The 59,438-nt window shown below is 34.5% G+C and overlaps 5 protein-coding genes across 6 annotated transcripts; 2 read left to right on the top strand and 3 right to left on the bottom strand.

Annotated features, from left to right (window-relative positions):
• Nucleotides 1-2,643: 2,643 nt before the first annotated feature.
• Nucleotides 2,644-6,048, bottom strand: LOC7493380 (putative leucine-rich repeat receptor-like serine/threonine-protein kinase At2g24130). The gene is made up of 2 exons (XM_024589990.2): nucleotides 3,304-6,048; nucleotides 2,644-3,156 (listed from the first exon to the last, which is right to left on the bottom strand). The coding sequence occupies exons 1-2, from the start codon at nucleotides 5,852-5,854 to the stop codon at nucleotides 2,780-2,782; spliced, it is 2,928 nt and encodes a 975-aa protein (XP_024445758.2). The 5' UTR covers nucleotides 5,855-6,048; the 3' UTR covers nucleotides 2,644-2,779.
• A 6,885-nt stretch (nucleotides 6,049-12,933) lies between these two features.
• On the top strand, nucleotides 12,934-24,746 carry LOC7489426 (DNA-directed RNA polymerase 3, chloroplastic). Its single transcript, XM_002325083.4, has 19 exons — nucleotides 12,934-13,885; nucleotides 14,534-14,737; nucleotides 14,906-15,039; nucleotides 15,430-15,499; nucleotides 15,981-16,039; nucleotides 16,332-16,449; nucleotides 17,124-17,237; nucleotides 17,610-17,741; nucleotides 18,040-18,456; nucleotides 19,266-19,316; nucleotides 20,489-20,559; nucleotides 20,710-20,794; nucleotides 21,016-21,168; nucleotides 21,441-21,515; nucleotides 21,626-21,715; nucleotides 22,156-22,203; nucleotides 22,298-22,412; nucleotides 23,466-23,569; nucleotides 23,966-24,746. Exons 1-19 carry the CDS (start codon nucleotides 13,085-13,087, stop codon nucleotides 24,074-24,076), a joined length of 2,952 nt encoding a protein of 983 aa, XP_002325119.3. The 5' UTR covers nucleotides 12,934-13,084; the 3' UTR covers nucleotides 24,077-24,746.
• A 2,748-nt stretch (nucleotides 24,747-27,494) lies between these two features.
• On the bottom strand, nucleotides 27,495-31,430 carry LOC7489425 (uncharacterized). Its single transcript, XM_024589780.2, has 5 exons — nucleotides 30,921-31,430; nucleotides 30,593-30,666; nucleotides 30,410-30,513; nucleotides 30,202-30,270; nucleotides 27,495-28,014 (listed from the first exon to the last, which is right to left on the bottom strand). The coding sequence occupies exons 1-5, from the start codon at nucleotides 30,983-30,985 to the stop codon at nucleotides 27,766-27,768; spliced, it is 561 nt and encodes a 186-aa protein (XP_024445548.1). The 5' UTR covers nucleotides 30,986-31,430; the 3' UTR covers nucleotides 27,495-27,765.
• Nucleotides 31,431-32,348: 918 nt separating this feature from the next.
• Nucleotides 32,349-39,041, bottom strand: LOC7459854 (serine carboxypeptidase II-2). The gene is made up of 10 exons (XM_024590431.2): nucleotides 38,512-39,041; nucleotides 38,005-38,112; nucleotides 37,354-37,449; nucleotides 37,163-37,255; nucleotides 36,383-36,468; nucleotides 36,024-36,287; nucleotides 34,517-34,650; nucleotides 33,746-33,841; nucleotides 32,958-33,063; nucleotides 32,349-32,839 (listed from the first exon to the last, which is right to left on the bottom strand). Exons 1-10 carry the CDS (start codon nucleotides 38,801-38,803, stop codon nucleotides 32,678-32,680), a joined length of 1,437 nt encoding a protein of 478 aa, XP_024446199.2. The 5' UTR covers nucleotides 38,804-39,041; the 3' UTR covers nucleotides 32,349-32,677.
• A 7,406-nt stretch (nucleotides 39,042-46,447) lies between these two features.
• Nucleotides 46,448-53,555, top strand: LOC7493378 (autophagy-related protein 11). 2 transcript variants are annotated; one of them, XM_024589862.2, is made up of 6 exons: nucleotides 46,459-46,556; nucleotides 47,216-48,360; nucleotides 49,484-51,161; nucleotides 51,575-51,795; nucleotides 52,267-52,468; nucleotides 52,883-53,555. In XM_024589862.2, the coding sequence occupies exons 2-6, from the start codon at nucleotides 47,417-47,419 to the stop codon at nucleotides 53,297-53,299; spliced, it is 3,462 nt and encodes a 1,153-aa protein (XP_024445630.1). In that variant the 5' UTR covers nucleotides 46,459-46,556; nucleotides 47,216-47,416; the 3' UTR covers nucleotides 53,300-53,555. The 2 variants fall into 2 exon arrangements, with proteins under 2 accessions (XP_002325118.1, XP_024445630.1); XM_002325082.4 differs by having other exon boundaries at nucleotides 46,448-48,360.
• Nucleotides 53,556-59,438: the final 5,883 nt, after the last annotated feature.

The raw sequence follows: 59,438 nt of genomic DNA, 5'->3' as shown, positions 1-59,438 counted from the left end.
TTATGCCTGATTAGATTATCTTCGTGAGTGCAATGACTAAGAATAGTGGATGAGCTTTGCAGTTTATGGAAGACTCCTTTTTATGTGGAAGAAGGTTGTCAAAGTGAGGAGGAGGCAGAGATCATGAAATCTTTTGCTTTTTATCTCATCTTCTTCGGGAGGTTGGTTTGTTTATGTCTCAAATGGTATCTATAAATGTCGATGAACTTCCGAATTCAGAGGCCAGAATTTCGGTTCATCTTTAAGGACATTGTGAGGATTAAGATATGGCTGTTTCAATCTTTAACTAGACATATTATAGCCCACAAACCATCATCTCTTATAAGGTTTGATTTGTAGATTGAAAGTTTAGCATATTCTATTCAGGTTGCACGTCCTATAGCATTAGCAAGATAGTAATCACAATGCTTGTTTCTGCTACCGCGGTTCATAACTCCCTGCTGTCGGTCTGTAGACATTTTGGTAGCTACCTATCCCCATGTCATTATTGCACTAATGCTCTACAGGTATACTTCAGCATTGAGTAGGCCTTTTCTTGGGATATTTTATCTCTTACTAACAATTTCTTCTGTAAATGGTTCACAACATGTGCTATGACTGAGAAAAGAGACCTTCAATTTACTGAAACTTGAGGATACAGCATATATTTACTAAGAGCACACGAGCAGAAGATCTAAGTGATTTTTTTTTTATTTTTTTTTAATTTGTACAAGAACTGTCACGTTCTCAGGAAAACATTTCTGAAATGGGAGGCGTAATGAATCAATCCAGTAAGACTTATTGGAAAATTGCAGAAAAAACAGATGTATTGTTGAAAGCTGCAAACTGTGAGGAATGTTGATAAAATTAAGCCCCAGCTTGTCAACATCTCTTGCTAGATATAATCTTTGTGAAAAACCTCACCTGGATATTTCTTAATAACTCCCAAATATGCGCCTCATTTAATGTACTTTGAAAAAAAATGACATATTTTGGAGAGACATTAATGTAAGAATTCTATCTCGAAAGACCTATATATGATGATTATCTTGAACTCTACCTGTATGAGCGCCGAAGGTGATGTGTGACTGCAGCTTAATTCATAGTTGGGCACTAAAAGTCCTAGAACCCTTGTTTGTAAACAGATTTAATTTATCTCCATAAGGCTACTCACTTTGGAATGATTATTTCACCTCCTTGTTGTACCCTTAAAAAAATACAACAAATTTAATTTGGTTAAAAAAAGTTTAATACTTGTGCGATGAGGAATAAATTATTATTGGAGAAATTAGACCTTGGAAGGTGCAAGAGGCTAATGGTTTTGGTCTAGCATATTCTTTAGTTCCTTGACTTCTGGTGGGACAACGGATTTAAATTTTGAATGAATTATTACAAAAATAAAATAAAATCTGTTGGAACTTTGTGAAAGAAGTAATTCATTGTGAGATTAAGGATTGAAAAATCCATAACATATGCAACAGGAGCAAATAATTGGCACCTGAGATTTACTATAGGCATGGTTACACCAGACAATGAACACAGCTTTCAATTTTCAGGAGGTGACAGGAACTGTTTCATTGGTAGCTGTACTAACTAATGTAAGTAGATAGCGTACCAATACCTGAAACATTTTTGGTTGCTTTAGTAGCACAGCGAAGGAAGAGAATCATTGGTTTGCTGAGGTCATGCTAAGAAATTGTTTGTGCTCGCCTGTGATTTTTTCCCATATATTTCATTATAAGAATCACAAAAGTAGAGGGGGGGAAGAAAGAGGAGGTGATGGTAGGTGTATGAATTCTGATGGTCACTTAACCAAGTTGCCAATTAGAGAAAACTATAGCAAGATATTGGCAGTTCGTGTTTTTCCAGGCAAGCAAGCACACAATTTAGTTTATTAGAGATTAGGACAGCAACCTAATTCATAGTACATTGCATATGAAATCTGTCTCCAGGATAGTCTGGATCGAATGCTTTCGACCTTCTGTGGCATCCCTGTTTGACTTTGATAGTGACCTGAGTTTCTTAGTTAATATTGTTTCAGAGACAATTTGACCTACTGCAGCAACCATTGTGTCTAGGGACTTTCTCGCTATTCTATGTGAAAGTGATGAAAAGGTTCCGAGTGCTTTTTATGATTGATATGGAAGTGAGCATATAGGCTTATTATTATAATAATCTTCCACTTATCACTTAATTTAGGTAAATCCATATGATAGGTAGGCTAAAAGGGATCCTAGTGCTTTTTCTTGATTATAGAAATCACTGTGTTTCACAACACAAACAAAATGCTGATATTTTTTAACCAGAATAATCTGGAAGAAGAAAGACATAGGTTGAAGCATCAATGCCTGCCTAGTTCATAGTTGAACTGTGCTTCAGAGCTCACAATCTAGTGAAATCTATTAAAAAAATTAACAAATCGAAGGAAGTTTTTGGTTGATTGTGATTAAAAATATGACTAGTAAGGGATAGAAGAACTGTTTTCCAGCTTAAAAAATCCTTTGGACGGGTGAAAGAAGATTTTCTTTATGATTTAACAATATACCTGTCTGATGTTTTCACCTCACCAGGAAACTTCTGTTAAAGGTAATGAAAATAACCCAAGAATACACTACTGCGAAAACGTCAAATTAAACTATGGCAAATAGCTAATCAACAAGGCTATTGCATTGAATTAAATCCATTTATTACCATGAAAACAATCAAACAAATAAGTACAATGATTAGAAGTTTCTAAGATTTTGATGAAACTACTTTCAGTGCCATTGCAAATTCAAGAAGCACTAGCTTTAGGATATGATTATTCAATCACCAGGGAGGGAGGGTTAGAGAGATACTGCTTTAGGCTACCCATTTCATTGGCTACATCTAGCATGCTTGGTCTTGTTGAAGGGTTATTTTGTGTGCAAACAAGACCAAGCTCAATCAATTCCAAGATTACATCACTCCATATTTTGTTATAGGATACCGGCATGACAGATGGAGCACACCTAAGCACTGCTTGATCAACTATGGGCTTGAGCTTGTGGGGATAGTGACTCTTAACCCATTCATGCAAGCTTGAACCTTCATGAAATAGAACATCTGTGGGGCGCCTTCCTGTTATAATTTCTAGCAGGAGGACTCCAAAACTGTAAACATCTCCTTGCGTTGAAGCACGCTTTCCCATTCCATATTCTGCATGAGATCAAGTTGACAAGGAAATTATTAATAAACGTAACAAGGTATTTGAAAATGTTCCTCTCTCTCCATGAGGAACATGAATTATAAATCATTTTATAGTTTAGAAATAATACTAAGTTGTTGCAGAAAGTAAGAACATACCAGGGGCAATGTAGCCGACAGATCCACACAACAATCCATGATCAGATGAGCTGAGGAACATTGAATCATCTGTTGAATTACTATCATCAGCACCTTTAATCAATCTTGCGATTCCAAAGTCAGTTACCAAAGCTGTCATGTCTTCATCCAGAAGAATATTGCTTGGCTTGAGATCACAGTGCACTACCCTAACAGGAGAATAGTGGTGCAAATAGGCCACTCCTTCAGCCACATCATTACATATGCTAACCAACTGAATCAAATCCAGCCCTGTATTTAGTCCATGGCTTGGGTATAAATGCCCTTCCAGGCTCCCATTTGACATGAGAGGAAGGACAAGAGCCTTAAAGTCTGGCTTGCTGCATGTTGTGATGATCTTGATCAAATTTCTATGTTTGGCCCTCTTTAGTACTTGGCATTCTCTTTTGAAACTTCTTGAAATTTCTCCATCTTCCTTTGAATCCAATACCTTAACAGCTATCCTTGTATTGTCTTGAAGAACGCCCTTGTAGACATGGCCAAACCGGCCTGAACCTATTAGGCTTGAGGCGCTAAAACCCCCTGTAGCTTCAATAAGCTGTCGATATGAGATTCTTGGATGCTTGAGGTCTTTTGTTTCTTTGTCCTCATCTCCCAAGTCCCCTCCATTGAATATCACCATTTTCCTTCTGAACCTTGACCTGAGTACGAGGGGGTATGCGAACATGCATAATAAGGGAGTAGCAAACAGTGACAGTAGGACAGGTAAAATAAATGAAAGATGAGCATTTCTCCTCCGGCAGTTGGGCATGCCCTTTATTTGTCCACAAAGGCCATCATTGCCAAGGAAGGAGTCTATTGTCAGGGAAGAAAATGCTCCCTTGTTTGATATGTTCCCAGAGAACTTGTTGAAAGAGAAGTTGAGATGCTTGAGAGTCGGCGATGCCTCAATAGATTGTGGTATATTGCCACTCAATTGGTTTGAAGATACGTCGAGTTCTTTAAGATAAGGCAACTGCCCTATTGTAGCAGGAAGAAGGCCTTCTAAGACATTACCTGAAAGGTTAAGGTACTCCAGTGCAATGCAGCTTCCAAGTTGTGGCGGGACTGTGCCAGAGAGATTGTTGGAAGATAGATCGACTGCTAGCACCATGTCCATTTTACTCAGCTCAAGTGGTAAAGGCCCATGTAAATGATTTCTTGACAAATTCAAATACAACTTCAAGCTCCTCAATCCTGCAACTTCCCTAGGAATTGTCCCAGAAATGTCATTGCTAGAAAGGTCTAGGATCTCCAAGTTGACACATTGTCCCAAGCTTGGTGGTATGGTTCCTGACAGTTGATTTTCATAGAGAAAGAGTCTCCGAAGCTGTGAAAGGTAGGCAAAACTGTCTGGGATGGAGCCTGTAAGTTTGTTTTTTGACAAGTCAAGAAGGCCTAAATGGGAAATGTTAGCAAGAGCTGCTGGAATTTCACCAGAGAGTGAATTGTTTGATAAATAAACCCTCTCTAGTTTTCCCATACGACATAATTCTGGTGGGATGGTACCATTCAGAAGGTTACTGGACAAGTTTAAGAGGGTGAGGTTGACAAGATTTGAAATGTGAGAGGGTATGGAGCCATAAAGAATATTCTCATCTAGATGAATCTGTACACATTTGGTAGAAAGATCACCAATAATAGGAGGTATCTCTCCAAAAAGGTTATTTCCTGCTAATTCAAGCTCCTGAAGGTTAGATGAATTAACTAAAGAAGCAAAAAAAGGTTCAAGATTTGTGTTACCATCATGGCTAACGAAGTCATTGTAAGACAAATAGAGGATCTGTAACTTTGGCATTTTGCGTACAATCTCTGAAGGCAATTCCCCACTCAGCATATTTGACTCCAAATCGAGCCATTCAAGATTGGTGGAGTTAGAAAGTGCTCGAGGGACCCCGCCAACTAGTCTATTAGACCAAAGCAAAAGAAACCTTAAAGCACCAAGCTTACATTCATTATTCAAAGGAATTTTTCCAGTTAAAGAATTGTTAGAAAGGTCCATATACTGCAAAGAAGAAGATCCATTGCAGAAAAGTGGTGCAGGAATATCACCAGCAAGCCTGTTATTTCCCAAATCAAGATATACTAATTGATGAAGAAATCCCAACTCCTCGGGAATGTTTCCACCGAGAAGATTCCATGATAAACTGAGCTGTCTTAACTGGAGAAGATCACCCAACTCTGCTGGAATATGGCCTTCAAAGAAGTTCCATGACAAATCAAGAACCAACAAAGAAGAAAGATTCGCAAGAACCGGAGAAATCCTGCCACGAAGTGACAGGCCACTTAGGTCAAGCTGGACAACATGATCACTAGCATTGTTGCACTTGACTCCTGTCCAGTTGCAAACATGAATACCTGAAGAGTTCCAGCTCTCAAGCGCACCTTCAGGGTCTAATACTACATCAGACCTGAAAGAAAGCAATGAGATTCTCTCCTTAACAAGCTGGGGACTTATCTCTTCCCCAGAAACCACGAACAAAATGATGATCAAACAAAGGAAACTAAACATGGAGAATTTACAAGAACCCATTTTGATTCTTGGTCGACCTCTTCGAGTTAAAGAAACTCAAGGAAAGAGGTTTCAAATGCAAGAGGAAAGAGAGGGAGCTGGTAGAGAATGAGCAATGCACCACCATGGCCTGAAGACGATATATAGCTTTGACACGTTCATTATAAAGGAGCGAGCAAAACGCTCAAGCTCAGCTAGCTAGAGAGAATTCTTGTGCCTAACTGCCGTTGAATGTGTGAAACGTACGTTTGGCGCCTGTGATGGTTGACTACGAAACACAACGAATAGCGGATGAAAAAGTGTGTCCACGTGCGAAATGGCACGTAAGGAATGTTACAAGCTGCACAGCATTGTGCTGCACATGTCAGCTACAGGCCTAACATCGTAACACCTTTTGGATTCTTGTTGTTTGCTTGTGGGAAAGGACTTAATTAGTGGATTGTTGGCTGTAATAAGAGAAAGATAATCTAGGTGAATAGAGCATGCTTAGGGGATGATGTGGCGTTTTGGTACATTTGTCTGCTAGATGATGGACCCAGAGATTAAAAGAAATATCAGATGGTGTTATGTGTCCCTGATTGGGTAATATAGCACTGAGTGATCTTAAGGATATCTAGCACACCATAGCAGTTAGCTAGCCTAGCAGGAAAACGATGATGTTCCAGTTACTACGTGGGTATTAGGAAAGGGAATTACGTGTTACATTTTCATCTACAAATGTTGTTCAGTGTATTTGGCGAACTTTTCATCACTTCTGAAGACTGAAGGGATAACAGATTGAGACTTTTGGGTCTTCTGATTCGGTTAACGAGGAAAAATGACTGCCCCGAACATGAAACCAAGTGGATGGATTCTGGTTCTAAAAACCTGAACTTGTTTGTTGTCGGAAATTGTTGATGTTGTTTCCTGAACTTGAAGGGGAAATCATATAATTAATGCCCTGGAACAGCTGCTCTGTGTCCCTCGTTATGATTCTGAACTTCATTAGGCTAGTTAAGGGTTAAGTACAGTTTGAATATGAGGAGGACTATACATATAGGATCTCCTAATTACTAGTCCTCGCATAAGCATGACTTGCCTTTAGGTCGACGACGATTTCACTGGCATGCCGGTGTATCCGATATTAATTATCCGATATGGTTGTATTGTATTTTTATTTGGTTTGAACAAATATAAATAAGAGGGTATTTAAAAATATAATAATAAGTGTAATTCAAAGTGTTTTTTACTTGGAAATGTATTAAAATAATATTATTTTATTTTTTAAAAATTATTCTTACCATTAGAGTATTAAAATAATTTAAAAATATAACAATAATTAAAATTTTAAAAAATATTATTTTAACCGGATTTCCAAACACGACTTAAAATTCACTCCAATTTAATGCGACTAGGTGCAAAGGTGAGTGAGGGATTCATCCAAACATGACATCCATCTTGTTCCGTTATAGTTTTTTTTTTTTTTAATTGTGTTTTTCAATATAGTGTACGGATCTGTCTATCTCTTAGTTTATAAAGAATTTCTATGGTTTTGTGCATGAGTTTGAAGTCTAAACTTTAATTTATTTTCATGTAGTTTTTTTTCTTGATTTACATTTTACTTTTTTGGAATTGATTTAAATTAAAAACCCACATCTTGTTGGGGAACAACAGCTGATAAACAGGTGAAGAAAGTACTCCATCGAACCTAAACATGCAGAGATATATAGATGATGGATTAGAAAAACGAATGGATAAAATCCAACTCTAACCCCTATCCATTGCCATCCAGACTTGACTCGGTCTTTGTATCCGTTTTCTTGCTCATGGCTGAAAATAAAGTAGGGTTGGGACTTGGGATGGCTTAGGGTCAAACCATGTTCACATTACTAGCTAGATAGATTAGTTAGATAATGTCCGTATCTAGCTAGTTAAGGGATGTTTAAAAATGTAGTTGTAATTATTTTTAAAAGTATTTTTTAATTGAAAAAATATTAAAATAATATATTTTTATATTTTTTAAAAATTATTTTTACTATCAATATAAAAATTTCAATTTTTTTTAAATATAAAAATAAACAGAAACTTAGTTATATTAGCTACGAAAACTTCAGCCTTTATTATTAATTCATTTGTTGCTCATCATGACAATTCACCAACCAGCCGAAGCTAGCCTTATTTTCAGCACCGCACTCCATTACTTCCATCGTATTCTGAGCTCATCGTCAAGTCCTTATAAGGGGACTTGCCCAATTAATTTACAAGAGAAAAGCCATGAAGGCGAAATTTTTCAAACCTGTAAATCCATTTTCCGGCCCGTGGAGGTGGTCGGTGGTAAAAATCCACACTTTATATCCGACAAATGTTTGCCAGTTTGAATCCTCGTTCTTCAATTAATTAGAATTAGGGTTTTGCACTACTTTTTGTGCTGATACATGCTTGATACGCCGTTATAAAATAAAAAATTACTGCAAAGCTGTAACCTATTTAAATCCTTCTCGTAATGGATGACAACTATGCTCTAACTAGAAATAGGAACACGCTACGCTAAGCTAAGGGTCAAGAAAAAAAATTAAATTTAAAAAAATTTATATATATAATAAATTATAATCGAAAACAAATAAAAATTTAACAAGAAAATCAAGAAAAAAATTAAAAATCAAGAAATTAAAGATTAAAGTTGAAATTTCAACAACAAAAAAGATCAATCAATGTTTTTTGAGGTATAAAAAAGAAAAAAATAGGAAAAACAAACAATCAATCAGAGATAAATCGCTCTACCACCACCGACATACATCATATTGGGAGGAAAAAGACATGACGACGCATTTAATGAAACAATAAAAAAGAATTTTAAACTATTAGGATGCATCGCACACCCCGTCCAAAGACTTAGGCGCCTTTTACGCTCCAACAAACTTTTAAAATTAAATAATATTTAATTGATCTTAAATTAATAAAAATTAATGGTCTTGATTGCCCTGGTAATTACATAAAACCTTAAAGGAAAGGACCAAAAGACCAATGAACCTATGGTTTATATCTTTGCTTTCAAGGCTATAGTTGTCAATTTATTGTACATGAACAAATAAAAAGATAATTATGCCCCTCTTCATAGTGTTATAATTTATTTTTTTGAAGGTAAGTAGATTATTTTATTATGTTTAAAAATAAAAAATATAATTATATCCCTAAAAATCCTAAAAACATATATATATAAAATCCGAACGTTTCCAATTGTTCAAATAGTATCTCTTGAAAGGAAATTTCCCTGCGCTTAACTTTAATTAAGTGTTCAGCAACTTGAATATATAGAAGAGAGCAGTGCGCACAAAAAAAAAAAACTAGTTATTTCCTGGACATTTTACATGTTATGCTTGTTTATGTTTTATAAATAAAATATCAATTGATCCAGCAGAACTTAGCAGATGATAACCAATTATGTCAACAAAGGAAGAATATATTTAAGTGATCATCAGGATTAATTATAATTAACACATGCTTTTGCTAATGATTATTGTATTAAAATCTAGTGCCTACAAGCCTAATTGTCGGATACATGGTATGATAAAATCTACTAACACTGTTTAAGGGCATTAATCTGTTCATAAACTCCCATAGTGATCAAGTTGCACATAAACTACGTAAAAAAAATGAAAGTTACAGGAGCCAAAGGCGACCAATGATGCTGTCCCCAGTACTCGTTTATAGATTAAGATTTTGCTAAAGTAGCTGTGATTTAATTACTAGGCATGTTCAAACGTGTTGTGAGCAATATGTAACAAAAACAATAGCATGCCATGGAGCGTGCTTATAATGCTTCTTTAACCAAGCAAGTTGCAGCAATATATATTAGATTTGAAGGGTTTTCTTCTGTTCTTGAAACTCGTCATAATTTCTCAGTTTTCCACAACTTTATGATCGTTTTTATTCCATAAGAGAATCACCTTTCCGTAATTTAACTTGTTGGGTTTCAAATTAAGATGAGAAGATTTTGACCTTGTTATTTTGTTTCAGCAGACTCTTGATCAAGTCTTCCACCATTTTATTTTAGTACTTGTTGGCTTGACCTTGCGATGTCGGCAATTCTCTGATAATTAATATTGATCCTTGCTATGTCCCTGAAGAATCTAAAACATGTCTAACAGGAGCTGAGCTTCATGCTAATACTACTGTTTGGTACTGGTAGCATATACTAGTTCCATACAGATACGAGAATTACATTGTATGCCAGCTGATCTTGGATCTTTTCTGGAAATACTGCTCTTAATTTGTTTTGTACATTTTTTTTATATCTTTGGATACACTCCTAAACACAACACGATACAACGATACATAGGTAAGCGGTCACTCTCAATAAAACCTACCTACGGTGGAACTATATAAAACAAGAATGTTTAGAAAAATTGGCAGATATAACGTAAATATCTATAGAAGTGCTAATTACTTTTTGTTTATGTACGTAGCTGATGTTTAAAAAATGACCCCCCCCCCCCCCCAACTCTTTGCATTCATTCTTTCTAGCTAGAGAGATGGCTGGGATTGCTTTTTTCCTGCAATAGCTAGGCTCTGATTTGATCAGGCCAATGGCGGCAATGTGAAAGAGGATAGGGTGGATGAGGCTGGCTTTGAATATATATATATATTCTGTCGTTCAGTTTCATCGCATGAAGCATGGCAGACCTGAGATTGATTATTTTAATCCAGATTTTTTGAGATTTTTCTTTGTTCTTAACAATTTCGTGATTGATTTTGTATACAAGTGTGTGTGTGTGTGTGTGTGTTGCAGGAGGTCTAATCTAAATCTAAATATAGCAACACACTACGAAAACGAAAGCAAGCTTCAGGAGATGCAATTGCAATGGTGCTGGAGGCATGAGTACTTTGTCTATGCAGATGGTGGGTTCTGTCCTCTACTTTCTTCAATAAATGAAACTATAACGGTAACCCTAGAAGTTTTATTTATATAATAATAATAATAATAATAATTATTATTATTATTATTATTATGTAAATTTATATAAATAATAATAATATTAGTTACCCGATTGATGATGTTAGTAATGATCATGTTTATAATAAAATGATCAAGTGTGAAAATGTCCATTATGTGTAAATAATATAATAAACATATATATTATGTCTTTATATATTAATAACTATATATGTCCTATAAAAGTATTTATTAATATTATCTACAACTCATGCCCTTGGTGAGATCAACATTATTATTTTTAAAATATATTTAATATAAACTAATGATTTTAAGAACATGTTCTATCTTGATGTGATCATAATTCTCAACTTTTAAAGACAACCTTACAAGATTTATCACTAACATTATTTTTTATTACTTAAAAAAATAAATAAATTTTTCATAATTATAATCAATTCCTTTTCATGTAGCTAGGGGTTGCATTTGAAATTGTAATACAAAGTGTTTTTTATTTGAATAAAATTTTAGAAATCTTAAGGGGTGTTTAAGAGTATGGAAATGGTTATCTTTTAAAGTATTTTTCACTCGAAAATATATTAAAATAAATTTTTTTTATTTTTTAAAAATTATTTTTGACATCAATATATCAAAATAATCTAAAAATATAAAAAAAATTAATTTTTAAAATAAAAAACAAAATTACTTGTCATGTGATTTGACAAATTAGATATTGATTTTATCTGCATGGTGCATGCTGCCTTCTACGCCGAGTTTCAAGCTTACTATTAAAAGAACCAGAGTTTATTAAAGCTGGGCTCCGATAATTAAGACCCAGTTCAAATGGCACTATTTTGAATAAGAGCAACAAGGATCCATGAGTGACTCCTCGGCCCAATTACTCTACAGCTGCATCGACTTTTCACCTTTTCTCAATCAGATAATATGAACTTATTTTAACCATGTATATAAAAGATTTATTTTTTAAAAAAGATTTTCTTATTAAAAAAATCCTCATATTCAAATAGAGTTTGATTGTTATCTAAAAATATAAGAAATAAAAATAATAAAAACAAAAACATGACTAGTTGAAGAGATAAAAGTAAAAATATCAAAATAAATTTGTTCCTTGAATAATTTTAGAGTAAATTTTTGTATTTTCAAGACAAGGATACATAGAGAATATATATCTAGAAAAAATATTTATTATTTTTATCTTTAAAATATTTCTATAAAAAACTCTTAATTTTAAAATTTTCTAACTAAAAAAATATAATGATAAAAATAATTATTATTATAGTTTTAAAACTTAACTAAGTACAAGATCTAGGTCGTGAATCAGAAGGGTAAACTTAGATTAATTATTTTTTACTAATTTGTTTTTAAATCAATATAATCTTGATATAGATTATCATCGAGTTTTATCTGGGTCAATTCAAGTTTTTAACTGGAACAATAAATAAATATAATAATAAAAAAAATTGAAACTTATAAATAACTAAAAAAGAACTCTTTAAAATGATTTTGATCAAGCTTGCAAGAATAATCGGTAGAAGTTATAATACTTTATTTCATAATTACATGTATTCCTTTCATAATAAGAATCATGTCCCTAGGAGATGTTTAAATTAAGGAGAATTTGCAACTCGTGGGTTCAAATTTGGTTCTTCCATGTTCATAATTCATACCCTTACAACCCAGCCATTCCTTGTCTTACGATTCACATATAGCAAAATATATTATTGACCCTATATCTAATTAATTATATTGTAATTGAATCAATAGTCTAATTACCTTGTAGCATGTTCTGAGTTGGTTTTATAAAAAACAAAAAAGTAAAATCTCAGATTTTACCAAATCTATCACCCCAATTTTCAATTTATTCTGGTAAACTAGAATCCTTATGTTTTAGAAATTTCTTAATTATATCTTTTTATTAATGTTTTTATATATTTTCTTGCAAAAAAATGGTGTGTGTTCTTAGGAAAGTCTACAGGAAACAGTAACAAAAAGCTCCAAAAGACTTGTTGAGAAATGTCTTAAGACTTCGAAGGACTTAAGAGATAAAATAATTTGTTTTGGACTGTATTAGCAATTTAATAGTGAGGTAGGGTTTAATCTGAAGTTTCCAAACACAAAATTTGGATTTTTGGAGGCCTCTGTGTTTCATCACTAAAAAAATATCCTCCTGTGGATTTGGCTGGTAGCTAGTAAGGTTTTAGAGAGGTTTGTTTGATTGATTTCCTTCCTAGTTCAGCTCTCTCCTCCTCTTTTCTCCTGTCTTGTCCTGTCTTCTCTTCCACCCCTACCCTTATCTCCACTCTCTCTCCACAACAAAAATGGCTTCCACGACCACTTTCTCTATTCAACACCCAACATGGACAACATCAAAACATCCTAAGTTTCATAAACCCTACAAAAACCTCCATTTCCTCTCTAACCCAACTTCTCATTCTCTTTCCAATCCTTCTTCCATCTATTCCTCTTCTTTCCCTCTCAGTCCCAAATTCCCTCTTCTAAACCCACCACTTCCATTTCACCCTTTGCATGATTCTTCTCATGACCGTCTCCTTGAAGACTTTGAAATCCCCACCATTTGTAGCCACCAAAAGCTTGAAACTTTGATCAAATTTGACCAAATTATGCACGGAGAGTCTTCGAAAAAGGTTTTCATTCAAGACCCACCTTGGATTTCTGCTCATTTTTGGAAGGGTATGTATAAATTAGCCAATAAAAAGGTGAAGGTAGAGTTCAAGGATATTGAGAAGAGGAAGTATAATTTGTTGAGGAGGCGGCAAATTAGGGAAGAGACTGAAGCGTGGGAGAGAATGGCTGATGAGTATAGGGGGTTGGTGAGGGAAATGTGTGAGAGAAAGTTGGCACCTAACTTGCCTTATGTGAAAGGTTTGCTCTTGGGGTGGTTTGAACCATTGAAAGAGGCTATAGAGAAGGAGCAGAAAATGGAGAAATCCAAGAAGCAGAAGTCGGCATTTTCTCCCAATATTGAATTGTTACCTGCTGATAAAATGGCAGTCATTGTTATGCATAAGATGATGGGGTTGTTGATGGTGGGGCATGAAGATGGGTGCGTTCGGGTTGTCCAGGCTGCAGTGCAGATTGGCATGGCTATAGAGCAGGAGGTGAGTGTTAACAGTTGCTGTTTTTGTTTCTAAGTTCTGACTTGTATTGGGATGCAATTGACATTATTATTTGTGTGGTTCTCGATTTTAGGCTGGAGGGTATATGATTAATTAGCTAAATCTGAGTAGTTGGTATGCATATAGTGTATTGTTGGTTGCTGGAATGTGGTGCTCTTGTCGAGGTACTATTTGGAAATTCTGTTTGAATAATGTATCTCAGTATTTTTGAATATGTGTAGGAAACACCAAAGTAGTGAAATGACTTTTAACATTCAAAAGGCTACTGTTATTTAGTATATAGATGAAAGAATAATACTGCCAACAGGAGATATAATTGTATAGACTTTAGTCCATGTCTATAGACAGATTCAAAGTTAATTAAGAGTACAAATAAAACTTGAATATTGTTCTTGAACTTGATGCTAAGTTCGTGTTAGGCTTTAGCTTGATTTAATGTAGATAAACCAAACTTGAAAAGTATGAAACTCAACTTGTTGATTATGGCCCTAACTCCCGTATATGACTTGAGAACAGGCTTAATTTGAGCTACCCATAATGAGATGAAAAATCATCCTGCAAAATCTATGCAAAACATCAAACTTGATAACTTAATTCTACCATTGAGCTACCAGTTCTCTTTCTTCTCAGGTTAGAATTCATAATTTCTTGGAGAAGACCAAGAATTACCAAAGGAAGAAGACAATGCATGAAGTTCAAGAGACCATGGACAAGGAGAAGGAGGTGCTCAGGAAACGTGTAAATAGTTTGATTAGAAGGAAAAGGCTCATGGAGGTGCAAAATCTGGTGAAACAGGATGAAACTAAACCTTGGAGTCGAGGTACACAAGCTAAGGTTTGTAGCCCTCACCATTTCTTTCTGAAATGGCTAGCTGTGCCCCTTCATCTATTTAAGTTTTGATTATATTTTTTATTAAAGTTTTTTCTTTTTGGGTTTCCCCATTGTTCTTTCTGTCTTTTGTTCCCCCCCTTCTACTTTCTAATGCACATTATAATTTTGCAGCTCGGAAGTCGTCTAATAGAATTATTAACTGAAACAGCTTATGTACAACCTCCTGTTAACCAGTCAGAGGATATTCCACCAGATGTTCGACCTGCCTTTAGGCACATATTTAAAACTTTAACAAAGAACCCAGGGTGAGACTTTATTTTCTATTGCCTTTTGTAAGCCATTTTTTCCATGTGCTCCCTATGCAGATAGGTAATCATCTAGTAGATCATTCTCAGACATCTCAGTTTTTGGGTTCTTCTTAGGGAATTGATTGCGTAAGTGAGCGTTGGCCAATACGTGATTCTTAGGTTCCTCGTCTTGGTTTCTGTTTGATCATTGACATTCAAGATATGGCTTTATGTTTGATTATTTGTCCATAGACTTCATTCAAGAGATGGCTTTATGGTTGATTATTGGTCCATAAGTTTCTTAGGGATGGTGAATGGTGGATTTTTTTTTTGTTGGTTATTTGCTTTTACTTCCAATGCTTCACTCCTGGTGCCATTTTTTTTCATGACTCATTTTTATCCATGTAGGCAGAAAATTGTGAAGAAGTATGGGGTTATAGAATGCGATCCCCTCATCCTCACAGGGCTTGATGGAACAGTGAGTCAAAACAAAACATCTTTCTCATTCTGAATTTGAGGATTTTAGTACACTTAAGTTTAATTTCCATTACTAAGTTGTTCTGAAGTTGCCTACCCATTTAATCCACCTAAATAATTTTAAAAAAGTTAATGCATTTCAATTACCCTTTTCCATACTTCTCGTTTTTCTTATCATAAAGTCAGCAAATGCTTCCAAAGGATCTTACCATAGTACATTTGACATCTCAAGCTTTTTATTGGTCCTTCAGAAGATAAGGAAATTGGTTTCTGATGGTATAACTCATCATTTACTTGGTGCATAGATCTGGTATGACTGTTTTCAAATCTTTATTTTGACCCCACTAGGAACATGTCATACTTGTAATCCTCTATGAATTTGGGGAACGGGTGCAAATATTGGAGCTATTAAATGCATGTGAAATTGTGACTTTTGGCCATTGGATGCTCTACTAATATATGGCATCTCTGTCCTAGTGCAGGCTAAGCACATGCTGATTCCTTATTTTCCAATGCTGGTGCCTCCCAAAAAATGGAAAGGGTATGTATGAAACACAAAGGATAGATAATGTAGATATCACATGCTCTTTCTTAGAAAGATCATTGTTACCTTTTTATGAGAGGCTGCAAAGGTCCAGAGATGTTGTTTTAAGTTATAGCTTAAAAAATGGAAGTATAGAATCTTGACTGACCCTGGCATGCTTTACCCAGCTGAGTTTTTCCTTTTGAAAAATAATGTAAATATGGACTGCACATGGCCAACCAGAATATTTTCTGTTATTTTGAAGCTCTTTGGAAGTTTTATTGTCAATTTATATCAGAAATCCTTGCAGGTATGATAAGGGTGGGCACTTGTTCTTGCCTTCGTATGTCATGCGCACTCATGGATCTCGGCAGCAACAAGTTGCAGTCAGGAGTGTTCCTGGGAAACAGATGCAGAAAGTATTTGAGGTGAGTGCTTCTTCTTCTTCTTCTGTTTCTCCTCTTGCATAGAAATAAAGAAAAGGGCTGGCTCGGCTGGCTCGAACTTGTGCAGTAATCATGGAGCAGCTGGCAGGTTTCGGCATTCTCCAAGTGGACACCCCTGTCCTGCTTCATGATGATAACAAAAATACTGAACAAAAAGTTTAATTATATATCAGATCAACAGGATAGTGAAAGATTATGTGGTATCATTAAATAAAAATAAAATCTAATTGATTTAAATTAATGGTCCTAGGACTGATATGTGCACAAGCAATAAGTTGATAGTATAGGTTATTCTAATATTTTTACGATAATTATGCACATCACCTTCATCCAAATATTAAGACCATTAAACCTATACTGTTGAATCTTATTTCTAACTTATGATTTGTTCTTAAGACTGATGTCATTGTAAAGTGTGGCAATTGTTTTTTTGGTATGGGAAGTGTTCGTATAAAAATGCTTCTTATGCTAAAAGATGACATTTAAACTTGCCGATTAACCAAAATTTATGCCTGGGTCTGAAGTATGCTGCTTTAGATTCCTTGTCTAATGGTAATAGTCTGATCATTTTGCTACTTTTCAATCAAGCCATGGCTATTGTTTTCCATCATGAAGTTGAAATATGACTTGATTTTGGTCTGATGTCATATAAACAGGCTCTGGATACACTCGGAAATACCAAATGGAGGGTGAACAGAAGATTGCTGGATGTGGTGGAGAGGATATGGACAAGTGGTGGTAACATTGCGGGCCTGGTTGATAGAGAAGATGTGAGAAGAACCTGAACTTTCTCGGCAACAATTTCTTGTGAATAGTTGGTTGTGTTAGTTGCATGGGCAATGGGATCATTTGAAATGTTAGAACATACAGTATGGCATTATGCAACCATTTTGATAACTTCCTGTTTGTTGTGAAAACCCATGCTAATTTGATTTGATCCTTGAATCTCATAGAACACATAATTTTAGTGAAATAATCTATCATGCAGTTAGAATCTTGGTGTTTGTATATACTGCCACAAGCGAATAGTCCTCTAGTCAATTACAATGACAAAATTTCTCCAATCTGTTAATTTTTTATGTTGTCAATTCGCCATTTAAACAACTTGAGATGTTTTTGATTCATACTTCGATGGGTTTCAGATTCCTATACCAGAGAAACCATCCTCAGATGATCTAACAGAAATTCAAAAGTGGAAATGGAGTGTGAGGAAGGCAAAGAAGATAAACCAAGAGAGGCACTCTCAAAGATGTGACACTGAACTTAAGCTTTCTGTAAGATCTACTTCCTTCTCGGTTTTAAATTGACAAGATGTCTGATTGCAGTATGCTGCAACATTGAGTAGTTAATTAAATTGATTCATTCATATAAATGAATGCTTGCGAGTTCTTATGCCAACATAATCAAGATTGTATTTATTGACAATCTCTATATCTATCACAATAAATTATTTTTTGACTTCATATTCACTTAAAAGCTCAAGTAACTAGATAAATTTTGATTTTGCATGTCTTGCCGGAGAACATGCGTATCAATGCTTTACCTTTCATTCCACAACCATGGCTAATGCAGGTGGCTCGGAAACTGAAAGATGAAGAGGGATTTTATTATCCTCACAATCTTGATTTTCGAGGTCGTGCATATCCGATGCACCCACATTTGACTCATCTAAGTTCTGATCTTTGTCGAGGAGTTCTTGAATTTGAAGAAGGAAGGCCATTAGGGAAGTCTGGATTACGTTGGTTGAAAATACATCTAGCAAACTTGTATTCAGGCGGGGTTGAAAAGTTGTCCCATGATGGCCGTCTAGCATTTGTCGAGAACCATCTAAGTGAGATATTTGATTCAGCAAAAAACCCTGTAAATGGAAAGCGCTGGTGGTTAAAAGCTGAAGATCCTTTCCAGTGCTTGGCTGCTTGTATTAATCTGTCAGAAGCCTTGAATAGTGCATCGCCACATACTGTCATCTCCCACCTGCCAATCCATCAGGTAAATGCTTCACCATAAGCATGGTTGTGACAGAAAAGAAATTTGCAGCTTTTGCAAAAGAAACATGCTATAAACAATTTGTTTAAGGATGCATTTCCTTTCAATGATTGTGGCAAAAATGCAAATAAACAGGTAAATATTATCTGACAGAGACTGCTGGTGCCATTACCTTTTGAATCCAGCTCTCCTAGTCAAACTATTCCTGAATTTTAAAGGTTGTGGCAGAGAGCTTAGTTGTCACTTGAAAATATTTCAATTATAATAAAGTAAATTTAGATGAAATCTGCCACTTCTATCACAAGGCATGAATCATCCTTCAATTTTGTTTTCATATGTTTAGGATAAAAGTGTATATTTTGCATGATTGATCTACCATTTTCAATATGGCTGAATTTGTATGTAAAAAGAAGTTTGAACTAATATGCAAAATGCCACACGTGTGCAAAACCCATTACAGTGTAATATTTCAATAGCTTCCACTGAAGTTCTTTTAGTTGATAATTAGCAAAGATTGCAGTGCCTTACTTCTTGAGTTTTGTTTCTTTCATCTCCTTGTGTCTTGTACTATTTCTGGTTTTGTTTCCTCACTGCTGTTTCTTGTTCTAGATAGAAAATAAAATGTTACCATGGTTAATTCTCTTATTTAAGAACTCTCGTGTACTATGCCTTAATGATTGGTTTTTTCTTAGATATTATATCTCATGCGTGTTGCATCTTTTGATTAAAAGCATCTGGGTACACTATTGTTTTTCAGTTCTCCTTCCGAAAATAACATGCTAATGCAACCCCCGCCTCTTTTCTTGTTATAGGATGGTTCATGTAATGGTCTACAGCACTATGCAGCCTTGGGAAGAGACACTGTAGGTTTACTATTTCATTTTCTTCATGGAACAATTTATTAATGACACTGTTCACTCTGGATTTGTTTTCATTTCTCTTTCTTCTTTCTTTCGTTTGCTTTTTTTTTTTGGCATCATCATAGAAAAAAAAGAGAGAAAACAACGGAAAAACTCAGAAGTATTATTTGGTTGACATGTCACATGTCACCCCTGTAATTTTGATTTTGATTTTTGTGCATGATTAAACCAAAGTGATGTTGTTGTTGGCCAAAAAAAGACACCACTGTCTGGGTAATATGACATCATTTGGGTTGATTTTTGAAGGAAATGAAAGTATTAGGGTGGCATTTGACTTCATAATCTCATGTTTTATTTCAGTTCTAAATCAGAGTTGCTTGTTATGTATTTTTTTTTCTATAAAAAAAGTTGTTGAGCTGATTGTGATTATATAACCACTACTTAGCGTTCAAAAATTTTAGTATTCGGTGAGGGTCTCCCTTAACCCCTTTAGACTCATTTATGTTTCATGAAAACAGGCTTGGATGTAGTACATAAATCACCTCTATGTTGTTCTTGCAGCATGACATAATTACCTTCTAGGCACCGTGTTTATTGTATTACTCCCTTTTTTTAAAAATGATTGAAAATACCTCTTTCTGGTTTCAATATCTTTAAAAACAAAATAAGTAGAGCAATAAACTATATGTGATTCCTGGCTCTTATATGTTACTCATGTACTCATTTTGCTCATCACCAATTCTTTTATCCACCTTGGCTGTGCACTTTTGTACCATGCTCATTTTCTCCCATCTCCTTAAAAAAATGTGGAACGCTGAAAAAAAAATCATAATTGAAGTTTATTTCTCAATCATTCTGCTGATTCGTTCGTAATTTTAAAGCATGCTATCCTAAACTTGATTGATCAAAACTGCATCCATGAATACCTGAAAGGCTTCTCCTGGGCCTCCCAAAACCATTTATGATCCATTGGTGAATTTGGTTATAATAATTCCAAATGATAAAACTTCAACTACGTTCTCTGATGCTGGGAATCAGAATTGTTCGAAATAGAGTTCTGTTCTTATGCTGGTTAATACACTGTTTATTCTCTTGCATTTTGAACATAACTATCTTCCACATCTCTGGCTCATTTGAACTGAAGTTATGCATTCACTTCTTCTGGTGTTCTCCAGCTGGAAGCAGCGGCAGTTAACTTAGTTGCTGCAGAGAAACCTTCGGATGTTTATTCAGAAATTGCCGTTAGGTATTCTAATTTCCTCTACAGGATGTTAACTTGTTGTCTACCATGAATATGATTCTGTATGACTCTGCATGTGTCTTTATTGCATGATTCGAATGTGCATTTGATATTTATTATTGTGCAAAATGAGACTGAAAGGAGTTTTGCTGACAGGGTCCATGAAATAATTAGAAGGGACAGCAGTAAGGATCCTGCTACAAACCCACATGCTTTATTAGCCAAGATCCTAGTTGATCAGGTCATTCTTTCTTTTCCTGCTCTGATGTTTGAATTATCAATATGTTTAAATAACTACAAAAGCTTGATGGAGAATAAGTCATCCCCCCAAATAATGAAGCTTGATGAAGGATAAGTCATCCTCGCACATAATGAATCTTGATGGATTATCAATTTTTTCTTTTAGAAAAACAATCATTTACTTCTGAACTTCTTTTGTCTAACATTTTGGAAGCTTTTCAGGTGGATCGGAAATTGGTTAAACAAACAGTGATGACTTCAGTGTATGGTGTCACTTATGTTGGGGCACGTGAACAGATAAAAAGAAGATTAGAGGAGAAGGGTCATATTACGGATGATAGACTGCTCTTCAGTGCAGCCTGTTATACTGCTAAAGTGAGCATCCAGCCTAGTTATAAGGACATATTATGGCTGTTCTAGGATATGATAAATTAATTGCACGTGATTTCTAGAAAATGTCAATGAAAAGTTGATGATAGAATATAATTTCAACTAATGTGAGATATTCTAATCCTGATGTATTTTAGCCATGTTTTAATTTGTGCTGTGGATCACATGATCATCCCACTTTAGGCACACCTAAAACTATGAGAAGATCCTTGTATTAGTGGAATCATTCTCAAATTTACTCACTACCTCTTCCATAGGTGACATTGACTGCACTAGGAGAGTTGTTCCAAGCTGCTCGTGATATAATGAGCTGGCTTGGTGATTGCGCAAAGGTATGGCTCCATCACATTTGGGAATCAAATTACATGGACCACCTTTATTTTTATTAATAGTAACATTTTATTCAAATTTATTTTATTGCTTGACCATGAACCTATTATAGATTATTGCTTCAGAAGATCAGCCTGTGCAGTGGACAACTCCACTTGGCCTTCCTGTTGTGCAGCCTTACTATAAGACCGAACGACATCTTGTGAGTATTAAATCCTTACTGCATTTTTTATTTGTTAAGTGCAGGCTGCTATAGATTAATAATATACCAGTATGGTAGGTTCCTTGCTTTCATGGTGTTTGTAATTTTAAAAATGTTCATTTGCTTAACTCTTTATTGCTGTTAGAGGAATATGAAATGGTTGGTCAAAATATTCCAATAGATAAAGTTTTTTTTTGAGTAATGGTAAAGATCCTTTAAGAAAACTCTGTTGGGATCCTTGCTTATAGCACTGGAGAACATTTGTAGTGAACTCATGCCATGTGACTATGACATTAAATATCACAAGAAATGAATGACATGATATTATGTTAGTTTTTTCTCCTACACTTAAGATTGGCATAAAACTTATGTCCTCTGCTTTCCCACTTTCTTTCTTTTAAGTAAATGGAAACAGTTAGGTAACTAATTTGGTGTTGCAGATAAAAACTTCACTTCAGATTTTGGCCCTGCAGCGGGAAGGCAGTTCGGTAAGCTTTACTCTGTTGTCTTGCTTTCAGCTCTTCTTTCCTTTCTGACATTTCATTCACTCACATAAAAACATTATTATACTATCAATATCAGGTACAGGTTAGAAAACAGAGAACTGCTTTCCCTCCGAATTTTGTGCACTCGCTTGACGGCTCACACATGATGATGACTGCAGTTGCATGCCGGGATGCTGGTTTATGTTTTGCAGGTTTGCCTTGCATTCTTTAGTACATGAAGCTCAAACCTAGTAATAGAATGGATCTAACTTATTGACATGGTGTAGAAGATTAGAAGCCTTTTATGTCTTTGATGAATGTCTTTTCAAAACAGTCCAAGTAGAGTTATTATTTGCATCATTACTTTTTATAGTTGGGTTCACTTTTTAGGCAAGTTTCAATTTGTTCTGTTTGATGCAAACAAAACGTGGTAGGAATTAATATTCTACTGCTTTATGATAATTGAAGCTTTGGCTGATGAACCTCGACATATGGCTTGAACTTGACAAGCACTTGAGCCATTTATTTTATTTTGCCCATTAGGCTCTCTAAAGATTCTAATTTAAGCCTGGTAGAATGTACCTTTTGGGTTCATTTTGATGAGGACTTGTCTTTTATTCTAATAACTTTGATGCAACTCTGAACAATTAAAAATGATGCTGAATTTTTTGTATCTCCGTAACTAAACCTGTTTAACCCTAAAGACCCTTATCTTTCTTTTCTTTTTTTTTTTGAGAACCCTGTAAACGCTCCCTGAACCTACAGCATGCCAGCATCAATATCAGTTATTCATTGGAGCTTGTTTTGCAAATGCTAACTTTTTGTGACTTTCCTGCTACTATGATGTACTAGGTTCTTCAGTTACCTTGCTAGTCATCCTTTCTGCCCTTGAATTTTGATTTCCTCTGAACTTATTGCGTGCTAGTACCATTAATGGCTTAGTGCAGGTCATTGTATTATCAAAAAATCATGTATATTTATCCATACCTAAAACCTATTTGAAGTGCTATTATTCATCTTTTTTGACTTGCACATAAATGTGCTGAGGCATTGGGGATAAGAAATGTTTTCTTATCTGGCTATGGTTGTACAGTTTCAAATGATGTAGTAAGTACTCCAAATAACTCAAGTAGAGAAACTGGAAGTGTTACTCAAGTACAGACAGTAATGTGTATCATAGTTAATTTTATCATTATGTAGTTTCCAACTATCATCATACTTTTTCTGTGGTCCTCGCATCCTTCTGAAGTGAATCTCCTTTGCAGGTGTTCATGACTCTTTCTGGACCCATGCAACAGATGTGGATTTGATGAATAGGATATTGCGGGAGAAATTTGTGGAGCTTTATAACATGCCAATACTTGAAAATGTGAGTGCAATGGTGTGTGATGACCCAGTTTTTCTGTCTGACCAGCTTGACCTATTAAGTGAGCATTTGTCATTGTCTTCAAAGGGAACTATAAATTACCGTGTCTGCCTATCAAGTAATTTGGGGGGCTTTTTTCTTGGCCTTTTCTAGGAATAAACACCAATTTGATCTTTAAAAAGAAAGGAACAATTACAAGAAAAAAAAAAGAGAGCTTATGAATGCCTCAATATATTAAGTGGCTTCTTCCAGCTTCTCCCAGTAGCCAGGGATAACTGCTTGGCATTAGTGTTGCCTTTTTGTTTTTCAAATATAAGTTAACTCAATTATGATATTTCTTCTTTTTTATTTTTATTAATAAATGTTGCTGACCTATATGATGACTTGGATCGTCCCCAGTTACTTGAAGACTTCCAGACGTCGTACCCAACATTGCAGTTTCCACCTCTGCCTGAGAGAGGCAACTTTGATTTGCAAAAAGTTCTTAGATCTCCATACTTCTTCAACTGAATCTTCATCAAATGTAAATCGGAAGCATCATCTTTGCATTTTGCTACTTTTGACCATGAAGTTGTCAAGTTTTCCAGGCATTTTGTGCAGAATTAAACTGAAAATTTGAAGGAAAGTAGAAGTGGCAAAGAGAATTCTGATGCCATTGGTGAGTTTATTATCTTGAAATCAAAGATTTTTTCTCAAGAAACAGTCCCTGCACTTAGTTATGATCAGCTCAGAAAGGCCATTTCTAGTGCAGAGGATGAAACCCTCCAACTGGCTCATTCGTGTACACAAAGAAACTCTTGGTATGGGTGGATTAAAAGAGCGTCAGATTCCTATTCTATGTTTAATTTGGGGAGACTGATCTTCGAGGGCTGCATGATATGGATCGATCATTCTTGCAAAGGCATACAACGAGTATGCTTGGTGCTTGCTGCATTTTTTTTCTTGTGCTGTGAGCAGATCACGAGAAACAAGGCTACTTGATTGTTGTAAGATCAAGTAAATCTTATTTTTCTTATTCTTTTTTTCTTATCATGTACCATTTCATCTGTACATATACAAGCATAGGAGAGAAGATCCTGTTATATAGCGGGGCCATGCTAAATGTAATTTTCATATGCCAATTGGCAAACCATGTAAAAGTTCTCTACATAATGGAATGGAAGGAAATTTCATAGGTGCACATTGTTAGCTCTCCTGAGAATGGATTGTTCTTGTTTCTTCTTATTACATGTGATCGTGCTCTGAGTTCTTATTGTATATGATTGTGCTCTCCTTACTGAATTTTAAGGACAACCAGTTCTTCGTTTTGCAGCTGTAACATTGTGAATCAAGATAGTGTGGTTTCAAAAGCCATCTATTGGCAGTTTCATTGCTGATGTTTCGTAAAAATTGCTTGCAGGATTTTACCATTTGTGAAAAAAACTAGGAGATGAGGTAGACAACTGAAATTCAACAAGGCCAGACATTCAAAACTAGAAAATGCTCCAAAGCAGTTGCAGTCGGAGGAGAGACAAATACTTTGGTGACAGGTTTGGTTAAGAAAGCCAGGAGACAAGTTTTTCTATAGGAGATGCATGCACATGAAAAACAGAGGAAACCCAGAGTGATATTTTCATGTATCATATGAACATTAACATTAAATTCTGCTTTATATGAAGGATCAAAACAAATCATTGATAAACAAACAAGAAGCTAATTAATGATGTTTCATCATTAAACACGAAGAATCTACAAGTTTCTAAAATAACCTTTAGTAATATAAGGATATGATAGAAAAATTTCATAAAATTGTTCAAAATGTTTCAAGAACTTAGGATTTTTAAAATTACTCAACCATTGAGATTTTTAAGAATATATTCTTGAAAAATTAAAATTATATTATTGTATACCTCTGGAGCATTTTTTAAATGAAAAATATAATTTTGAGAGAGGGATATATTGGGAAATTTAATATTATACAACACACAATTAGAAACATTACAACATATTAGAGACTTGATTAATTATCCAAGGATAGATTAAGGCCCCGTTTGTTTGCTGGAAAGTAGTTTTATTTTGGAAAGTGAATTCCGGGGAAAGTGAAAAATAAGTTGGAAAACATTTTTCAGTGTTTGGTTATGTCATGGAAAATGAGCTGGAAAATAACTTATTAATGTTTTATTTTTCTCAAGTTTATTAAAATAATGAGGAACAAATCTTACAAATTAAAAAGTTGAATGAGAATGAAATTGAAAAAAATATAATTTCATAAATTATCTCAAATAAAATAAATAATAATCAAAATAATAGAGATCAAATCTAAAAAATTAAAAAAAACAAAAGGTGAATAAATTAAAATAATAATAATTAACATTTCATAAATTATTTCAAATAAAATAAGTAACAATCAAAAAAATAAGGACCAAATTTGATAGATAAAAAATTTCAATAAAAAAATGATAAGAAAAAAAAATAACAATTATAAAAATAATGACCAAAATTAATATAAAAAATAAATTTTAAGAGATAGAATTGAAAAATAAATATTCAAAACAAATTATATATAGCAATCAAAAGTTTGAGGATCAAATTTGATATAATCAGCAAATAATAACATTTCTAAATTTTTCATAACTTCCGGAAAGTGTTTTCCGCCCAAATTTTTCAAGAAAACACTTTCCTGAAAACCAAGCCAAATTTTCCTTTGACTGGAAAGTGTTTTCCGTTGACCAATTTTTCTAATGGCAAACAAACACAGGAAAGTTTGGAAAGTGGTTTCCCGAAAACCACTTTCCGGAAAACAAACACAGTCAAAAGAGAAAACATTTTCCTGGAAACCAAACCAAATTTTTCTTTGACCGGAAAGTGTTTTCCGTTGACCAACTTTCTTAATGGCAAACAAACACAGGAAAGTTTGAAAAATGATTTTCTGGAAAGTGAATTCCGGAAAACAAACATGGCATAAGTCACTTACTCATTAGCTTTGATAAGGGGCATGTTCGGGAGAAAAAATAGTCACACTCAGGCACTTGTAAGAAAAAACTCATTAGAAAATTAGATTATATACTTAACTTTATACAAATATAAAATTGAATAAATTAAAAATATAAATACAGATTGGAGAAACACCTTATTATATAAATACAAATGTAGTCATCAATATTGAAATATTCCAAGTCTCCGGGGTACATAAATGGTGTGAGGAAGCAGCAGCGTGTAAATTACTTTTTAAAATAATTTTTTATTTGAAAATATATTAAAATATATATATATATATATATATATATATTTTTAATATTTAGCATATTAAAATTATTGAAAAGCATTTAATTAATATTAATTTAATATTTTTTTTCAAATAAAAACCATCTAAAAACAAACCCAGAAGTTATGACAAACTCATCGGACACCAGTGCATTCATTTTGCTACGAATTCCAGCAACAGTAAACCGTGCCTTCTGCAAACATAATTGTCGAAGAAAAATGTACTATATAAATTATAAGATCTTTTATCGACTAGAATAGAAATTGGTTGAGGAAATTCAGCAGTGAAGCAGAGAGCTTGATCGACCAGTGATTTGACCCTAACTGGAGATAGCAAAGATTAGAGGATAGAGGAGCTGGTTTTCCCCTCGAAGATTTGAAGGCCGTGATGGAATTCATTTTTAATGAGCAGATATAAAAGATGGACTGGTAGGCATTTCTCACGTATTAGGTTAGGCAGTTAAAACTTAAAAGGATGTTTAAGAATATAGAAATGATTGTTTTTTTAAATATTATGTTTTAAAAATATATTAAAATAAAAATTTTATTTATTTTTTAAAAATTATTTTTAACATAAACACATTAAAATAATCTCACAATCCCAAAAAATATTAATTTTAAACAAAAAAAAAATCAATTTTTTTTAAAAGCATTAAAAAAAAAGCAAAAAACAGACAAATTAAGATTAGGGTAACTCTCTTGTATGGGGCAATTAAGCTTCTAAAGCCACTGAGAATTGACTAGGAGAATCTAATACCATCTCCACTGACAACCCTAGATGCAGAATAATTTACACCATAAAATCCATGCAGAATACCTCCAAAACCTGCTTTAACAAAGATGTACTAGCAGGGGAAAATTAACAATCCACCTCATAACATGTACAACAGGCTAGAGTCAGTGAAAGCACCGCAGCTTGGCTAAGGATGGTCAATTCCCCAGTCACGTGGTACAATCTACACGCAAATGCTTGCAAAGGCTTCCTCAAATGCCCTTTTCTTGCTGAACTCTATGCTCCACCCAGCAGCGCTACTCGCCCTCTCTGTTCGGATCCTCATTGTTTCCTCATCTTCTGCATATCCGTGCATGTCTGGCCCTCCTCTGAGAGGCACTGGTTGTGGAGCAATGCCTATTGGCCGAGGCTGCCCTCCAGCAATTGTAGGTGCATACTGCCCAGCTTCAACACTGATGCCTCCCTGGGAGCTCTGGCTCAACAAATACACAATTGAATTGATCAGGAGTGAGGGGGTGAGATAGACATTCCAAGGAGTAACAACGTATGATTTGAGACAATAAACAAACTTTCCAGGTCTGAATTCAACCTTTAAAAAGGTTAATTACTTCTGCAGTTCGCCGTGACTAACTTTTCATCCTAATTGCCAAACAAAAACCAAGGTAAATTTATTTTTATCTCAAGAAAATCACACTGCTTTTGCCAATCATCAATACAATTACTTATTCAAGATTTTAGCAATGTTGGACTGCACTTCTACAACTTTAAGTTATAAGTCTACACTCCGAAAAGGATATCAATTCAGGGACATAAGCTGATGGCATCCTCTCCTTCAGAGAGATTTATTAAGATATTATATATGCAAATAGTGCTTTTGACCAGAAAAGAATAGAGAGTCAATTAAGAACAATGAAAGTTCTGTGAATCATTAAAATGGTATCCTTTCTAGTAGAAGTTAGAAAACAAATCTCAACATTGAAGTCATATGCATAAGCTATGTGGATCCCGAAAAGCATATTCATATTGCTACTTGGTGACTCTTATAAATCATAACAGTAAAGAGATGTCCACTCTGTGTTGAACAAAGTTGTCTAGACAAATTGTCGTCTCTTTCAACTTGAAAAGACACATTTGGGATTAAAACTAGTTTGTCCTAGAATCAACTGAATTTTATCACACTAATTTTCTTTCTCTTTTATTTTCCCAGACAATTAATTTAAAAAGATATAGATCAAGCCAACCTTTATTTTCAGCACTCACTACTGGTTTCATCTAAGATTAAAGATTTCACACACTATTCTATGCTATATAGTTAAAATCTAAATAGTACCATGGAGTTTAATAATTAATTTGAACCGGATTCAAAATCCAATGAAATGAAATCCTACCACATCAACCTCATACAGCACAAAGCAGCAAGTTGAAGTAGAGATGTAGGAGTAACAACTTTGAAGAGTAGTTATTGTAGGAGCACCTTTCATAATTATGGTAGAAAAATCCGTGTACTCGGATCCACTAAAATTCCAAACTAATTTGGTCAGTCACATTGATCTTCTACCTCCTCCAATTATTGCAGCTATGTATTGTAGGTCTGTAGGCTATTGTGAAGCTACATTCTTCTTTAGCTCTTTCATCAATGTTATACTTTGCCTACTTCTCCTATCCGGCTCCCCTTTCCCACTACTTTAACCAATCACTCTTTCCCACTGATGCATCCCGCCAAATCTTGATGTCAGATATTGCCAAATCTAATCACATGAGCCTCCCTCAACTTGTACTCCAATGATGCCATCTTCACCTTCCAAAAGGCACTTACTCTAAAACTGGTCCTTTCTTATGTTTTCACACATCCATCATAACATCTTAGCTATGCTCATTTATGAACTCACTACACAACCAACTCCATATCATAGAATAGCCAGCTAATTGCAGTTAGCATGTCTTTAAACAAGCAAAGATTTCAATCACATAACATAACTGCTTCAATTCAACCACCCCACTTTGATTCTATGGGTAAAGTGCACCTTGATGTTCCTCTACATTCATGACAGAAGCTATGTTTCAGAAACAGACAAGCTCTATCACCTTCCCTCTATTCGGAGCTAGCAAACCCGGTATCCCTGGCATGGCACATTTACTTCACTACTATTATTATCCTTATCTTGACACCTTTGAACTCATGGGTATGCCTCCCTTAAGTCCAATCTTTGTACACATCCACATCTATATAATCATAAAATAGCATGCATAATTGCCTATGGGATATCATTTGTATACTGCCTGAGGGATTTATCAATAACCATAAAAGGAAAAATGCAAGGACTCAACTTGAGGAGCAAATTTACTCAGTTAATTAAATGTGTACAGTCAGACAAACAGATGAAAAATATGAGGAACAAGCTTTCATACACAGTAAGCAAAAATTATCCTCAATTTAAACTATCTGTACAGGCTCCTAATTTCTATTTCCTGGATCAGAAGGCAGAAGCTCATTATAAATAGATTAACTTCCACACAAAAAAAACAACTAACTAAAACGAAAAACAAAATCAAATGCAATGATTTTGATAATAGAATTGGAAGAAACAATAAGAGCCTTCAAAAGGTTAAAAAGAAAAATGATGTGCCAAATAAAAGTAAGAACTCATTATATTCTCACCCCATCAGTATTATCAGTTTGTGCACGAGGCCCCTTGCTTGCTGCCATAGCTAAGGCCAATTCTTCAGCCTGTTAATCAGGATAAATCACACCTGAGTAAATCCCCGCAAAAATTATCTACATATTGTTGAAATGCTGATATGTTGTACTGATTTCACATATAGGATTGTTGTTTTAAAAGTAAAAATAAAAGAATTCCTGAAAGTACCTTCCGAGCTTGATTAATCAATATTAGATCTGCATTTTCTTTTTGATACTCTGCAATTTTTTCTTCAATAGCAGGGACATCAACTCCAGCAACCAAGTCAAATACTGTAAGAGGTCAAGATAAAATCTTGAATTGAAAACCATGCTTAAAAGTCACTGGAAAAAAAAAAACAAAAAAACTCACTCATGTCTTCTACTTCCTCCAAGTAATCATTGTACTCCCTCAACGATGGAAAATCCTCTTCTCGCTTATTAAATCTATAAAATAGGTATTCAACTTTTGAATTATCATCCGCAACATAAATGCTAAAACAACACTTGTATGTGGGCGAAATTGGAAGAAAGTAAGTAAAAAAAGAAATAATCCCATTACAAGCTGGTGCAGGAAAAGAAAAAATCCCATTCCATTAATTCCAATGTTATTAAACCTCGTAGCTGATTACATGGTAACTATAATTGAAAGAAGAAAAGCTAAACATGAAAAAGAAAGATAACCCAGGAAGAGAAATTACATGCTAGCAATCCTTCTTCTGACCAGTATCTCCTTGTTGTGAGGATTATTACTTGAGACCACCATTTTTTTAAGGTTCCCACGAATCAAGAAAACAAGATCAAGCAGAACAAGATATTCTGTTGGTTTGACGCCGCCCCCAACTACAAAAGAGCCACGGCAGCTATGACTTCGTACCAGAGAAGAAGAGATTTCAATGGGATACTACCGCTATGCAGATGAAGATTCGTTGAGCCGTTGATGGCCTTTTTGTCCTACTGACATCAAATCTTGACCCTCCCTCCGAATAGAATCACAGCTTGGCTCGATATCTCTCTGAGGTTCTTGTTCGTGGCTGTACAGACTGCAGAGGTGTGGTCTGAGAGTGGAGAAGTCGAGACAAGAGGAGCCGGGTCTAGCGAGAAAGGCAGTGTTTGGGGTTAAGGAAACTTGGCAGGAGTCAAAGAGTTGGGCTCATGGTTACGGACTGGTGGGTCGAAGAAGCCTCGAAGGCTCTCTTAAATTAATTCAATTTCGATACGTCTAGTAGCACTAGAGAAATTTTTTAAAGGCAGCTGTTTAAAAAAAATTTAAAGTAGTTTTTATTTAAAAATATATTAAAATAATTTTTTTATTTATTTTAAAAAAATTAATTTTAATATCAGCATATCAAAAAATTTAAAATAAAATAAAAATTAAATTTTTAAAAAATATAACTTTAACTAGCATCTTAAGCTGCAAATATTTATAATAAATTCCTTGAGATGCTAGAGATAATTAAATATGATTAATATATATATATATATATATATATATATATATATATATAAAGAGATAAAAACATGATTTTGTTAAAATAAATTTCTTTTATTTTTTTTGGCAAAAAACAAAAAGATAAATAAAAATCAATAAATCATTTCTTCTGTCCCTAGCCCCATTAAAAAGAATCAACTCGGGTGAAATAAATTAACTTGAATTGATTCAAAAATAAAATTTTATAAGTTAAAATTTTTTCAAACAAAAAAATTAACAGATTTTGACTGGGTTAACACCTTTTATTTTTAATCAAATCTTACCGAGCTGAGTTCTATAATAAAAACTAGCATTAGTTGCAACTCAAACCAATTTGTATAATGGATTTGTTTCACGATTGAAAAAGAGGAATCAGCTTTCAAAGTTTGTTGCTTGCTAGTAATCCAAGGAAGCCGTTTGTTGCTTTCACCGAGATTTGGCTCTCTGTCATCCTTGTCTGGCTTTAATTCTTCTGTTATCTCAGCTGCTGGATAGGAGGTCAATCATACTTTAATGGGAGGGTAATGGTTGTGCTGATGCTATGGCCAGATTGGGAGCTTCTCAAAGTGATCCAGTTGATTATCTGGGACACTTATTTGCATACTATTCTACTTTGATCTTCCTTTCTGTCCAATGCACCAAAAGAAGAAGAAGAAGATAAATAAAAAAAGGTTCCATGACATTGAAACAACAGTAGCGAAATGGAGGAAGCAACTTGCAGGCAGAATTGAAATTGAATTTTTAACGCTTCATCTCCAATTCAAGTGAATCATAAGTGAATAAACTTTTATTTTGATGGTATTGTAAAGGGTGGATTTGAACTTGGCCCCTTCTCTTTGGAGGAGAAAGTTGTTCATAACATTAATCCACACCCTGGTCGTAGATTATCTTGGATTTGCAGCAAGAAAAATGTAGCCCCCTGGAAAAATGACATCCCCTGGAATTACTTTGGATCGTGGAATTAACCGCCAAAAGGGCACGGCGACATCAAGAGTCGCTGACTAGTTGAAGGGTTGGCATTGGAGTTCCTGATAAGAAGGCTTTGACGAGTGTGAGAGCTTGTTTGGGTTTATGCAGAGGCACTTCATGGCCTGCTCCTCTCACCACAACGAAGGTAAGTCCAGCATACTCTTGGGTCCATCCTCCCACCTGTTTGACAAAAAATGCTCCTTAATAAAAGTTTATTGGCAACTTGGAACAAAGTTCGTGAATGACTCCTAGTTTATAGAACGAATTCTCTTGCATGGAATTCCATCAAGTGATTTACCTGTCCATCATCATACCAGGCACCCCAAGGTTTGACAGTAGGAAGTTTCAGAGCATCTATGCTGTAGCGGGTGGATGTAACTGGGATAACGGCATCTGTATCACCACTGTTGCAAAAGAAGGGGAAAAAATTACAACTAGGATTGACAAAAAAAAGTTTGTTGAACAGGTTAAAACAGCAGCAAGGAAAACAACTGTCAGCACCCTAAGTTGCCATTTTTGTTGATTCTAGTCATTTTGGCATGTCAAGGACGATGGCAAGAATATACCAGTTAGGAATTTGCTGAGAAATGTTTGAATATATTCTGTTTCATAATATCTCCTGACATGAAGGAGATCATATTGATCTTGTTTGGTCTGAGGTCCTCCAGATATTTCTTTATTAAGGATATGTTTGGTAGAACTTTTGAAGAGGGGGGGCGGGGGGGATGAGGTTAAATGTTTGCCTTGGGAGGTGGGGGTAAAGGATTTTTAAGGGGAGGGAATGTTGGACTTCCACCTCTTACTTCTAGACTCGCAAATACTCTTGAACACATCACCCTTAAAGATATTTTACACCTGTAATACTTCATCATTAAATCTTACCCTCTTAACATTTCCCCTCTAAATTTTTAACCTTGCACAAAACACAATCTAAAAGGGAAATGCTAGCTACACATAGAACAACCCTGCAGCAGTAAATGTATAGAATGCTTTCACAGAGATACCTGAACATCTAAAAGGGAAATGCTAGCTACACATAGAACAACACTGCAGCAGTAAATGTATAGAATGCTTTCACAGAGATACCTGAACACCCACACATGAAGTCCTGAATGTATGAGTTCTTTATAAATGTCCAGCACTGTCCTAGGAGAATCCTTCCAGTTAATATTTACCACTTCACTGCAAAATAAATAGATGGAATGTTACTAGGGCATACATTTAGGGTACTTCAATCAAGGTAGTCAAAGTACACAAAATGAGGGAGGGTGAAACACAATATTAGATAACTCAGTCAAACATCATACAAGGGGCATAATTTACAATTGAAATTTTGATATTATGTGACCAAGAAATAAATAGTTCCAATTTATGCACTTGGTCAGAATGCCATACTTTCCCAATTAAACAATTTTAATACAAATACGTTTTGTCAACTCTTGTGTGATCAAGCTGTTATGCTGTAAACCAACATCGAATCACACTAAGGATCTATTTATTTTTGGGCTCACATTAATCTACAACTAAACAGGGGTCCAGCTAACCATAACAAAAATGCACATCTGCCTCCGAAATATTACAACTACAATAAAACTAAAAAAGTTAATGCCTGTGAAATTTTGTAAACGTGGAAAATACATGTACGCCATATGTTGATAGTTATCACAAACCTACAAAAATCAATGTTAGATGATGTGGGCATGTTGCTCCCCTAATATCTGTGCAACTAAGTAGGGGAATCTAATCCTTGACCAGAAAAAAATGGCTCTGAAACCAATGTTCTTCCAAGGACAAGCTTAAGATGCCAAGATAAAATCAGAACTAATGCTTTTTCAGAAGTTAATTGAACAGATATACCTGCAGGTCTCCCATCTAGCTGGTGCAAACTCTGGTGAAACATGTAATGCCTTCTGAACCTCAGGTAGATTGAAATATACAGTTGTATGTGTCTCAGTACAGGGATCATACTTCTCACTGACACGACCAACCCTCTATCACAAGACAATAAATTTCATTTAAGCTGTGAAGAATTTCATATAAAGGATTAGTTCATAAAGGAGTCCTATTTAAAAATGGCCTCAAACTTTGATTTCCAATGAGTTTCGTTTACTCTTCATGTGGAAAGGGAAACCAGAATTAATGGAAGTTCTATGATAGATTAATTCAAATTTGAAAAAACAGAACAATATATCAGATACACAAACCTAACCTGAATGTGTAAATGTTCCCCAGATCTTTTAGAAAAGAATATATTTCAGAACCTCATGTTTGTGTTATTAATACATAAACCAAATGCAAAGGAATCTTTGTTTTTCTTTTTTTTAACAACCAAATGCAAAGGAATCTAAGACCAAGAAAATGAGTCCTGGACTTGCATTTATTAGATCAGATGGAGTAGGCATTTAGTTGACATGTAAAAGTTCATGGAGAAGTTGTGAAACAAGCATGCAATGTGGAATTTGAAATAAGGACGGAGAAACAGTAGATTTAAACATTTTTATCTGCCTTGAAATAAAAGCCAGGCAAAATAAGATAATCTAGTGGCAATAAAAAAGACCAGCTAACGCAGGGAAAGTTTTGATATCTCATGGAATTGTAAATGCATCCATAGACTTGGTGAACTTCTCATTTCCTTGCAAGAATGCTAAAACACATCCTAAAAAAAAGTCAAGGGATCGACACAATGACAGAAGATATACACACTTTTGTAGCACATTCAATAAGTTTTAATACCAACAATATAGGTAAACAACATCTCTAAGGAATGACAATCAACAAGCTAGATTAAATCTAGCACATTCATTCAAAGGTAAGCTTGTTATTTCTAGGGCGAATAAATTAAAGTGTTCCCAGAGAACGCAGTATAGCTGAGGATCCAATGAAGTGCATATTATATACAGACTGCAAAAACCTCCCCTAAAAGAGAAAAGAGTGGAGAAAAAACAGAATCCCATGTTTGAGGATTCATCAACTCTTCCCTGCCAAAAGCTCATTCATCAAATTTGTTACACACTTAATTTGTAACAAGCTCCTTGAGGAAAATTAATCCCCCAAGTCTAGGCCCCACCCCTCCACTACAAACACCGCTGATATCAGCACTTGCATGCATCCACATGCACACTTGCACGCATCCACATGCACACTTGCACAAATATATAGAGAGGGGGGTCAAAAACTTCTCAGGAACCAAGGTATTTGAAAAGAGCCCATTCCAACATTGCAAGAACTGGTTATCTGAGATCAGGAACCAGTAGACAGATTGATATTATCCATATCCCCTCATATCAATGCATTTTAGATGACAAATCACAGGAAGAAGAAAAAAAAGATATAGTAAGTAATTAGTTCATAAAGCAGGACTCACATGCTTTCTTTTAGGCAACAAATTAGACTGGCTAACATTAGCAGAGCAGGAAGGAGTGAAGATGCTGTATGGATCAATGTTTCCAAGTTCTTTGGTTGCAATGTCCTCCATCTTATCACAAGCGACTGAGCTATGGATAAATGATTCAAAATCACACAAAAGATTAAGTTTCTTGTATGTTTGGTCAGAAATCAAGCCAGCTGCCCACATAAATTGGAAAAGTCCCAAATGGTCGTGATAATCATCAGTCAGTGCATTTCCAACCTGTACCAGACGTTAAACTTGGTCTTTTAATTATTTCAAATGGTGCAAAATGACCAAAAATCTTGGTTATTACATGAATAGTTGTTTGGATGTACCATATAACTCCTCAGATTAATTTTCTCATCCTTTGTCGCTTGGTTGTACCGTACAATGGCTTGACTCAGCTGAGGAACATAATGCCCTGGAACACAAATTAAAAATTAGAACCGCAACATACAAGCATCACACATCAGAAGTATAGCCAAGTCATTTAATAAAACACGTCATCTTGTCAAATAAAGAAAGTAAGAAGACAAAGCTACAACTTTATTCCTAGTGCATTTTAGTTTTTTTGTTTAACCGATATCTTTCCACAAGGTGAATATCTTAGGCCACCAAAACAAATTGCAAATCAACAGATTTATGAGTTCAAGAGGTCTACCTGCAAGCCATTCCAAAGAAGGTGGTAAAACTCAAGTAAAGCATCTGTACTCTGTAGTTCCTCTACATAGTAGCACGGTGCAGGTTGGTTGACAACATTCAAATAAAATTAGTCTGCCAATGACTGAAAAGATTCTCTTTCCTCTACTATGGCCCCTCCGAGTTTTTATTACGGTGACCACGAACCTCACGCTTAACTTTAAGGCTATGCCATCCCAAGGTGGCTTCTAAATGGAAAGCATTCTATGCTTGTTACTCATCAAATACTTCTATTCAGAAACTTTTCCGGACAAATACCAACGAAAACTTTAGCCAAGAACAGAAGGTAAAGAAAAAGGGCCCACAGCTAGAAAAATGAAGCTAGGGTAAACAGTTCATTCCATCTATGTCATCCATCAAAAACTGAAGTTTGGTACAAAATTTAAAAAGAAAAGGAAATTGAAATCAAACACTACCTGCATAGCTCTCCCCTGTAATGTAGAAGTCCCTTCCTTTGTATTGGGGGAAGCGTTCAAACCAATTCAGCAAGAAAGCTAGTGAGTCCGCAGCTGCAGATTGAAGTGTGGAAAGGTGTAAATACACAAGCTAGTAACAACGAGAAGAGCCCCAACAAAGAAGTATGAGACAAGAATGGTTGAACTAGTACCGGTCTTTTTGTCACCATTGTTCAACAGATCGGAAGAAGTGTTTGAATATGAATATCCAACTCCAACCGGGGAATCAAGAAACAAAATATTGGCCACTGCAAATTGGTTAAAGTACTTAAAAAAGATTGAATTCGATGTAATTATAAGAAATTATTGTGGTTTAGCATTCTTGAAATCTAAAGCAAAAAATCGTGCAATTACTCCCAGGTGATCAACAGTGGTAAATAAGTTGCAACATCCATTTTTAGATATTATTATGATCCTAATAGCCATCACATTATCAGTAGTAGGAAATAAACATATGTTAGAGGTAAAATGAGGCACAAAAATGTCGGGGGGTCTCCGAGGATAGGTATGCGGGTAGCTTAAAAAGCAGCTGATAGAATTCAATATGTGTTTCGAAATTCAAATATGATGATATAGTTCAGATTTTAAGCAAAAATAACTAATTGAATGATGAGTCAATGATGCAATAATTCTAATTTTTCAGTGACAGCACATGGTTCCACGGCTCATGGATTCATCCAACTGATTGTTCATTAATTGTTCTTTTTAGCAACCAAGCAATAAGCTTTACAACAATTGCTTTGACGGGCAACTCTAGTATATAATTTTATTTTATTTTTTTTATAATTAAAGAATTGTATTACCTTGATTCCAGGAATAAGGATTCAAGTAAAGGGTCTTTCCATCTGGCTTAATATGAAACGGTCCTATTTCCTCTGCCATTCCATAAGCAATGGAGGAACATCCAGGTCCTGCAAGAACAAATCTCCAATAAGAAACCAATTCAAGAAATTGTATTCTATTAGAGATTATCAGTTAATGAACAAACTATAAACTTTCAATGGCCTGAGAACAAAGAAAGATTAATCTAAGAAAGAAAACTCAGTCAAATATCTAATTCAGGAACAAAGATGGGGGATTATCAAAACGTAGGAGCTAATAGAGTAACAATCCTAGGTGACAAACAACATAATCGGTTGTATATCTAAAGTCAAAGTTGGATTTTTAAACAATTAAGCCATACAACTAATGAAACAGCAAAAGCAACAGAACAGTAACAACTTAGATGAAAAATCAAGACTAACTAGAGTGATATGATAATCACACAAGAAGCGAACCGAATAATAAAAGAAAAGGAAATAGTGTGACACCTCCATTAAGCCAAAGAAGAAGAGGCTTGGATTGAGGATCCTCGACAGCTTCAACAAGCCAGTAAAAAAGAGCCCTCCCATATTTTTCATTGACAGTGACATAGCCAGAGTAGTGAGCAAAATTTACATCGAAGTTCTGGCCAGGCAACTTTTGGACCCTGTCTAGATGTTGCTGGGCAACTGGGTCTCGTAAAGACGAAGCAAAGACACCCAAATAGAGATTGACGAAAATGATTAGAGTAGTTGCTATAGAGAATTCAAAAGAACCAAATGGAAATCTGGGATCGGCCATTTCTTGCTTGGAAAGAAGAACTACCTACTGCACTTGTTGATGGTACATAAGGAAGGATTAGCAAGCTGGGATGGGTCAATGATGGGTATAGGTGGGCTGGCCCGCCAGTTCTGACACCAGCGCGAGGGAATGCTCGCTCTCGCTTTCTTTTTATTCTGTTCCTCAGAAAGAAATGGGAGGCAGGAACGGTGGATGTTTTTATTGAGTTGGTGTGCATTAAACAATCATCTCCTCTATTTGGAAAGTTGCAATTTCAAGGATATTGTCGCCATAGTTAACGAAGCAAAAAGGTAATCCAAGGATATTGTTACCCTTGGCACCATAAATAAATAAATAAATTCAATTAAGTTGAATTCAGCTAAGTTAATATTCGTTATGAATATAGCATGGAGATGTTGATTATTAAAAAAAAATACAAATTAGTGGAAGTGTTTGTGACAGCGAAACTGGGATTTTCCTTTTCTTTTTAATTTGCGAGTGAAACCAGATGAAGATATGAGTAAGAGTTTAACAAATAAAATCAATCAAGAGTTAATATGAAAATACTAACTTGAACAAACAATTTTTTTTCTTAGAATTTAATGTTTTTTAACATATTTATTACCCTTTCTCTCTATAATAATACTAACTTGAGCATTCAATTCTCACATGAAGAAGAAGTTGCCATATAAAACCAAGATGACGAGCAAAGATTCGATCAAATAATTGATCGACATCTAAAGGGAGATCCAAGAGCTTTTTTATGATATCCTAGTCACGGGGACATCAGCCACCAAGATTATATCATTATCTTCAATGAAATACCGCAAGAACTCCCTCTCCTCCTCCAACAAGGGTAGCGCAGGAGGAACTTCAAAGCCAATCCTTCAATTTTTTATTTTTTTATTCAGATCATTTTGATATATAAATATCAAAAATAAAATTTAAAAAATAAAAGAAATATTATTTTAATATATTTTTAAATAATTTTTTAAAAAAAACAATGATTATTATAGAAACAGTACTGTTCAAAAATTGTTTCAGAATATGCAAGTACAGAATTGAAGATGAACTTCGGGAGAACTTGCTTCTGGAAAATCTATTTTGAGCGACGAAAATCTTCAAGGTCAAAACGAAAGAGAGGTTTTAACACACAAATCCATCGAACCTTGAGAAAATTAGAGGATTTCACTCTATGACGCCATACTTCTTCAAAATTTTCTGCCTCCACGTTAAAAACGAGATTAATGAAACAAATTGTACAAAAACTAGAGGGGATTTTGGAAGTAATGGCAAATAATAAAACAATTAGTCTCTTTAGTATTTTGCAAAATAAATTAAATAATCGCTCTAATTTTAAAAATAATTAATTAATTTTTTTATTAACGTGGATGTCCGGACTAGCTTGCGTGTACTTTGACTAATCCTACGGATCCTGAAGTAAACGACCATGTAAACTTTCAGTGACCCTGAAGTTTGTAGAACTCGAACCGGTGACCTTCAGGAATAAACACAGAGGCTAACTAGTTGAACTACACCTCCATATTTAAAATAATCAACTATTTATTTAACTAGTGTTGATCATGTTTAATTTAATATTTTTTTCCAAAAAGATATTTTTTTGCCATCATTATTTCCATGTTATATATCTTCTTTTTTATATCTCTTAAAACAAAAAAATATATAAAAAAAAATTTGAGAAAATACATGAAGTTGGTGAAAAGAATCAAAGTACAAATAGATTTAAAACTATAAGGACTAGTTAATTATTATTGAAATTAAAAGGATTATTTAATTTGCTCAAAGAAAAATGCGCCGCTCACCGTCCAACATACGACAAACTGCTAAAGATATTTAGAACAAAAAGTTTACGAGCTAAAGATCAACCATGCATGTGGCCATCTCTCTCTAATGCCAACGACAATTTGCAAGTCTACAACGGCAATAAAGTCAATTTTATTTTGATTTTTTTATATAAATCCATCCTAGGATTTCATTGCGCACTCCAAGAACGAGTAAAAGATGCATCAAAGGATGATGATTAGGGCTAACAACACCTTAATGATGATGATTAGGGCTGACAACACCATAATTAGCTTAGGCAAAGCAGCATCACCAAAAGATTAGGCTCACAAAACAATCAACAATTTGAATTGGATGACCAATATCATAACGAGAGAAGTTCTCGAAATTCTTGAAGTGGAGCTTTGATGATCAATTTTAGAAAATACTTGATCCTTTTAAGCATAGTTTTAAGACCCGGCCTGGTGGCCAGCCAGGTCCAAGGCACAGGTTCCGGTTTTTGACCAGGTCACGGGGTTTTGACCAAGTTATCGGGTAGGCTGGGTCAATTTTTTTTAAAAAAACCAAAAAGATGTTATTTTAGTAAAAAAACAAAAGTCAACGGGTTGCAACCGGGTCAACCCGTTGGGTCAGGCGAGTCACGCTGAGTTTTTTTTTTTCTATTTTTTTCTTCAACCCGGCTCAATTCCAATCCCAAATTGACCAGATCTTGGATCGATATGCTAGATCGGATCGAATTTCAAAACTATAGTATCACTACAAAACTAATGTACCAAAAACATCAAAATTTAGCTGCTTTGACAAAAACCTTAGAAAATATCTTAACTTACGTGGGAATTGTTGACATGACTAGCAAACAAGTGTTACTTCCACGTAATGGGGAAATATTGGTAGTTTGAAAGTTGGTTTTAAATTGATTTTTATTTAGAAATGTGTTGAAATAATATTATTATTATTTTTTATTTATGTTCTTATTATAAATGATGTATTTAAGAATGTGGTTAAATTGTGTTTTTAAAAAAGTTATATATTTTTGTTTTAGAATAATTTTTTAGTGTTTTTTAATTGTTTTAATATAATAATGTTAAAAATATTTTTTTTAAAAATAAAAAATATTATTTTAATTGTTTTAATATGATAATATAAAAAATAAATTTTAATATAAGAGATATTCATAGTTGACGAAGCTCGAGTGAAATTTGGAATGGCATATCAAGTTTCAAATCACCTTGTCATTTCGTAAAAACGTTCCTTAATAATAGTAATAGTAATAATCCTTTTCAACCTGTTAGTCGTGGAATATTACTGCAAATTCCAACAATCATGGAGAAAGAATATTCTTTTTCTAGCTAGGGCATCCAAACAGGAAACAAATTGGAATTATATATATATATATATATATATATATATATATATATATATATATATATATATTCATTCTAGGGCTCCTGCAAAAGTCAATTTACAATCAATAAAATAAGTCTTATCAGTTTTTGTCGTCAAGTCCTCCATTTTTATTTTTACAACCAATAAAATTATGCTTGTGTATTGTGATTCAAAATCCAAAATAATTTTACATAATTAAATATGCCAAATAAGCTCTTAATTAACCTTTTTTTTTTTTATTAAGGAAACTCAATTGAGACCCCCAACAAATATATTAGAGTTGACAAAAAAAAAACAAAAAGGATGCTGTACAGAATTAATTAGTCAATTTCACAATAGAGAAATTTTTTTTATATACGGGGAGATCAACCTATTATAATTGCAGTTTAATTATGTTTTTGAAATTTTATTTTATTTTTAAATTAATATATTTTAATATTTTTAAATTATTTTGACATGTTAATATTAAAAATAAACTTTAAAAAATAAAAAAATATTATTTTAATACACACACATATATATATATATATATATATATATATATATATAAATACTTTAAAAAAGAACATTTTATAAGCATTCCGAAACAGACTCGGGTCTGTTTGGGAGTATGGTTGCAGTTGCTTTTTAAAGTGCTTTTCACTTACATAAATGTATTAAAATAATTTTTTTATTTTTAAAAAAATATTTTTAAAATTAGCGTATTAAAATGATCTAAAAAATATTAATTTAAAGTAAAGAAAAAAATAAATAAAATTTATTTTTTTAAAAATGTGTTTTTGAAATGTTAAAACTAACAGGGCGAAACGGTAATTTACCGTTTGTGGACGAATTCTTGCAACGTATAAAATAATAATTGGCAGCCCAATTCGTTTTCCAATTTGCAATCATTTCTTCTCATTTCTCAAGGGAAACAGCTCAGCACAGACCTCTCATATTACTTTTTTAAAACCTCACCGACCGACCTCACATATTTATTCGTGATTTTGATAACTAACTTGATTTGATAGATTGATTTGCGATTTGCATGATTTGGAATATAGGTGAAGTAATGTTTGTTTCTACGTTTTAAAAATACTTTTGATAAAATTTGAAATTTTTTTATTTTTTTATTAATTTTAAATTAATATATTTTTAGTATTTTTAAATTATTTTGATGTGCTGATGTCAAAAATAATTTTTAAAAAATAAAAAAAATTATTAACATGCATTTTGGCACGAAAAGCTATTTGAAAAGCAACCACAACCACACCGCCAAACAAACCTTAAGTTTAATAAAAATAATAGCATAAAAAACTCAGTCAAAATCTGGTGAGTTTTTTTTTTCTTTCTAAAATGATATTATTATTATTTTTAATAAAATAAAATAATTAAATTAATCTAAATAAATTTACCTAGTCCTAACTCCATGCAGAGTACACGTGATACACAATTATGTTGTTTTGTTAATGTTAATTAATAGAACGAGGGTCACATGGGCGGAGCTGCTGCCACTCGTACCCTCCATTTCTCGAACACTTGTCAAGTTTTATAACCTCAAATTACTCATGTGATGAATCTTTCACAGACCTTTTCAGCGTACGATGGTGAAACTTTTCCTCTTTTTCTTTTTCTTTTTCTTTTTTTAAAAAACAATATGATAGCCCTAATGGAGCTAGCGAAACCCTACAAGACATCGAGGTCCATGTTAATAATCATCTTCAACCATATAATATAATTACTTAATCTTCACATGTTTTTTTTACCAAAACCAAGCACCTGGTCTGGTCAATATAAACCTTAAATTACTAGTATTTTATTTGGAATTAGGAATTAAAGCCAAATCTCTAGAAAATTATTCATAATTCAGCATGAGATGGTGAAACTTTTCCTCTTTTTCTTTTAAAAAAAAAAAAAAACAATATGATAGCCCTTATGGAGTCTAGACCATTTGAAACCCTCCGAGACATCGAGGTCCAGCCCTCAATGTTAATAATCATCTTCAACCATATAATATAATTAATTACTTGATCTTAATTCACATGTTTTTTTTTTACCAAAACCAAGCACCTAGTCTAGTCAATAATAATCAGCTTGTCACGTTAGTAGCTTAAAATACTCTTTAATACTCTTCAACAGATAATTAATTTCTTAAAATATTATCCTTTTCTTTCGATCTCGCTTTGAAAAAAAAGAAAAAAAAATTATATATATATATATATCATAACTCACAATGCATACAAGTAGATTACAATAGATAAAATTGGATATCAGTTAGTTTTAAGCCTTTTGATTTTATTAATTTGTCCCGAAATGATCTATATTGGACAATATCACGCCTCTACACGTATTTTGTTGGTGATAGTTAAAAGATCTTGTACAATTTATACATGTTTATTAAATGTTTTCATTCAAGATATTAAAATAAACAAAAAGAATATTTTTTAGACTAAGTTCACAAAAAAATCCAATTTATATAAGTTAGGAAAATGAGGGAAAAAAAGAAGAATTCGCGTGGTTTAACACTAAGCTTGTCTTTGGGAATAGATTAATGTTTATTTTAGAAAATATTTTAAAAAGTCTTAACAAGAAGAATTCAATTCCAATAAAAAAATTCACCAAAATAACCCACGCAAGTGGGTTATATTTACTATCTAGAGAATGATTGATGATTCACTTGTTTTTAACGGCAAGTAAAGTTCATTCGGGTTATCATTAAAAAAAAAATTATAAAAACAATCTTTATAGGTTGAAAATGAAGTTACAAAATTACCATTATAAATATTAATTTTCACAAATTACATCATCAAATTTACTCATTTTTTTATAAGTATTTTTAATTGTATTAATTCATCTGGTCAAAAATCCATTTGAGAACTCCAAAATCTAAAGAGTTATGAAATTCATAATGAAATAAACAAAACTGACAATGAAAATTGAAATAAAATAAAATGAGACCTGAAACATTCATTTTTAATAAGCAGGAGTTACCTTTTCTTTTCTTTTATTTCTCTTCACTCCCAAGATTTTTAGTTTAAATCGGATTTTATTTTTTCAACATCACTAATCCCTTTTTATTTTTAAATGATAAATTTGATTAATCTTTTAAATTCTATAGTTTCAAGTGAGTATTTAATGGAATTTGTTAATGAATTTAGATGGAGAGACGGCATGAGGATAGAATTGAAAACCTCAAGTAATGTTAAGGGTAGAATTGATGGATGCAATAAAAAAAACAAGAAGAGTTTTTCTTAGGCAATCCCGAAAGAAAAGACGACAATTTTTGCTTTGAAGAAAAGCGCAAGTCGACATTTTTATTTCACATGAAAAGCACACTGCAAACTTTCCACAGGGAAATTGCAAGGAAATAGCCATGTTCGCCCTGGCTTGTTGACGAAGCTCTGCCTCATGTTCTTGCTGGCAAGAAACATGAATATGAACAAAATCAAGTCTTAATCTTAGCCTCCAAATTGGACTTCAAACCTGGTTGTTGCATGCTCGCCAAGGCGAAATCCATTTTGCCTGCTGCTGCTGCTCTGCAGTCTGCATTAATTCTTTCCCAGTATTTTACCATGCAGTTTCCTAACGTCTCTTCATTGGTTGCTTCAGAGGAGGCCCAGGGTGACACAATCAATTTAGTTGGTCCGTGGCAACTTCGGTGATCTTTAAAAATAAATAAAAAATGACGAAGAAATTGAGACATAAATAAATAAAGAAAGCACCAGCTTGATTGTTTATACATTGAAGTAGGTGTGATGCACTCATTTCTTTTATTTCTTTTAAAAAAAAAAATTTAATAAAAAATAAAAAATAAAAAAAAAACTGAGATGACTTGAATTATTTTCAAAATAAATAAAAAATCCTACATGAAAAAAATAAAAAAATAATGGAACCCAATCTCTAATTAAATAAATGTTGAAAGATAAAATTAAAAAAAATATGAGTTTTTTTTTTTAAAAAAGATTTTATTATCCCTTATACTAAGTTATTTGACCAAAATGTAAAACGATGAATATATTCACAAACAATAAGATAATAATAAATGGATATTATAAAAAAGATTTTATTATTTCTAATAACAAGTTATTTTATTTTATTAAGAAGGACAAAATAGTCAAGATGAAACCACCCCACAATGAATTAGTACCATAGTGTTTACTAATGTCTTTAAGGTTTAATTTTTTTAATAAAAGATAAAAAAAAAAAAAAAAGAAGAAGAAAGGAAAGACAGCTTTTAGATAGCTTATTGAGGACAACAATGCAATTTGATAAACAACTCGGGGCCAAGTTAATCATAATAAAAAATTGTCCTCTACAAGAGGCAATGGAATTATTTTTTCCCAAAGTCCAATCACAACTCATTAATTACTGAAATAACACACAAAAAATTAATTAATTAATAACCCTATAAAAATAATCACAATTAATTAACTAATCAATTTATAAATGTAAATAATACTCCTACTAATGCTCTAATCTGCAATACCTAGCGAGATAAAGCTGCTTGCTTTTTCTCTTCTCCCCGACTTATTGCAGAGAGAGACAAGGACAGAGAGAGAGAGAGCATAGCTCTTCTGCTACCCTCTTGGTTTGCTTCTTGCAGAAGGTTCTCTTTGATTTTTTTATTATCCTCATCACAAGCTTCTCTTGCTACTATATAATATATATAAAAGAAAATAAAATAAATACCAAAACAATCGTAGAGAAAGAGAAAATTTAAAAACAAATAGTACTAAAATCTAAGAGGTTTCGTGGAGAGAACCGTTGTGTTTGTAGAGAGAGAGAGAGTCTGAAATTCCTCTTTAATCTCCTCACGTAATCACTTTCTGATGCCTTTAATCCTCTACTTTAAACTTCTCTCTTCAGACCACGTTAACCAAGAAAGTGTCTTTTGATTTTCTCTGTTATTTTGCTGTCATTTCTTTTGTGTTTTTGGTATTGTGAGAGCAGAATTCTGGTTTTTTCCTTGGGTTTATTTGGATTTGGGCTAATTTGGGAGATTTTGATGATGGGTCGCTGATGATTTAGGGTTCTGTTGGAGTAATCATTGGTTGGTCTGTTGTGATTTTGTTTGTTTAGAGGAATTTTGAGGTGGGCTGTTGCTGATTTGGGTTTTTGTGGAGGATTTGAGCGTAAAGGTTGGAGTTTTTTTTTTTTTTTTGGATAAAGTCTCTGGTCGGTGTGGTTTCATTGTGGGTTGATAAAAATTGGTGCTTTGTTGATTCAATCTTTAGTTGGTTTACGGTATGTTTGCGGGTCTTGCAGATTTCAGTGGTGGACTTGGTGATAAGGAAGGGCTAAAGCTCTAAAAACTGTTAATTTCCCATTTGGTTCCAAGGGATTGAATTGAATCGTTTCTGCGCAATCGGACTGGTTTTGGGGATTTTTTATTTAAATTATCTCTCAGTGTTGGTGTTTCTTGTTGGATTTTATTTTTAAGGTGGATAATTCTGCTTTAAAGATAAGATGAGTTCAAGCATCACAGAAGGTGTGGTAAATCAGCCCAAACTTTTAGTTCATCTAGCAGAAAATGGTCATTCATTTCTACTTGATTGCGATGAAACAACGCCTGTGGAAGCTGTCATGCAGCGTATTGAATCAGTTTCTGGGATTAACTTCAACTACCAGCTTGTTCTGTGTTTGGAGAAGAAACTTGAACCTCAGCGGTCGCTTTCTGCTTATAAGCTTCCATCTAGTGATGGAGAAGTGTTTATATACAACAGAGCAAGGATGCAAACCAATCCGCTCCCCCCTGCACTCGAACAAATTGATGTCCTTGAAATTGCAGATCCTCCACCGCCAGCTTCTTCACATAACCCCCATCCTTTAGATGATGCTTCAGACCCAGCTCTGAAGGCTTTGCCATCTTATGAAAGACAGTTTAGGTACCATTACCATAGAGGTCAAGCAATGTATAGGAGAACCCAAGTAAAGCATGAGCATTGCCAGAGGTTATTGAGGGAGCATAAGGTTCAGGAGAGGGCAATGGAGGTTGCTAGGATTAATGTGCAACAATTCTATAGAGCAATTCTTCAGAATTACTCAGAGTTCATGAAGCGTTATACACAACAACACAGGATACATTTAGATCTTTTAACGAATTTTGAGAGAGATTTAGAGAAACTGAGGTCGATCAAGCTTCATCCATCTTTGCAGTCTGATTCACGCAAATGCTTAGTGGATTTTGTGAAGGAAGATAACTCGAGGAAGGCCGTGGAGAATTGTAGCAATTCACATAGGCAGTTTGAGAAGAAGGTATTGGAGTTCAAGCAAAACTTTAGTGATGCAAAGCGCAAGGTGGAAGAATTATTTTCTTGCGGAGCAGCATCTTCTATTAGGAATCTGGATCTTACCATCAAGGAGCATCAGCGATTCATCAATGAACAGAAGAGCATAATGCAGTCTTTGAGGTTGGTTGATTTCGTTTTCAATCATTTGAACCGCCTTCCTATTTACAATTATTCTGTATGATTTTTGAGCTTGTTAGATTTTTCTTGATTGATTTAGTATGTTGATTCTTATAAAGCATTGCTGTGATAATACATCTCATCACTTTCAAGTATTGAACTTATAGCTTTTCCTATAATTTTTATAATACAGCTGGGTCATTGTTATGCCAAAGTTATATAATTGTTGCTCTGAGGGTTTTTTTTTTTTTTTGCATTTGATAAGCGTAGAGGAACGAATGGTGCAATGGCTGCTCAGTGGTGGTTGCATTTGATATGACTCACTCGTCTGTCTTTTTTATAGATAATATTACTTATCCCCTCCCCCACTCTTTTCTTATGTAGTCTGTCATTTAGATCACCAGACTCATCTCTCGTAGTCCCTCTACAGCATCCAGGGAATTTAATTGTTTTTCCATTTGATGCATGTGCTGTTGAATATTTTGTTAAAGACGACCTATGACAATATTGTTATCTTAAGGGACCATGAGAGTAGAAGTACAAAATTATGCTTTGGCTCAATGCCACTGGTCTGACAATTTTTGTTGGAAGTAGGAGCTGGACCTGAATGAATGAGAATTCCTGGTCCCAATTCACTTCGAGCTTCAGCTTGGTGTGTGTGGTTTGGATATTTTAAAACATTCAAGAGCGTGCAATAACTTGATTAATACCCTGTTTTTTCTTTTTCTACAAACATTGGGAATTAGGAAAATATACAAAACCTATAACTCACTATGCTAACCCCTGAAAATCCAAAAGATGTGTTTCATGAATCCATGAGAAACTAGGTTCCTGAAATCCACTAAAACAGAATTCGGAATTCAATTTGTATTCGTGAAGCAGCCATTTAATGCATGAACCCTTAAGATCCCTGATACATTTAAAGAAGCAAACTTCCTACTAAAGTTAAATACCAAGTGATATTAATATTTAAGTTCTCAAACTATACAACTATATTGAATAACAATTTACAACTAAAACCTATATTTTCTATTTTCTTGTCTCATATTAAAAACTCTAGTAGTTAGGCTGTAGGAGGATAATGTACATTCCACTGATTAATGGATGTGAGCTTGTATTCATGCAGCAAAGATGTAAGCACGGTAAAGAACCTTGTGGATGATTGTCTGTCATGCCAATTGTCTTCCTCAATTCGACCTCACGATGCAGTTTCAGCCCTGGGCCCTATGTATGATGTCCATGACAAGAATCATTTGCCCAGGATGCTGGCTTGTGAACATTCAATTTCCAAGCTGCTTGATTTTTGCAATGATAAGAAGAATGAGATGAATGTCTTTGTGCATGATTACCTACAAAAGATCGCTTATGTTACTTACCTCATGAAAGATGTGAAGTTACAGTTTCCTGCTTTTAGAGAGGCAATGTTGTGTCAGGATAATATTTTTAGGGACTTGAAGCTATTTCGTGGGATCGGTCCTGCATATAGAGCCTGCCTTGCTGAAGTTGTGAGAAGAAAGGCTTCCATGAAACTTTACATGGGTATGGCTGGACAACTGGCTGAGCGGCTTGCTACAAGGAGGGAGGTTGAGGTTAGGAGACGGGAGGAGTTTCTGAAGACAAACAATTTATATATACCAAGAGATATATTAACATCAATGGGGCTATATGATACTCCTAATCAGTGTGATGTCAATATAGCTCCATTTGACACTAATTTGCTTGATATTGACATCTCAGACCTGGACCGTTATGCTCCTGATTATTTGGTTGGACTTCCTTCAAAAGGTGATAAGACTGCAAGCTTGAAAGGTTCATTTTCTACATCTAATGACTGCTCTCACTCAACTGAGATGGAAGAAATTGGTGAGGAAGCAGTTGAGAAAGATGGCTCTGAGGAGCCCCTCGAGGACTGTGAGCTGTTAGAGATTGCTGGAACTAGCAAGATGGAAGTTGAGAATGCAAAACTGAAAGCTGAACTAGCTTCTGCAATAGCCCTGATATGTTCCCTTTGCCCAGAAATTGAATACGAGTCAATGGATGATAGCACAGTGGATAGTCTATTGAAGAATGCAGATAAGACAAATGAAGCCTTGCGGCTGAAAGATGAGTATGGAAAGCACCTTCAATCTTTGCTTAAGGCAAAGCATGTGCAATGTATGTCGTATGAGAAGCGCATTCAAGAACTAGAGCAGAGATTGTCTGACCAGTATTTACAGGGGCAGAAACTTTCAAATAGTAAAGATGCATCAGACTTTGCTCTTTTAGCTGCAAAGACTGAAGACTGTAAACCAGAAATTTCCAGCGGTGGTGAAGCACACATGCCTTATGCATTGACCTCAGAGCCCATGGATGAGGTTTCTTGCATTTCTAGTTTGAATGCGAAACTGGGGCTTTTCACCAGGCAAACAAGCAAAGGTAGAGAAGGTTTTGATGAAAATATGATGGACTCCTCTGGGATGTTGAATACTCAGTTGGATTCATCAATGGCGGAGCCTCATCGTGAAGAGCTGCAAGTTTGTGATAAAGATGGGAAGGACAAGATGGCGCGACAACTGGGCATGTCACTGACTAACAGTTCCACAGCTGAGAGCATGCCTGAGCCTCTCGATGTTGCACCATCTGATGCAGACGCTGAGCCTAAAGTCAGTAGTGACCATGACATTGTGTTAGACCTTCAAACTGCACTTGCTGAAAATTCAAACCAATTGAGTGAAACTGATGCAAAGCTCAAATCTGCTGTGGAGGAGGTTGCTGTGCTCACAAGGGAGTTAGAAATGAGTCGGAAGCTCCTTGATGAATCTCAGGTACTGGTACATGAACTGCCTTTTGTCCTCTGTGGTTTTCTTGGTGTTTATGTTGCTCTTATTCGCTCAATTATATTGCTGAGTTGTTCTGGGTGATGTTCCCGTTTATCGATATTTAGTATTTGTACCATATTGCTCAACATTATTGAAATGCTTAGATAATCATTTTTGTTTATGGTTTGATGTTTTGTTTTTTGGTAGATCCCGTGATGGACAAGGCGTATTAGTTATTAGTGGACAACAAATTCCTAGAATTCCTATGAACTAATAATTTTCCCAAATAATCAGCTTCCTTCTGTTTACTAAATTATGCCTGGCTTCAATGTTTTTTTCCATGCATAAAAATGTTCAAAATGCATTTATGAACTGTTCTCAACATATACTGACAATTTCAACTTCTTGCTGTGCAAAAGATGAATTGTGCTCACTTGGAGAATTGCTTGCATGAAGCAAGAGAGGAAGCTCAAACTCATCTTTGCGCGGCTGATCGAAGGGCTTCGGAATACAATAAACTGCGGGCATCTGCTGTGAAACTCCGTGGCCTTTTTGAAAGGCTTAGGTGCTGTGTATATGCTCCAGGTGGAGTTGCTGGTTTTGCTGATTCTTTGCGTGCTTTAGCTCAATCTTTGGCCAAGTAATTTTCCAGAATCCTCTCTACTTTTTTTTCTCCATACAAACTTTAACTCAGTTGCAAGGCTGAGCTCTGTCTTAGTCTCTTGCTTGTTTTGAAATTTGTTCATATCAAATTATCAATGGAACTTTTTCATCATGTTGTTTGTAATTTATTGTCTGTCAATGTCTAGAAATGTCAGCTCGAGGCCCTGACGTCACAATTTTTGTCTAATAGCTTGTCCTACACTATTTTAACCATTAATTTTTCTACACTCAAATATTGTTTGCCATTACGAGGAATCTTAAATTTAAGGGCTGCAGGAATTTTTAGGGGCTTCTTTCATAATTTCTTTTAGAGTTTATCAGTGGCATTCAAATTTCTTATGGTGATTGCTGATGGAATGAATTGCTATCTTTTTTCTGTAAAACTTCAGTTTTAAGATTTGAAAATGACAATGGCCATGGTTTAATTTTTTAATTTGATCATTTTCAGTTCAAGCAATGACAATGAGGATGAGGGTGCTGCTGAGTTCCAGAAATGCGTACGCGTCCTTGCTGATAAAGTTGGTTTCTTGTCCACACACCTTGATAAGTACCCCAAGCTCGAAGCTGCAAATGAACAACTTGGAAAAGAATTGGAAACGAAGAAGGAGCTGGTTGCAACTTTGTACAAAAAGCATCAACTTGAGAAGCAGGTTGTCTGAACTTGCTAATGGTGTTCATGCTTTATCTATAGAGCAACATTTAATCAGTACTCTTCATTGCCAAGGATGTTCAATATCTCTGATTTACTGTTTACAAGCACTGATCCATGCTTTCCTTCTAATTACTATACGTGATCATTTTTTTCTCATCAATTGCTTGTGATCATTGGTTTTAAACTCAACTCTAATCAGTTTTTGACTTGGTAACTGGCCTTTGTTTCCAGTGGAGCCTTAAAGCAGTGGTTGGTTATCTGGTGCTTTTTTTGGCATGTTAAACTTCGACTGTTTCTGGCCCTGCCAGATTTAAGTTCTGCCCCTTGACGTGCAGGGATCCTTTTTGCATGGTGCTCTGTGCTTGTCTTCTAACTGCAAAAGCTTGATATCTTTGTTGATGTTTTTCTGCAGGCAAACAAAGAAAGGATATCTTTTAGCCGGTTGGAAGTTCATGAGATCGCTGCATTTGTTCTCAACTCAGCTGGACATTATGAGGCTATCAACCGGAACTCCTCTAACTACTACCTGTCTGCTGAATCTGTGGCCCTGTTCACAGACCATCTCCCAAGCAGACCCAGCTACATTGTTGGGCAGATTGTGCATATTGAACGCCAAGCTGTAAAGCCATTGCATCCTGCCTCAACTAGGCCTGAGCATGGTAGGGCAGATCAACTGGATCTTCTGACCACTGACCAAGGGATTGACCTGTTGAACTTCAATTTGGGATCGACTTCCAACCCATACAATCTTCCTATGGGGTGTGAATACTTTGTAGTGACAGTAGCCATGTTACCTGATACAACCATTCATTCAGCGCCTCCTTCCTGATCCCCTGCTTCAGGCAGACAAGACGTGATGGAAGAAACTAAGTGTACATATATAATAATATATATATATATAAAAAAGATGAGCCTTCATCTGGGAATTGAACTTCTTTTTTTCTTTCTGTACAGCTGATTATCCAAATTAAGTTGATTTCCCCTTTGTACATAAATCTTCTGTTTTTAAGCATGTACAGAAACTGTGAATATTCATCCATCTCTGGAACTTCAATTGAAATTCCCCATTTATTCTTCTTCCAAAATATTTGCCTTTTGTTTTTTTTGTAGTTTCTTCCAAAATATGGTTTTAGTGTGTTTTTAGGATCGAGGACCAATCATTTAAACCGAGGGGTATCATTTAGACCAAGTGGTTTGGCTTGATGCTTCAGGTAGCATGCTTCTCTTTTAGCTTTCTGGGTTTCAGCCTAGGTAAGGCTGCAGCATGGATGCCTACCTAAGACGGAATTGAAGAAGTGGATTTAGCCTCGGTTTTAAGATATCCTTGGCTGAAAACTACCTCTAAATGGGTGCTGGAGAAATTGTCAACTTTGGTTTATATTTTTTCAAAATAATAATATTATTTTTCTTTAAAATTCTTTGATATTAACCCAATCAGGTTAATCTGGTCAATATCAAAACTAGATCAAATTAAAACCTAACTCAAATAAAGTTTCAGGATGTGGGCTTGCCAGGTCAAATGTTTGGCAAACCAAACTTAATAACTATGCTTATAAGCCAGATTTCCAAATCCAAAGAGCTAGTAATTTGACAGAGATGTGCAAAACCCCAGATTCTGTCATTGATGATTGTTTAGGAGACCCACCTAATTGAAAATATATACGAAGGCTCGGATGAATTGCATATCGTCCACTCCTTTATTTCAGAATTTAGAAATCTCATAAAAAAATTTCAATTTTTATTTAGGATGCGTTTATTTCATGAAAAATATTTTAATATAAAATAAATGATTTGATGGTAATAAAATGAGAAAAGTTGCAATATTTGTGATTAAATCTGTGATGGTGGTTGTGATAGTTATGATATTTGTCGCATGTGTGCGGCATTACGACAATTATTTTTCTGGACCAGGATTTTTGTGGGTGATAAGTGGAAGAAAAAAAAAAGAATTCTTGATTTTTATCAATAAAAAAGGATTGGAGTCGCCACCTAGTATTTTAGTCACTAGGAACCCTAAATAATCTTAGAGTATAAATAAAAAAGAGTGATTGTGTAAAGAAAAAACATATCACCCTTAATACACCCTACCTAAGATAAACTGTATTGTTTATTTGTTTGATATAATTTAAAGTAGTGTTATGTTTTCTAACAGTTGGTCTGTCTAATGGTTAAAGTTGGCATCGATCCACCTCAGTAGAGTGGTTCATAGCTTTATAGGTCAACCATAACTATGCTAAAGACAAGCAAAAGAAATGTACCTTAATATCTGTCGCGCGCGCGCGGTGTGGCTGAACGTCGAGGTCGAGGAGTCGCCATCTAATTGTTTGGTTTAGGGTCATTAGGAGACCCGGATGAACTGGTCTTATATGAAATTTCAGGGTAAGAGATTAGTTGTGGTTAAGAAAAGTATTAGCACTCCTAGCATACCTAACCTGAGGTAAACTGTATTGTACGATTTAGATGTGACTTAAAGGTATTGATGGGTTCTTAACCGATGGTCCGTCTATGGCTTAAAACAAAAATTTACGCTTATAAATAAATATTGCATTTTGAATTTATTATGGGCTTGTATACCCAAATAAATTCTTGTGGGAAAAAAATCTTTGTAGGTGCCCTGACGGAGTTCAACTATCCTGGAAGGCAAAAGAGTTTTTCACAACTCGTATATCATGATGAAAAATATACTAATTAAAATTGGTGAATATCAAAAAAAAAAACTATGAGAATTTTCTAATCAACTCCTGGTATTGAAATACTAGCCTACTTGTAAGTCCAATATTTATATCAGAATGTTGACCATTAATTCTCAGAAATTATTTTTTAGGGTTTTTGAAATATTGACAAAGTTCTCATGCATTCAATAAACTGGTTATTAATTCTAAGAAATGCATGCAAATATATTTTTTGAATTTTTATGTGTGTGTATGTGTGTGTGTGTAAATGCTAAATCATACCATGTATTTTTATATTTTTTAAACTAAAATATGATTTTTATTTTTTGAGAGACTTGACCGTATACACATAAAATAAAACATATTTTTTTTATTTTTTGAAATGATAATTTTTAGAAATTTTTGAGATTTCGACGAAAAGCAGGAATTTTAATACCAGACTAACATCTTACAGTATAAGTCTATAACCCTAATATTAAATAAAACTGCTGAAAAAACATGTGAAGAACCCAAAAATAATTTTAAATTGGTCCTTGAATTTTATTTTTTTTGAATTTTTTGGAATTTATTTGGGGCCTGTTTGGCAAAAAAACCATTTTTATTCAAAGCAACATTGTCAAAATAGATCTAAGGGTGTGTTTGTCAAACAACCCCTTACGCCAAAAATTCCTCAACATGAAAATTAACTAACCAAACAAAGCCTTAGTACTTGACCTAAAACAAAACCAATTGGGTTGACTTGAAAACACTTGTTCAACCCTGAACCGAACCAAAAACCATGGTTTGACCCGAGTCAAAAGCAAAACAAACAATTAAACCAAAAATATATCAAAACTAAAAAAACACAAAACATAAAATTTTCTAAAAAATAAACAGATTAAACACCAAGAACACGATGAACATTTAAATAGAAACCTAAAAAACACAAATCACAAACCAAACAAGTTTTCACTCAATCAAGCACAATGTTTTGTTTGTAATCATGCATAGATCAAGAATCAAGCATACACTTTCTTCAATTAACACTCAGAAGCAAAGATTTGATAAAAATATGTTTGGGAAGTTGAAAGAATCCTATAATCTAAATGCATGATTACGTGTTATTGCTACGTTTTAACCCTAGATTATTTGCTAAATGTAACAAGTTAATATGTCTGTGCCAACAATTAACCCAAAACAACTAAAAAACAAGAGGCTTAAGATAAAGTTCAAGCAAAGAACATGAACCATGAATCTAAAAAATTTCCAGAGATTAAAAACTAATGTCAAAACCCAGATTTGACCTTCTAGACCTCTAAACACATTGCTTTTAGTTCTCACAAACCACATTAAGCATATTTGAATCTATAGAACTAACAAATATAACATGCATGGAGTTTCAAAGTTCAAAACTACAAAGCTAAACAACAAACATATTCATGCTATTTGAATTCAAAACTTGATATTTTTTAACATTTAAATGCCAAAACATACTTGTATGAACCATGAACTTGCATTAAAAAAATCAAATTGATCAACATGCTTCCAAAATCTTTAACTTATAAGATAAGCAACTTACCATTTTATTACAAAATAAATTCAAACACCAATCAAAATATCTCAAATACATCATTAACATGCTATTGGGCTAAAAACACAGAATAAAATAAGCATCAAAACCAAGAATCATGCCTTTAGTGCAAGCCTTACTAGCACATTATTGACCAAAATTAGAACAAACTATCATAAAGAAAACTTTAGCAATATAAAACATGCTTAAAACAATAAAAAGAACAAAACAAACTCTGTCGAAAAACATTAGATTATTGCAGCACCAAAATCAATCCAACAATATAAGATGAGCTCAAACAACATCATAAGAGGTTTAAACATTAAGAAAGCATGAATAGACAGGCCACAAGGACTTTACCCTTGATCTTTTATATGGTTATACCTTCTCAAAGCTTGCTGGATATGGACTACTATATTCCTTCTCTCTTTTTTTCCCTTTTTTCCCTTTTACTATGTTTTCCTTCCAAACCTTTTTAGACCCTCTATGTTAGGCTCTTGAACCTTCACACTAGGGTCTTTGTATAATGTGTTTCTTCATGTTTTTCCTTTATTTTTTCATTATTTTATTTTATTTTTCAAGGGGTATTTATAGGGTTTTGCTAGGGCTTTTGACAGGTTCAAACGTAGATTAATCAAAGCTTAGCTCTTTGATCAAAATGAGAGGGTTCTGAAGTACATTTCACAGCTGTGAGCTTAATACCTATGTTGGTTTTTCAATGGTGGTTTTGCAACAAACTTAGTTTTTTGAGGTTTTGATGGTTTTCCAAACATGGAGACCAAAGAGCTTGTTTATGGCTTTTTGATCTTGAGAGAAACGTGGTCAACCTTTGATAAGAACCACTAATAAGGCTTGATATGTGAAATGGGTATCACAACTATTGATAATTAAGTTGACCACTTTCAAGGCTTCATTGGAGCAAGTCAGACGTCATCATCATTAAAGACCACCTGATCTTGGTTGAGGGGGTGCACTGTTAGCATAGGCAGTAGTTGTTATTGATAGAAATACAGCTGAAATAGGAGTGTAATTATAGGATAAGTATCTTCCTATAATTTAGGCCTAAATTATAGGAATGTGATGTAAATCAGGATTGATGTAAATCAGGATTCCTTCCTATTTAAGGGACGGGACTCTCATGTAAAGAGGTATTCATTCAGCCAATTAGACATGGTATCAGAGCTATACCTTTGAATTTGTATTCCAAAATCAGGTTCTTTCTTGTTGTTTTCGGTTTCTGGGTTATTCTGGATTAGTCCTAGATACATAGGACTCTCGGTCTCCTGGCTCTTTGCAATCAGTCCTAGATACAGAGGACTTTTAGTTTCTTGGTTCTTTTGGTTTGGTTCTCGGTTGTCAGCCGAGGTTTGTAGTCTCCTTGTTCTGTGATTTTTTGTGCATCACTACAAAGATGTCAAACAATTCTGATCTGTTTGGTGTCCGATTTACTGGGAAGAATTATTCTGCTTGGGAATTTCAGTTTCAAGTATTTGTCACAGGAAAAGAATTGTGGGGTCATGTGGATGGGAGTGATCCAGCCCCTACTGATGCTACAAAACTGTCTTTATGGAAGGTCAAGGACGCTCGGGTAATGTCCTGGATACTAGGGTCAGTTGACCCCCTTATTATTCTTAATCTGAGGCCATACAAAACAGCAAGAACCATGTGGGAATATCTTAAGAAGGTTTACTATCAAGATAATAATGCTAGATGTTTTCAATTAGAAAACGACATCTCTAATTATTCTCAAAGCAATCTTTCTATTCAGGAGTATTATTCTGGTTTTCAGAACCTATGGGCAGAATATACTGATATCATTTATGCCCAGATTCCAGCAGAATCCCTCTCGGTTGTTCAGAAGGTGCATGAGCAGAGCAAGCGTGATCAATTTCTCATGAAATTGAGTTCTGAATTTGAGATTACTCGCTCGAATTTTATGAACCGAGCTCCCTTGCCTTCCTTGGATGGTTGTTTTGGGGAATTACTGCGGGAAGAACAGCGAATCCTTACACAAAGTTCTCTAAAGCAGGACAACCCAGCTGCAGTTGCCTTTGCTGTCCAGGGAAGAGGTAGAGGCCGGAATATGGGCAATGTTCAGTGTTATAGCTGCAAGGAATATGGCCACATTGCTAACAATTGTAGAAAGAAGTTCTGCAATTATTGCAAACAGCAAGGGCATATTATCAAGGAGTGTCACACTCGTCCTCAAAACCGGAAAATACAGGCCTTTCCAGCGGTGGTATCTGAAAGCTCATCTGTGACAGTCGCTACCAGTTCTCTTACTCTAGAAATGGTGCAGCAAATGATCATTACAGCCCTCTCGGCCCTAGGGCTACAAGGTAATACTTCCAATTCACAACTTTGGCTTGCTGATTCCGCTGCTTCAAATCATATGACCAACTCATCTAGTATGCTTAAGAATGTGCGAGAGTATCATGGTTCATCACATATTCAGGTTGCTAATGGTGGTCATATACCCATCACTAAAATTGGAGATATTGATCCCACCTTCACGAATATTTTTGTATCACCGGAACTGTCTACTAGCCTTATTTCAGTTGGTCAACTGGTGGATGATAACTGTGATGTGCATTTTTCTCGTAATGGTTGTCTTGTGCAGGATCAGGTGTCGGGGAAAGTAATCGCGAAGGGGCCTAAAGTTGGACGCTTATTTCCGCTGCATTTTTCCATTCCTAGTTGTCTTTCTTTTGCATGCTCGAATGTTCTAAATAAAAGTGAAGTCTGGC

Source organism: Populus trichocarpa, chromosome 18 (assembly GCF_000002775.5).
Source record: "Populus trichocarpa isolate Nisqually-1 chromosome 18, P.trichocarpa_v4.1, whole genome shotgun sequence".
In the NCBI taxonomy this organism is placed as follows: Eukaryota; Viridiplantae; Streptophyta; class Magnoliopsida; order Malpighiales; family Salicaceae; genus Populus; species Populus trichocarpa.
The sequence above is the reverse complement of the archived record's forward strand: the minus strand, read 5'-3'. Positions and strand labels throughout refer to the sequence as shown.

What these genes read in the sequence shown, in the direction of transcription:
- LOC7459854 (XM_024590431.2), bottom strand. Translation starts at nt 38,803, where the DNA reads ATGGCCGATCCCAGATTTCCATTTGGTTCTTTTGAATTCTCTATAGCA. An exon ending in TCTTCTTTGGCTTAATGGAG is followed by an intron (nt 38,113 to 38,511) that starts GTGTCACACTAT and finishes TTGTTCTTGCAG; the next exon opens with GACCTGGATGTTCCTCCATT. An exon ending in CAATGGTGACAAAAAGACCG is followed by an intron (nt 37,256 to 37,353) that starts GTACTAGTTCAA and finishes TTCAATCTGCAG; the next exon opens with CTGCGGACTCACTAGCTTTC.
- LOC7493378 (XM_002325082.4), top strand. Translation starts at nt 47,417, where the DNA reads ATGAGTTCAAGCATCACAGAAGGTGTGGTAAATCAGCCCAAACTTTTA. An exon ending in TTAGCTCAATCTTTGGCCAA is followed by an intron (nt 51,796 to 52,266) that starts GTAATTTTCCAG and finishes GATCATTTTCAG; the next exon opens with TTCAAGCAATGACAATGAGG. An exon ending in AGCATCAACTTGAGAAGCAG is followed by an intron (nt 52,469 to 52,882) that starts GTTGTCTGAACT and finishes GTTTTTCTGCAG; the next exon opens with GCAAACAAAGAAAGGATATC.
- LOC7493380 (XM_024589990.2), bottom strand. Translation starts at nt 5,854, where the DNA reads ATGGGTTCTTGTAAATTCTCCATGTTTAGTTTCCTTTGTTTGATCATC. An exon ending in TGTCGGCTACATTGCCCCTG is followed by an intron (nt 3,157 to 3,303) that starts GTATGTTCTTAC and finishes GATCTCATGCAG; the next exon opens with AATATGGAATGGGAAAGCGT.
- LOC7489426 (XM_002325083.4), top strand. Translation starts at nt 13,085, where the DNA reads ATGGCTTCCACGACCACTTTCTCTATTCAACACCCAACATGGACAACA. An exon ending in AGATGCAGAAAGTATTTGAG is followed by an intron (nt 16,450 to 17,123) that starts GTGAGTGCTTCT and finishes TCATATAAACAG; the next exon opens with GCTCTGGATACACTCGGAAA. An exon ending in GGCTTGGTGATTGCGCAAAG is followed by an intron (nt 21,516 to 21,625) that starts GTATGGCTCCAT and finishes AACCTATTATAG; the next exon opens with ATTATTGCTTCAGAAGATCA.
- LOC7489425 (XM_024589780.2), bottom strand. Translation starts at nt 30,985, where the DNA reads ATGGTGGTCTCAAGTAATAATCCTCACAACAAGGAGATACTGGTCAGA. An exon ending in GGAGGAAGTAGAAGACATGA is followed by an intron (nt 30,514 to 30,592) that starts GTGAGTTTTTTT and finishes GACCTCTTACAG; the next exon opens with TATTTGACTTGGTTGCTGGA. An exon ending in TGATTAATCAAGCTCGGAAG is followed by an intron (nt 30,271 to 30,409) that starts GTACTTTCAGGA and finishes CCTGATTAACAG; the next exon opens with GCTGAAGAATTGGCCTTAGC.